The 72089-nt window shown below is 46.6% G+C and overlaps 2 protein-coding genes across 4 annotated transcripts; both read right to left on the bottom strand.

The window, feature by feature from the left end:
• Positions 1 to 36034: 36034 nt before the first annotated feature.
• LOC123133596 (beta-1,4-mannosyl-glycoprotein 4-beta-N-acetylglucosaminyltransferase) lies at positions 36035 to 38360 on the bottom strand. Its single transcript, XM_044553055.1, has 2 exons — positions 37991 to 38360; positions 36035 to 37494 (listed from the first exon to the last, which is right to left on the bottom strand). Exon 2 carries the CDS (start codon positions 37368 to 37370, stop codon positions 36228 to 36230), a length of 1143 nt encoding a protein of 380 aa, XP_044408990.1. The 5' UTR covers positions 37371 to 37494; positions 37991 to 38360; the 3' UTR covers positions 36035 to 36227.
• Positions 38361 to 51802: 13442 nt separating this feature from the next.
• On the bottom strand, positions 51803 to 56113 carry LOC123135946 (uncharacterized). 3 transcript variants are annotated; one of them, XR_006466372.1, is made up of 4 exons: positions 54932 to 56113; positions 53875 to 53993; positions 52999 to 53304; positions 51803 to 51998 (listed from the first exon to the last, which is right to left on the bottom strand). XR_006466372.1 is itself a non-coding variant. In XM_044555217.1 (3 exons), exons 1-2 carry the CDS (start codon positions 56019 to 56021, stop codon positions 53905 to 53907), a joined length of 1179 nt encoding a protein of 392 aa, XP_044411152.1. In that variant the 5' UTR covers positions 56022 to 56112; the 3' UTR covers positions 51803 to 51998; positions 53875 to 53904. The 3 variants fall into 3 exon arrangements, 1 of the variants encoding a protein (XP_044411152.1); XR_006466373.1 differs by having other exon boundaries at positions 53189 to 53304; XM_044555217.1 differs by lacking the exon at positions 52999 to 53304 and having other exon boundaries at positions 54932 to 56112.
• Positions 56114 to 72089: the final 15976 nt, after the last annotated feature.

The raw sequence follows: 72089 nt of genomic DNA, 5'->3' as shown, positions 1-72089 counted from the left end.
AGTTGCATTCTTAATGCGCTCTGGTTCATCATGTGTGGGCACTGCGCAACCAACATTTTATTATCCAAAATCTGATTGCTCTTCTTTACCATGTTCGATAGAGCTATGACACAAAATGTAGGACCGACTCCAGCAGACTGTACCCATACTTCACTGGCCACACCACTAGCCCCACCACACAGGACCTGCACTCCAGCAAAAGGTATACCGATTTCATTTGCCATAGCACCAGCTGTACCACAGAAAAATCCCACTCCAGCAAAAAGTACAGCAAGTCCACCGGCCGAAGACCTATCCCAACTACAGAGACGGTCAATTCTTGCAGATTGGAACCCCATTCCATTTATTCCTAGTTTAAAAGACAATGCTTTCAATGTTGTTAGGGACTACGTGCATATATTCCCATCATGGGAAGATTATTGTGAAGACAAACACCATTTTCACAGCTTCATGTCCAACTTACGTGTAAGTGCTATTATTCATGGTTATTATTTTCCTGTTTTCTGATGATTGAACACATCAATGATTTACATTACATTGTTGTAACTAGGCGAGGGTCAATCTGGATAGACATGACGAGGAAAGCTTGCTTGTGCTTTTCAAGGAAGCATTGCAGCAGTATCGGTGTTACCTGAGGAAATCACGCTTTGGTGGCAAATCTATAAACGAATTTCCGGTGAAGTCTCCTGTGCTAAATTTAGAAGACATTGAATGGAAAAACATTGTTATGCACTGGTCTTGTTCCCAGGATGAGGTACTGTCTATGAAATCACATGACAATTTGAACTTCTACTTTTCCGCACGTGCCTTACGGATCTTGTTTGCAGGAAATCTGCTCGAAGAAGAATTCCGGTTTGAAAAGAACGACAGGATATCGCAAATATGCTGCCCGCTGCTTTGCTCTTGTTAGTACATGTTGCCCTATATCATTGTACTTGCATACATACCTGGTTCATTATGTGACAGCAGTATGCATGATAGCTTGCTTATCAATTGTTCGCTCCAAATTCTTCAGTATCCAATGCCAATGTTTTTTTAGCTCTTCATTCTTCTTGTAAGTACATGATGTCCTTTATCAGTGTACTTATAATGACAGGTAGTTGTTCATGTACCATCCCTCTGCAGCTTATTTTCCTTTGCCCTCCATTTTCTACACATTAGATCTATATTTACTCTTACCATAAGTTTGGTACTGAAGAAGTTTAGCTGTGCATTGCTCTTGGCTGTACCTTTTGCCTGTATCGCTGCACTTACATTTATAGCTACTTGGTTATGTAGCATCACTCTTCATCTTATCTTAAATATTCTCCATTTTTATGTATATTATCACATCTATATTTACTCTTAACAAAATGTAGAATAAAGGCAATGCTTATGAAGAAGATTCTGTGGTAAACTTCTTGAATTGCCCCCCCCCCCCCCATCAGCATGGACAAGGCCTTTATGGAGCCTGTCTTCACCAATAATGTAAGTTTGTCCATCTCAAGCCTTCAAACTTTGTTGTATATATTTGGTTAGGCATGATTGCAACAGCTGTTTATTTTTGGTGTTTGCATCAAATTGCATGTTTAAAGTTTATTATGTGCTCCCTCCGTTCCAAAATAGATGACCCAATTTTGTACTGAAGTTAGTATAAAGTTGGGTCATCTATTTTAGAACGGAGGGAGTAGTTCATAAACAAAAGTTTGTCCTTTCTCAATTTAAGTTTTCAGTTGTACAACCAAGTTTCTTATTCATACCATGTAAATTAAAGTATACAGAGCAAGTGATCTTCTTTTGCACTGCATGTATGCTTCTATTCTTCATCCGTAATCCAGTGGTGTGGTGAACCTACCCACTACAGCACAATGTCATATTCTGCAATGTCTTAACTATGAACAATGTCATATCATTCTACTACTCCCTCCGTCCGAAAATACTTGTCATTGAAATGGATGTATCTAGATGTATTTTAGTTCTAGACACATCCATTTTGATGACAAGTAATTCCGGATGGAGGGAGTATTATTTAAACCATCTCTTTATTTTCCAATCTGAAATGGGATAAACCGACAGCACACTAACCATTGATACTTATGAGTTCTTGATCTGTAATCCAGTGGTGTTGTGAAGCTGCCAACTCCTTTACAATGTCATTTACTGCCATGTCTTGACCTGAACAATACCATAGTGTTAATGCAATTTTAAACTGTATCACTTTATTCGTCAGTAAGAAATGTGATGAATTGTCAGCACTGATACTTTTCTGTGCAAAACCTGTCATCTGTCTGCTTGTTTATCTTTCAGAGTGAGGAAGATTTAAGTGTTGAACAAGTGCAGTCTCATCATCTTGCTCAGCTGCTTGCGCTGCAGCTCCCCAGGAGGGCTAACCTTTCTTGAACTCTATTGAAGTGTTGTTGGTTTTGTATATTATTTTGTCGCCGTGTTTATTTGCACTGGTGGCCATCTTTGATGCCCAGTGTATGTAATCTGCTGTCTGCTTGTGCTTTATTATCATAGTGGCGAACTTTGATGCCCAGTGAATGTAATATGTTGTAATTTCTTTATTGTATAGTCTAGGTTTTTTCTTATTCACGATGTTGCAGTTATTTTACTGTCTTTGCAGTAAACCGGCCAAACCGTAAAATTACGGTACATAATCGGGCCGTCATGCAATCACGATGTAGGTTGGGACTGAAACGTGCCGAACAGCTAACGGGCCGGCAGCAGCCCGAAATTAACCCCAGCTCATGATTGTGCAAATCAAATCACGGGCTTTTAACAGGCCAAAATTGTCTCGGTCCTTGTTTGGCCCAATCAGATATCGGTTGCGAGCAGGCCGGATGCAAACCGGGCCGTAGTTAGGCCCAACTATATGACGGGCATTTAACAGGCCGAAATTAATATAGGGCCGAAATGTTAAATGGGTCCTTAAGAGGCCAAAACTAATGTCAAGCCGAATTACTAAGTGGGCCTCTAGCAAGTGGGCCCAAAAGCATAGTGTCCAGTTGACGGGCCGAATCTGATATGGGCCATAAATGAGCCCATAGCCTCTTAAAGGGTTGTACCTGATCTGGGCCGTAATATGGCCCAGAACGTGGTAGGCTTTTAACGGGCCGGATCTCATATGGGCCACTATTAGGCCTGACACATGGCAGGCCATTAATGGACCGGATCAAATATGGGCTGGCATTTGGCCCGAAACATGGCATCCAGTTAATGGGTCGGCCTACTAGGGCCCTCAAATTCTTGTGGGCCTACAGCTGGGCCGGCCCGTTAATGTCGGCAAAATCTCATGGGCCTTTAGCCGGGCCGGCCCATTATGATCCGCAAGAATCTTGTGGGCCTTTACCTGGGCCGGCCCATTATGGCAAACAAAAATCTTGTGGGCCATTACCTGGGCCGGCCCATTATGGCCTGCGAAATCTTGTGGGCCGTTAGCTGGGCCAGCCCATTATGGCCCGCAAAATCTCGTGGGCCTTTAGCTGGGCCGGCCCATTATGGTCCACAAAATCTTGTGGGCCTTTAGTTGGGCTGGCCCATTTAAACTTGATGCGTCGGTCCACATGTCAACATATCATAGGCGCGTCTCGCCCATTGGATGAGTGACACCTGTGTCAGCGCGGACCTGACACGTGTCTCCTCCAGCCAATGATGATTTTACACGTGGAAAATCCCCATTGATCGGGGCTGTTAACGGGTTATCGGATCCAAAACCCGACCCGATAGCTTAACGGTGTTCCCTTACGGTGGATGCCACGTATCGGTCACCCTTGACGAAAGCACTTTTGTGACGCGCGATTTATCGTCATGGAAATGGACACTTCTGTGATGATAATTTTGGTAATGTCATGCAACACTTCTACGACAGGACAGGTATGACTATCTTGATTCTGTCATAAATTTGTCATGGATGTACATGCATGACAAAAAACGTGACCTACTATGACAAACACGTATCATCACGGAAGTGTATTTTTTGTAGTGTATGTGATGATATGGGATCATGGAACTACAAATGATTGAAATTGGAATTTCATCAGAAGTTTTATCCTATGCATCTTGTTCATCATGATCGTAACTATATATATATATATATGTATATATATATATATAAATTTGGCCTCGCAAAGGAGAAAGCATGGCTCAAGCTTGGGGGAGGCTTAAGTCAATGTTATATTCATGCCCCAATCATGAGCTCTCAACAGAAATGATTATTCAAAACTTTTATGCTCAGCTTTCTCTCAACAATCGCTCCATGCTCGATACTTCTTGTACTTGTTCTTTTATGATGAAGACTATTGAATTCAGATGGGATTTATTGGAAAGAATTAAACGCAACTCTGAAGATTGGGATCTCGATGAAGGTAAGGAGTCAGGTATGACACCTAAGTTTGATTGTGTTAAACCTTTTATGGATACCGATGTTTTCCGTGAATTTAGCACTAAATATGGACTTGACTCTGAGATAGTAGCCTCTTTCTGTGAATCATTTGCTACTCATCTTGACCTCCCTAATGAGAAGTGGTTTAAATATAATCCTCCCACTGAAGCAAAAGTAGTTGCACCTATTAAAGTTGAAGAAAAGATCATGCTATAATGATCTTATGATGATCCTATTATTCCCACTACCTATATTGAGAAACCACCTTTGCCTGTTAGGATAAAGGATCATGCTAAAGCTTCAACTGTGGTTCGTAAGAGTAATACTAAAACACCTACACCACCTGAGCAAATTAAAGTTGAACCTAGTATTGCTATGGTTAAAGATCTCTTGGCTGATGATATTGATGGGCATGTTATTTACTTCTGTGATGAAGCTGCTAGAATTGCTAGACTAGATACTAAGAAACATAGACCTATTGTAGGCATGCCTGTTATTTCTATTAAAATAGGGGATCATTGTTATCATGGCTTATGTGATATGGGTGCTAGTGCTAGTGCAATACCTCATTCCTTATACAAAGAAATTATGCATGATGTTGCACCTGCTGAGATAGAAGAAATTGATGTTACTATTAAGCTTGCCAATAGAGATACTATTTCTCCAATTGGGATTGTTAGAGATGTTGAAGTCTTGTGTGGGAAAGTTAAACATCCTGCTGATTTTCTTGTTCTTGGTTCCCCACAAGATAGCTTTTGTCCCATTATATTTGGTAGACCCTTCTTGAATATTGTTAATACTAGGATAGATTGCAAAAAGGATGTTGTTACTATTGGTTTGGGAGATATGTCTCGTGAGTTTAAATTTGCTAAATTTCATAGACAACCCCATGATAAAGAATTGCCTAGTAAGGATGAAATTGTTGGTCTTGCTTCTATTGCCGTGCCTCCTATTGATCCTTTAGAACAATATTTGCTAGACCATGAAAATGATATGTTTATGAATGAAAGAAGGGAGATGGATGAAGTATTCTTTAAACAGGGACCTCAACTTGCCAGTTGAAGTTCTAGGGGATCCTCCACCACCCAAGGGTGATCCAGTGTTTGAGCTTAAAACCTTACCTGATACTCTTAAATATGCTTATCTTGATGAAAAGAATATATATCCTATTATTATTAGTGCTAACCTTCTAGAGCAAGAAGAGGAGAGATTATTGAAAACTCTGAAGAAGCATCGTGTTGCTATTGCATATACTCTTGATGATCTTAAGGGCATTAATCCCACTTTATGCCAACACAAAATAAAATTGGAGAAAGACGCTAAACCAGTTATTGATCACCAACGACGTTTAAATCCTAAGATGAAAGAAGTGGTAAGAAAGGAAATACTAAAGCTCCTCGAGGCAGGTATAATTTATCATGTTGCTGATAGTCAGTGGGCAAGTCCTGTCCATTGTGCCCCTAAGAAGGGAGGTATTACTGTTGTTCCTAATGATAAAGATGAATTGATCCCGCAAAGAATTGTTACAGGTTATAGGATGGTAACTGATTTCCGCAAATTAAATAAAGCTACTAAAAAGGATCATTACCCTCTACCTTTTATTGATCAAAAGCTAGAAAGATTATCCAAACATACACATTTTTGCTTTATAGATGGTTACTCTGGTTTCTCTCAAATACCTGTGTCAGCAGAGGACCAAGAAAAGACCACTTTTACTTGCCCTTTCGGTACTTTTGCTTATAGACGTATGCCTTTTGGTTTATGTAATGCACCTTCTACCTTTCAAAGATGCATGATGGCTATATTCTTTGACTTTTGTGAAAAGATTGTTGAGGTTTTCATGGATGATTTCTCTATATATGGATCTTCTTTTGATGATTGCTTGAGCAACCTTGATCGAGTTTTGCAGAGATGTGAAGATACTAGTCTTGTCTTGAATTGGGAAAAGTGGCACTTTATGGTTAATGAAGGCATAGTCTTGGGGCATAAAATTTCTGAAAGAGGTATTGAAGTTGGTAAAGCTAAGGTTGATGCTATTGAAAAGATGTCATGTCCCAAGGACATTAAAGGTATAAGAAGTTTCCTTGGTCATGCCAGTTTTTATAGGAGGTTCATTAAGGACTTCTCTAAAAAATTCTAGGCATGTGACTTATCTCTTACAAAAAGATATTCCTTTTGTTTTTTTTACTATAAACAGTAGGGTAAACACCCCACTGCATCTTTTATTAAAGTAAAGGAACAAACAACAGAAGTCTTGTGGGCTTGAGGTAAGCCCAAACAAAAGGAAAGAAAAAGAAGAACAAGAGAGAAACTAAAAAAAGGAGTCTAACCTACAGCTAAGAAGAAGAAAAGACTAAAAAACAGAAAACAAAGGGAACTAAGCAAAAAAAATTACAGCCAAGCATCCAGCCAAGCAGAGAATTGAGCTTCATATTTCTTCTTGATCCTGTATTTGAGTAGCTTTAACTCCTGAAAAAATATGTGCTTCCAGCCATCAAATGAGGGGGTTATATTTTCAAAAATCTTGTTGTTTCTTGAAATCCAGATGGCCCATGAACCCAATATTATAATCTCCATAAAGAAAGGGTAATTGAGTTTGTCCTTGAGATCTTGGTAAGCTTCCAGGACTAACAAGTTAGGTGTTCTTGAAGGGCAGATGAAGTCCCAACATCTGACAGCAAAAGGGCATCCCCAAAAGAGATGATGCAGAGTTTCTTCTTGCTGACAATTTCTCACTGCACAATTGTAGACTTCCAATTCAAAGTTTTTCCTTCTTAAAAGATTCCTGGTGTTGATTATGTCATGTAACAGCATCCAGAAGAAAACTTTGTGCTTGGGTTGACAGGAACTTTTCCAAATCCATGAGAAGTGAGGTGGAGTTTGTTTGTGCCCAATTAGCACTTTATATGCTTTCATTGAGCAATAATATTCATTTCCCCAGATGTAACTCCAAGTATCTAGTACATCTAAATATTCAGATTGTCTTAGAGCAATGCACATGTCCTCCATTTGTATGAACTCCTCATATGCTTGTGTAGTAAGAGGCAGGTGGAATAAATCTTGAAGATATTCAGTGCTGATCACTTGTTGAACACTTTTGTGAGGATCTTTAACAAAGGAATATAAGTGATCAAACCTGTGTTTTAGGATAAATTGGTTCCACATATCATCCCAGAACAGAGCACTTTTGCCATCTCCCACATTGCATCTGGCTATAGCTTTGAATTGGTCAATGAGTGCTAGGTTGGATTTCCACCAAAATGAGCCCACTTTTTGATCCCCTGGGAGTTGTCCATTGCTGTAGTATGATTGCCAAATTAAATTGACCCAAGGGATATCATGTCTGTTGTAAAATTTATGAAGATTTTTCATGAGCAGGGATTTATTTTGTGTGAAGATATCCAGGACACCCAAGCCACCCTGATCTTTTGGTCTGCAAACTGTGTGCCAAGCCACTAGTGCTGGCCATCAATCCCCCATATCAGGACTCCTCCAAAGGCAGTGTCTTAAGTATTTAATGATTTGTTGTTTAATTGTGATGGGAACATCCAGGCAACACATGAAGTAAACTGCTAGAGAGGCCAACACAGATTTGACCAACAATACTTTCCCTGCTTGAGTCATGAAAGTGGAAATGCCAGTAATCCTCTTAGCAATTCTGTTGACTATAGGCAAGCATTGCTCCACAGTTGGCTTGTAAATTCCCAAAGGTAGCCCTAGGTATGTAAATGGGAATTGCCCTCTGGCACATTGCAAAGTGTTTGTGAAGATATCCACTCTGTCTTCTGAAATGTTAATTGGTACCATGATAGATTTCCCATAATTTACTTTGAGGCCAGTGGCAGTTGCAAATGTGTTTAGTAAAGCTTTGAGGCAAACTAGCTGTCTTGCACTTGCCTGCATGATGACAAGAGTATCATCTGCATATTGCACAATAGGGAAGTCAGGGCAGGAGTTCACTTGCAGTGGAGGTTTGACTAAATCCCTTGTCATGGCTTTATTCAAGATTGATTGCAGTAAGTCAGCTCCTAGAAGGAACAGGAGTGGAGAAAGGGGGTCTCCTTGTCTGACTCCTCTTTTGCAGTAAAATTTCTTCCCAGGTACCCCATTTAACATCACAGCAGAAGATGCAGAATTGAACAGCATTTGCATCCAAGTTATCCACCTTTCACTAAATCCCTTAGCTCTAAGTATGTCAATTATAGCCTGATGTTCAATGGTGTCAAAGGCCTTTTCAAAATCCAGCTTTATTACAAGCATTTCCTCATTTGACTTGTGGCACTGATGTATGTATTCATAGGCCCATCCCAAACAATCCTGAATCACTCTGTTCTTTAAGAATCCATATTGATTGATGTGTACCAATTGGAGGATCACTTTTTGTAATCTGTTTGCCAGCAGTTTAGTAATGATTTTTGAGTACCCCATTAAGCAGTGAAATTGGTCTAAAATCATTTGGGGACATTGGTACCTCCTTTTTTGGAATGAGTGTGATATAAGAGGTATTGATGCTTTCCAAATTCACAGTTCCAGCATGGAAGGCAATGATAAGCTCAGTTACATCCAGTTTTATAATTTCCCAGCAAGCTTTTAGGAATTCATTATTGAAACCATCAGGACCTGGGGATTTGTCTGTTGGCAAATTTTTGACAACTTCATCAATTTCTTCCTAAGTGAAAGGATTCTCAAGATCTTGAAAAATTTGTGGATCCACTCTGCTATCATACAGGTCTTGTAAGTTGAAATGCATGTTATGACCATTGGAGTGACCAAGTATTTTCTTAAAAGCTTCCCATAAAATTGCAGCGTTGCCCTCATGATCAGTAATTTCCACTTGGTCTTCATTAATGAGCATTGCAATTTTGTTATGCCTGTGATTAATAGAAGCTTTTGTATGGAAGAACTTTGTATTTTCATCACCAAACTTGACCCCTTTGATTTTTCCTCTCTGTTTCCAATAAATCTTTTGATTACTGAGGGCAGTTAGGAGGGTTTCTTTCAATAGCTCTCTTCAATTATGCTCAAATAAAGTTAAATCTCTGAATTCCTCCAAGTCCCATAAGAATATGCATTCATTCAACTCATCAATGTGTTTTTTGATAGAAGACAGATTCTTTGCCCAAAGTTTGAGGGCTCTCCTCAAGTTTTTGAATTTAGCATTAATTTTCTTTGCAGGATAAGTATGACCAACAGGAATATTCCGTGCATTTTGCACAATATCTTTGAAGGAGCTGTGTTTCAACCAGTAATTCTCAAATCTGAAAACTCTTGACTTGGGTATTGTTGTACCAATTTTTATAACACAAGGCAAATGGTCTGAAATTGGCTTTGCAAGGGGCAGAGCAGTGGTGTCAGGGTAAGAAGTCATCCATGCAGCAGAAGTGAAGAACCAGTCTAATTTTTCAAGCAAAGGGCTGTCTTGCATGTTGCTCCAACTGAACTGCCTTCCTTTGAGTGGTAATTCAATTAATCCCAGGTTACTAATAGCTTCACTGAATAGCAGCATCTGATTAACATCTCCACCAGGTTTATTTCTGTCTTCAGGTGATCTGATGAAATTAAAATCCCCCATAACAATCCAGTCAACATCATCAGGCATTTGTATATTTGTGAACCATTCAATAAATTCCAATTTCTCCTGAATGTTACAAGGTCCATAAATATTTCTTAAAATCCATGGTTTAAGGGACGAAGTGCAAGTGAACTGCATTGTTAAAGAGAACTTGTTTTGGAAGAGCAACTGCCCAGTGAAGAGAGCCCCATTCCAAGCAGTCAAAATTCCACCAGATGCTCCAATAGAAGGTAGATATTCAAATTTGTTGAATCTTTGAGGGCAGAAGTTTTGAATGTAGGCCAAATCAAAGTCTTGTCTCTTTGTTTCTTGTAAACACAAAATGCTAGCAGCACTTTACTCAATTTTTTGCCTAAGGGCCAGCCATTTATCAGGAGAAGTCAAACCCCTTATGTTCCAATTCAAAATATTCCAGGATCTGTTCCTACTCATGGTTTACTATCTGTTTGTGAAGTTGATACCAGGCCCCATCTCCTGGTATAATAACATACTCATGAAAAATATAGACATGTGTAAGCTAAGACCCAGTAATGTTTGAGGGCTTATACAAGCAGGCATGACATCTCATCAATAATAAGAGATATAGATTAAACCCCACATTCCTGCTAGGGAGAACAAATTTTTCAACATCTTCATAGAGACCACAATTCCATAGATCAACCAGACTAAACAAGATAGCAGTAATGTACCAAGTTCTGAAGACAGACACCAAACATGTTCTGCTTACATCCATAACACTCATAACAGCAAAAATTATGCATACAACCATCAAACTAGTTTTTCTCAGAGTAACCCTGGTGCTAATATTAATGTGGCAGATCATCATGGCACATCCTATGGCGTTGTAGCACCAGTGACCTTGGAAACCTTGGTCACATCCTCCTATCCCTTATTCTTGGGCCTTTTTGAGAGCTTGTCCTGTGCCTCATCCTCAGACACCTTGCAAAAAGCTTTTGTCAGGTTTTTGACCACTTTATTATGCACAGTAGGAGGAATGGCATTACAAGGTAAGCAAGAGCTGACATCACATGTTTTCCTTCTATAACCATTGTTGTCTTTCTTAATTCGATCACTTCTTCTTACCTGAGTCTCCACAAGAGGCTCCTTTTCTCTCCTCTTCCTTGAGACAGCTTCTCCTAGAGACAAGTGTATGACCTTGTTGGGGGACACTTGCTGGAGTGGGCTTCCAGCTCCACTAGAGGAGTGAGCAGCAGGGCTTATACCCTCATTTTCCTTCCCCAAACCCAACATTATTTCCTTGCAACTAGGGGTCTGTGAAGAAGGAGGTGCATCAGGAATATGAAATGAGATGGTCTCTTCAGTATCACAATTGGCAGTAAGCAGTTTCCACAGTTCTGATTTCAGCAGATGCATGACCCAACCAAATTTATCAGGAGTGAGGAGAAGATGGATTATGAAGTTAAACCAACTTACAGGTATGTCAATTTTGAATGTATTTGCTTCTCCCTGAGTTGCTGGAGCAAAGTTCTGAATCCACAGGCCCAAACCTTCCTCAGAAATCAAATGGGCACCATCAATAATATCCAAGGCATGATTCTGAAATAATTCATGAATATCAAGTAAAGTGGGAGAGTTAACTAAAGAGAATCTCTCCATACCTTTACTTAGCCCAGCTTTGGAAGTGCCAGCGTGAACAATGGGAACATCTGCTTTGCCCTTTAAGTCAGCTGTGGGCACAAAGCCCTGTGATTCACCTTGCATATCTTGTACATTCACATTGTCCCTGTTTATAATACCATCCATGACCTGGGAATCAGATGTAGCATTATCCTCATGAGTCTGAGCATGGGTTACTTCTGCAGCAGAAGCAGCAAAAGGGACACTCTGAACAAGGGGCCCATCTGGCCCTGGATTTTCATCATCAACTGCAAGGGTTTCTGCAGCAATGGGGACTGTAGCCTGTCCAATAATGTCCACAGCATGGACCACATGCAAAGCATCCTGATCAGGCAAAGGGGCCCCCAGAACTAGCTGTTGTTCCAAACCAGCCAGATTCTCATTGTGATGTACAGGATCATCCTCTTCTCCAACTGCTTGATAAGCAAGAAAAATGTTCTGCAAACCCATGCCTAGAGGGTTGACTTGAGCAACTTGATTAACCTCATCACTGGCAGTGTGAGTGTTAGACCAAAAACCATCAGACAGAGAAACTGTGGTGGTGATGTTGCTGTTGGGAGCACCATCCTCCTGCAAAACTGGCATGTCCTCCTGTTGTTGGTGAAGTTGTGGCTGGGGAATGTTAACTTGGGGAAAAGCCCAGTGGCCCTGCTCATCCTGCTCTTCCCATGCATCCCAATCATCCTGTTGTGCGGGCTCATTATGAACTGGAACAGGGTGAAAACCTGGGAAATCATTGGCATGTTGAGGAATTGGGTGTGGATCAACTCCAGGTGGTGGAATAGGATCTTCATCCTCAGGTCCACCTCCAAGCATTTCTTCTAAAAGAACCTCAACAGAACTAGTCCAAGACTCTTCCTCAAAGCACTCTCCCTCTGACCACCTGATGCTTCTCGGTATGTCAATGAGCTCAGTAACTCTGGCCTTCACCAGGATTTTTCCTCGGAGTGCATCCTCCTTTTCCCAACTAATAATTCTTCCCCACTTAGCAATGGCGGCTACAATGTCTTCAGTATTGCAGTAATCAAAAGGGACACCCACAAACAAAAGCCAACAAGTTCTATTGAAATGCAACCTGCACCAGTTCCTGCCTTTGTTGTGTGGAATGAATGAAATAAAGACATATCCGAAAGGATGCGGACTGTGTCTGATGAGGCGAACTCTATCTCTAACATGCCGAAAATGAACATAGGCCTCCCCAAAAGGGCATGGTTGGATTTCTCTGAATCCAACCTCCTCATCACCTTGCAAGAACTCCTCAAGAACATCTCTAACATTTGGAAAAAATACCTTGTTTGGATGTGGGTGAATGATTGCTATCGCTCAGTCCTCATGCCTTCTTGGTCTGTGCGGCAAGATTGCCCTCGAAACCCCAGTACGCCCCTCCACCTCGAGAATCTGGAACCAATGGGGGACAAAAGGAGCTGGGTCGATGGGAATGTTGGCCATTGTCGAATCCAAAGCTTCCGACGAGCGAAGCACCAATGCAAGTTCCGCCGATGTTGGAGAAGATGGCGAGCTTGCCGAGGCAGGAAGAGCAGAAGGAGCAGAGTTGGTAAGAACAGAGGAATGCGAGGAGGCAGCCTGCGGTCTCGGTTGGAAATTTGGAAATAGGTCCTTGACCAGCTCCATAAATGACGAGACTTGCCTAATCGGCTGAGCTGGGCCTTTACATTTGAACCAGGCCTCCACAGCACCGTCAGCCCAGGCCTCCTCAGGTGGGCTCGAGAATGAGTCAAATTGTAAAAAAGGCCATAGCCCAGGTAACTTAGGTACCATGCAGTTACGTGCGACGTGACCTTGACCTCCACATGCAAAACAAACTACATACGTGCGAGGGCCAGAACGGAGAGACATTTGGGGCTGATTAAGAGACCCAATACACTCAGTGTTAATGGAGGGCGAATTTGAATGCTCCCCTTGATTGTCACTGCCTTGAATGTGACCCGATAACCGCTCGAAAACCGAACGACCGTTTATAACCACCGTGTTGTAGCTCCGACGACTCGCCGGAGTTGTTAGCCACGGCCTTTCCATTTCTACCCACCAAGGTCCATTCATCATCAAGTTCTTTGTAGAAAGCTTGTTCTTCTATAAACCAATTTGGCCCACCATAATTCCACAAACTAAACACAACCTCAAAGTCATGTTCAACAATTCTACCGCTGTTATAAATCTCAAAGCCAACAGACTTAGAAGCAACCGAGAACTTGAAAGTTCTATCCCTGAGGTGACGAACCCTAAAACCTTGAGCATAATCTCCAAACATGGCCAGGAGAGAGACACTAACCGTGTGAACGTCAAGCTTGAATGTAGCGCGACAGAAAGATACCACCAAGGTGAATTCTTGTTGACGAAAGCCAGGAGAAAACACCACCGGATGTCCAAACTTAGACCTCATGTCTGATTGAAACTTTCTGCCACGATCAAAGTTTAGGGCAAAAGGAGCCATCTTCAAAGGTGGCTGTCGGGACTGGAGTGGCCGCCAACAGGAGAGGTGGCCGCCGGGGCCGGAGCGGCCACCGGCGCAAAATCGCCTTGGAGTCGCCTTGGAGTCGCCTTTCCTTTTGTTTTTGATGATGATTGTGTAGAAGCATTTGAAATACTTAAGAAAGCTTTGATTTCTACACCTATCGTTCAGCCACCTGATTGGACTTTACCCTTTGAAATTATGTGTGATGCTAGTGATTATGCCGTAGGTGCTGTTCTAGGACAAAGAGTTGATAAGAAACTAAATGTTATCCAATATGCTAGTGAAACTCTAGACAGTGCCCAGAGAAATTATGCTACTACTGGAAAAAAAATCTTAGCAGTTGTATTTTCTTGTGATAAGTTCAGACCTTATATCGTTGATTCTAAAGTAACTGTTCAGACTGATCATGTTGCTATTAACTATATTATGGAAAATAAAGATGCTAAGCCTAGACTTATTAGATGGGTTCTCTTGCTACAAGAATTTCATTTGCATATTATTGATAGAAAGGGAGCTGAGAACCCCGTTGCAGACAACTTGTCTAGGTTAGAGAATGTTCTTGATGACCCACTGCCTATTGATGATAGCTTTCCTGATGAACAATTAGCTGTCATAAATGCTTCTCGTACTGCTCCATGATATGATCATTATGCTAATTACATTGTTGCTAAATTTATACCACCTAATTTCACATACCAGCAAAAGAAAAAGTTTTTCTATGATTTAAGACATTACTTCTGGGATGACCCACACCTTTATAAAGAAGGAGTAGATGGTGTTATTAGACGTTGTGTACCTGAGCATGAACAGGAACAGATCCTACGCAAGTGTCACTCCGAGGCATATGGAGGACACCACGCTGGAGATAGAACTGCACATAAGGTATTGCAATCCGGTTTTTATTGGCCTACTCTCTTTAAAGATGCCCGTAAGTTTATCTTGTCTTGTGATGAATGTCAAAGAATTGGTAATATTAGTTGACGTCAAGAAATGCCTATGAACTATTCTCTTGTTATTGAACCATTTGATGTTTGGGGCTTTGATTATATGGGACCGTTTAATTCCTCTAATGGGTATACACATATTTTAGTTGCTATTGATTATGTTACTAAGTGGGTATAAGCTATTCCAACTAGTAGCGTTGATAATAACACCTCTATTAAGATGCTTAAAGAAGTTAATTTTTCCGAGGTTTGGACTCCCTCGATAACTTATGACTGATGGTGGTTCACATTTTATTCATGGTGCTTTTCGTAAAATGCTTGCTAAGTATGATGTTAATCATAGAATTGCATCTCCATATCACCCTCAGTCTAGTGGTCAAGTAGAATTGAGTAATAGAGAGCTTAAATTAATTTTGCAAAAGACTATTAGTAGATCTAGAAAGAATTGGTCCAAGAAACTTGATGATGCTTTGTGGGCTTATAGAACTGCATATAAAAATCCTATGGGTATGTATCCATATAAAATGGTCTACGAAAAAGCATGTCACTTACCTCTTGAACTAGAACATAAGGCATATTTGGCCATTAAAGACCTTAATTATGATTTCATACTTGCCGGTGAGAAGAGGTTATTTGACATTAGCTCACTTGATGAATGGAGAACCCAAGCCTATGAGAATACCAAACTATTTAAAGAAAAAGTTAAAAGATGGCATGACAAAAGGATACAAAAGCGTGAGTTTAATGTAGGTGATTATGTTTTGCTATACAACTCTAGTTTAAGATTTTTTGCAGGAAAACTTCTCTCTAAATGGGAAGGTCCTTACGTTATCGAGGAGGTCTACCGTTTCGGTGCCATAAAAATCAACAACTTTGAAGGCACAAATCCGAAGGTGGTGAATGGTCAAAGAATCAAACATTATATCTCAGGTAATCCTATAAATGTTGAAACTAATGTTATTGAAACTGTGACCCTGGAGGACTACATAAGGGACACCTTCTAGAATGTTTCAGACTCCGAAAAGGAATAGGTATGTGGTACGATAAGTAAACGACTCCAAAACAATTCTAATAGCATTTTTTCTCTGTTTTGGAATATTTAAGAAAATAGAAAAATAAGAATAGTCTGGGAAGGACACAAGGCATCCACGAGGGTGGAGGGCGCACCCTACCCCCCTGGGCGTGCCCCCTGCCTTGTGGGCACCTTGTGTGCTCTCTGGACTCCGTTTTCTTGTACGATACTTCGACCTGTCGGTAAAAATTCATTATATAATCTCCTGAAGGTTTTGACCCTCATATCACGCAAATATCCTCTATTTTTTTTGACCTGTTTCTGCAGCAGATTTAGAGCAAGATGTCTTCTCAAGAGTCAGTCGGGGAGAGTCGGGTGTCTCATCCGACACCGGGTCCAGGAGCAAATAGCGATGCCTATCACTTTGGACCATCAACGGATGAGGAGATGGAGGCCGACTTGAAAAGGATAGATGCCATGGAGGAGGATCAAGAAGTTACCTCTCGTATCCAAGCTGGATTCACGATGGGGGAACTACAGAGCTCAGCTATTCCAAACTCGGTCATCCCTTCCAATGTTAGATTTCTTTCTTATGAAAATATGAAAAAGAGTGTCACTTGTTCTCCAGCAGCTATGCAACATCGATGGGTGAAAGGAGCTCTAGCCGTCACCGGTGAGCTCCACAAGGAAAATATGGACCTCAGGAAGCAAGTCAATAAGCTTGAGAAGGAGAATCGTATCCTAAGGGGCATCATCGCCAAGAAGATCACACCACCACTTCCGAAGAAGAAGACATAATCACATGGGTATGGGCACTCCCATTGGCAACTTCCAAGCTTCGGGGAGGTGCCCCGATATTGTATCACCATCACACTCTTATCTTTACCATTTTACTTAGTTCGATCCTTTTAGTAATATCTTGATCTAGTAGAATAAAGTTTTGGTATGATTTAGTTTGAGTTTTGCTTTATGATCCCTCTATGTAATTAAGTCTGTGAGATATATATAATAAAGATTAGTGTTGAGTCAAGGGCTTTGCTATCTTGCTATGATCTTGAGGGAATAAAAGAATAAAGAGAAATAAAGAGATCATATTTATCTTATGGAGAGTAATGACTTCACATATAAGAGTATGTTGAATAAAAATTGTTGAGGGTTGACAAACATAGTTTTGGTCATCGTTGCAATTAATAGGAAGTAATAAAGAAAGAGAGGTTTTCACATATAAATATACTATCTTGGACATCTTTTATGATTGTGAACACTCATTAAAATATGATATGCTAAAGAGTTGATGTTGGACAAGGAAGACAACGTAATGGGTTATGTTTTCTTATATCCGAAAGAAACTATATTGTCATGGATCATCCGACATGTTGAGCTTGCCTTTCTCCCTCATGCAAGCCAAATTCCTTGCACCAAGTAGAGATACTACTTATGCTTCCAAATATCCTTAAACCCAGTTTTGCCATGAGAGTCCACCATATCTACCTATGGATTGAGTAAGATCCTTCAAGTAAGTTGTCATGTTGCATGCAATAAAAATTGCTTTCTAAATATGTATGACTTATTAGTGTGGAGAAAATAAGCTTTATACGATCTTGTGATATGGAAGCAATAAAAGCGATGGACTGCATAATAAAGGTCCATATCACAAGTGGCAATATAAAGTGACGTTCTTTTGCATTAAGATTCCGTGCATCGAACCATAAAAGCACATGACAACCTCTGCTTCCCTCTGCGAAGGGCCTATCTTTTATTCTTGTATTATACATATGCAAGAGTCATGGTGATCTTCACCTTTCCTTTTTATATTTTATCCTTTGGCAAGCACCTCGTGTTGGAAAGATCCTGATATATATATCCAATTGGATGTAAGTTAGCATGAACTATTATTGTTGACATTATCCTTGAGGTAAAAGGTTGGGAGGCAACACTATAAGCCCCTATCTTTCTCTGTGTCTGATTAAAACTCCATAACCATAAGTATTGCGTGAGTGTTTTGTGAAAGACTAAATGATAGTTGAGTATGTGGACTTGCTGAAAAGCTCTTATATTGACTCTTTCTGATGTTATGATAAGTTGCAATTGCTTCAATGATCGAGATTATAGTTTGTAGGTTTTCAATGAAGTTTTTTATTCATACTTGACATTGTGAATAGATTGTTACTTGAGCATAAGAATTCATATGACAAAATATATGTATGTAGCTGTTATAAGAATGATCATGATGCCCTCATGTCCGTATTTTTATTTTTTCAAGACCTCTATCTCTAAACATGTGGAGATATTTTTCGATATTGGCTTCTGCTTGAGGACAAGCGAGGTCTAAGCTTGGGGGAGTTGATACGTCCATTTTGCATCATGCTTTTATATCAATATTTATTGCATTATGGGTTGTTATTACATGTTATGTCACAATACTTATGCCTATTCTCTCTTATTTTACAAGGTTTACAAGAAGGGGGAGACTGCCGGCAGCTGGGATTCTGGGCTGGAAAAGGAGCAAATATTAGACACCTATTCTGCACAACTCCAAAAGTCCTGAAACTCCACGAAAGTCATTTTTGGATTTAATAAGAAATACCAAAGGGGGGCCACCCACCGTCCACGAGGGTGCGGGCGCGCCCTACCCCCCTGGGCGCGCCCCCTGCCTCGTGGGCCCCCTGGCAGCCTTCCAGTGACCATCTTCTGCTATATAAAGTCTTTTACCCTGGAAAAAATCATAAGCAAGCTTTCGGGACGAAACACCGCCGCCACGAGGCGGAACCAATCTAGGGCTCCGGCGGAGCTGTTCTGGCGGGGAAACTTCCCTCCGGGAGGGGGAAATCATCACCATCGATCCTCTCAACGGGAGGGGGTCAATCTCCATCAACATCTTCACCAGCACCATCTCCTCTCAAACCCTAGTTCATCTCTTGTATCCAATCTTTGTCCCAAAACCTCAGATTGGTACATGTGGGTTGCTAGTAGTGTTGATTACTCCTTGTAGTTGATGCTAGTTGGTTTATTCGGTGGAAGATCATATGTGCAGATCCTATATGCATATTAATACCCCTCTAATTATGAACATGAATATGCTTGGTGAGTAGTTACGTTTGTTCCTGAGGACATGGGAGAAGTCTTGCTATTAGTAGTCATGTGAATTTGGTATTCGTTCGATATTTTGATGAGATGTATGTTGTCTTTCCTCTAGTGGTGTTATGTGAATGTGGACTACATGACACTTCACCATTGTTTGGGCCTAGAGGAAGGCATTGGGAAGTAATAAGTAGATGATGGGTTGCTAGAGTGACATAAGCTTAAACCGTAGTTTATGTGTTGCTTCGTAAGGGCTGATTTGGATCCACATGTTTCATGCTATGGTTAGGTTTACATTAATACTTCTTTTGTAGTTGCGGATGGTTGCAATAGGGGTTAATCATAAGTGGGATGCTTGTCCAAGAAAGGGCATTACCCAAGCACCGGTCCACCAACATATCAAATTATCAAAGTAACGAACGCCAATCATATGAGCGTGATGAAAACTTGCTTGATGATAATTCCCATGTGTCCTCGGGAGCGCTTTTCTCAATATAAGAATTTGTCCGGGCTTGTCCTTTGCTACAAAAAGGATTGGGCCATCTTGCTGCACCTTATTTACTTTCATTGCTTGTTACCCGTTACAAATTACCTTATCACAAAACTATCTGTTACCGATAATTTCAGTGCTTGCAGAGAAGCCTTACTGAAAACCACTTGTCATTTCCTTCTGCTCCTCGTTGGGTTCGACACTCTTACTTGTCGAAAGGACTACGATAGATTCCCTACACTTATGGGTCATCATCCACGTACCCTCGTAGACCGAAAGCGGAAGCGTTTAGTAACGCGGTTGATGTAGTCGAACGTCTTCACGATCCAACCAATCCAAGTACCGAACATACGGCACCTCCGTGTTCAGCACACGTTCAGCACGATGACATCCCGCGAGCTGTTGATCCAGTTGAGGATGAGGGAGAGTTCCGTCAGCACGACGGCGTGGCGATGGTGTGGATGATGTTACCGGCGCAGGACTTCACCTAAGCACTATGACGATATGACCGAGGTGTTAAACTGTGGAGGGGGCACCACACACGGCTAAGAGAACAACTGTTATCCTTTGGGGTGCCCCCTACCCCCGCATATAAAGGAGGGAGGAGGAGGAGGTCGGCCAAGGGAGGCGCGCCTATAGGGGGAGTCCAACTAGGATTCCCAATCCTAGTTGGAGTCCCTTCCTTTTTCCTAGAGTGGGAGAGAGGGAAAGAGGTGGAGAGGAACAAGGAAAGAGGGGGGTGCCACCCCCTCGTAGTCCAATTCGTACCAGCCTTGGGGGAGCGTGCAGCCACCCTGCGGCCCTCCTCTCCTTTTCCATTATAGCCCATTAAGGTCCATTAGTCCCCCGGGGGGTTCCAGTAACCTCCCGGTACTCGGAAAAATGCCCGAACCATTCCGAAACCTTTTTGGTGTCTGAACATAACCTTCCAATATATCAATCTCTATGTCTTGACCATTTCAAGACTCCTCGTTACGTCTGTGATCTCATCCGAGACTCCGAACAAACTTCGGTCATCAAAAATGCATAACTCATAATACAAATCGTCATCGAACGTTAAGCGTGCAGACCCTATGGGTTCGAGAACTATGTAGACATGACGGAGACACATCTCCGGTCAATAACCAATAGCGGAACCTAGATGCTCATATTGGCTCCTATATATTCTACGAAGATCTTTATCAGTCAAACCGCATAACATCATACATTGTTCCCTTTGTCATCGGTATGTTACTTGCCTGAGATTCGATCGTCGATATCATCATACCTAGTTCAATCTCGTTACTGACAAGTCTCTTTACTCGTTCCATAATGCTTCATCCCGCAACTAACTCATTAGTCACATTGCTTGCATGGCTTATAGTGATGCGCATTACAGAGAGGGCCCAGAGATACCTCTCTGAAACACAGAGTGACAAATCCTCATCTTGATCTATGCCAACCCAACAAACACCTTTGGAAACACCTGTAGAGCATCTTTATAATCACCCAGTAACGCTATGACATTTGATAGCACACAAGGTGTTCCTCCGGTATTCAGGAGTTGCATAATCTCATAGTCTGAGGAACATGTATAAGTCATGAAGAAAGCAGTAGCAATGAAACTGAAACGATCATAATGCTAAGCTAACGGATGGGTCATGTCCATCACATCATTCTCCTAATTATGTGATCCCATTCATCAAATGACAACACATGTCTATGATTAGGAAACATAACCATCTTTGATTAACGAGCTAGTCAAGTAGATGCATACTAGGGATACTTTGTTTTATCTATGTATTCACACATGTACTAAGTTTTCGGTTAATACAATTCTATCATGAATAATAAACATTTATCATGATATAAGGAAATATAAATAACAACTTTATTATTGCCTCTAGGGCATATTTCCTTTAGGTTCAACATAAGACCGACGTATTGAGCCGCTACTGGATGATGCTTCCGAGGACCTCCTCCTCGAGGAACTCCTTCCAAATAGGTACATTATTTGCATACAATTTCTGAAATTTTTGGTCCAAGATATTTTGTCAACAAAACTTCACAAGAATGACAGCAACTACTCATAGACATGCATAGAGGCCATTTTGAGCATTCAAACTACTTAGAACTCTAAGAATTCAACATGCAAGCTCATCTATAGCAGCACCAAGAATAGCTAATTATTCAAAATATAAAGCACTAAAGCAAAAACTAATTGGAGCAATGAGGGAGCCACATACCAAGTAGCAATCCCCCAAAACAGTTTCGGAAATGGAGCCTCGAGCAATGAGATCGAAATCCGCGGGTTTGAGAGCAAGAACACGAGGGAGAGAGAAATTGTAATTTTTTCTCGAGGTAGGGGATGAAGTGGACTAAAGAGATAAGTGAGGGGGCCCACATGGGGACCACAACTCATCAGGGCGCGCCCAGGTGGGTTGTGCCCACCTCATGCACCCCCCTCTGATGTTATTTGCATTAAAAATTAAAAAATATACAGAAAAATCATGTTGAATTTTCAGGGTATTCCGAGCACTTTTATTTTTGAGCCAACTTTTTAGTGTACGGAAAAATAGTAAACAGACAAAGCATGTCGTTTTATTTTTATTAAACTAAGAAAAATAGTGAACAAAAGGTAGGGACAGAGAGTTGTGCTCACTAGATTCCTTTACTTCATACCTCTCGAAAATGATAAATTAATAAGGTTGATCAAGTCTTATTAACAAACACTTCCAATTAGCATGAGGCCAAAGTATTTTCGTAGAACAGTAAGTTACCTCAACGGGGATATGTACATCCCCAACAATAAGTATTTCATATTTCTTTTTGGCAATAGGTATAGGGATCTAAAAACTCCCAATAACAAGTGTTGGAGAATTTTCAATAACATTAATACTGTTCACTTGGAGTTATTTCTCCGGAAAGTGCACTGTGTGCTCATTAACATTGATATGAAAAGTGACCTTGATTTTATTGCAACCAATAATAGCGCCTGCAGTATTCAAAAAGGGTCTACCAAGAATAATTGACATGTTGTCGTCCTCGGGCATCTCAAGTATAACAAAGTCAGTTAAAATAGTAACATTGGCAACAACAACGGGTACATCCTCACAAATACTGATAGGTATAGCAGTTGATTTATCGGCCATTTGCAAAGATATTTGAGTAGGTGTGTGACGCCCCTGATTTGACATCAGCATTGTCGGCTAAATACTTCCATTTTGCATCATGTTTTTATACTGCTATTTATTATATTTTGGGTCATTATTTCACTTTATGATGCTATATATTCTAATGCTTTTTCTCTCTTATTTTGCGGCTTTCACGAAGAGGGAGATTGGCGGCAGCTGCAATTCTGGGCGACGCAAACCAATATTAGATCAAAAACGAAAAAAGCGTTGATTAAGATGACCAAAGTGAGAGAGAGAAAAAGGATCGGGGAACAGACTCTTTAGGGAAGCCGATCAACATGACTGGCGGACGGACCCTAGGTATGGGTAGAGCGGCCCCCAATGGCGATCATGGAGATCGACCGCCCCATGGCGACACAGTGTGGAACCGGTGGCAGCGATGAGTTTTGGATAGGGGTTAGGCTAATGCCCCTTCTGTAAACTAATATAGAGCATTTATAGATCACTTACCATGTAAGTGGAATAGAGAGGAGATTGGTGGGATTGATGATGTATTGCTTGAGTCTCGAAAGCGTATATATAGGAGTATATTTTAATGTTCATGTAGTAGCCAACGCAACCAAAGTCCGAACTGATGGAAAGGGCTAGGCCATCCACATATACACTTAAATACACCCTCAAACTCATGGTGGATCAACAACAACACTGAGTTTGAAGAGTTAAAATTCATGCCGCGCTCTAGTCTGGGCCTTTGTGAAGAAGTGCTAGTTGTAACTCGGATGGCACATACTGAAGAGCAATAACATGATCCTGCACAGCAACACGCATAAAAGAAGCATCAACACCAATGTGCTTGGTAAGCTCATGGTTCACGAGGTCCCGCGCAATATTGATAGCACCTATACTGTGTGACAAGAGGATGGTAGGTGTAGAAATAGAAACACCAAAATCCTCCAGTAACCATCATAACCAAGTCACCTCTGCCATCAGAAGGGTCATTGCTTGCAACTCGGCCTCTGCACCCGAATGGGAAACTGTAGCCTGTTTCTTCGTCCTCCAAACAATGAGAGAACCACCAACAAAAACACAATAAGCAGAACGTGAACGGCGATCTGAAGGGTCACTAGCCCACATAGCATCCGAATAGACTTGGAGTTGTAACGAGCTAGAACATGGGAAAAAGAGACGGTGAGAGATCGTGCCAGGAAGATATCATGGAACATGAAGAAGGTGACTATCGTATACTGAAGTGGGAGAAGAAACAAACTGGCTCGGAATATAGACAGAATAAGAGATATCTGGACGAGCGACAACAAGATAGAAAGGACTCCCAACAAGATGACGATAAAGCATTGGATCAGACAAGGGCTAGCCATCAAAAGCACGAAGGTGAAAATTGAGTTCCATAGGAGTTTCAACAGTGTGATCATCACTAAGAGCAACATGAGCTAGAAGATCTTGGATATACTTTTCTTATGAAATAAAAAAGCTATTAGAGGTGAAAGAAACCTTAGTCCCAAGAAAGTAGCCAAGATGACCAAGATCAAACATAAGAAACTGCTCACTGGGTTGGGCCTTGATAAAGGCAATGTACTCAGAATCGTCGTCAGTGATGATCATGTCCTGAATATATAAAAGAAGAAGAGTGCGACCACGAGCAGAAAGATGGACAAACAACGCTGGATCATGCGCACTGGGCGAAAAAACCAGCTCAGGCAAAACGCTCAAACCAAGCACAGAGGGCTTGTTTAAGGCCATAGAGAGAGCGATGAAGATGGCAATATGCCATCAGGAACTGAATACCCAGATGGTGGGTGCATATAAACCTCCTCACCATTAAGAAAGGTGTTCTTAACATCGAGCTGAGACACAGACCAATGATGGATTGTCTAGCCCTTTTCATTAGTTCGGAATTTTGGTTGCGTTGGTTAGTGCATGATGTTTAACATGGTACCAGAGTTAATGGTTTTAATCAAGTCCTGGCTTTTGCAATTTATCTAAAATAATTGCTGCCCCCGCCCCTTTATGTCCACGTATAGGTCTCTTGAGCCATATCTATGAGTCTATTAATGTGTTGAGTACCCGTGTCACATGAGAGAGGTGGTGTTGAGGTGTACATGTAAATTTTCTAGCCCTCTTCATCATTTTGCGTTGGCTAGTGCATGAAGTTTTACATAATCACCTTAGAGTACAAGACAAGCTAGAACAAATTCTAGTCTATATTATGTTTTCTAAGTAATCATGATACTCAACAATAACGAATGATAGCCTATTGTTTGATGTCTCGCCCAAATAAAGATTTAAAACAGGATTTGATTGCCAGTGTATTCAAGTGTTAGCTAGTAAAATACACATGTAAAATGTTTACAGGGGTATATGTCAGTGTACAAAAATAGGGGCTCTCTTTTGTACCCCTCTACTTGTGCATGGGCAGTCAGAGCCGCGCCCACGGCCACACTTAGCGGGGTAGAGCAGGGAAGCCGAAGCCACGAGACAATCAAAGCAACACCAAGACAGAGACACGAAAAGCAAGAGAGCGAGGCAAGCTCCCCCGACAAGGTCCTTGCCGGGGCAGCCTCCGCAGCCCCGGCAAGAGCTTTGCCGGGGCAACCTGCCCAACGCCAGCAGAGCGCGCTACCCTTGAGCCCCAGGGTTCCAATGCCATCAACCACATTGGAACCAAGGCTCGGGAGGCGCCTCTGTGATGGCATGCAGATCTTCTCGAAGACCATAAACCCACAAGATCAGATGAGGACCAGAAGATGACGATCCTCGGCAAGATCCTTGCTGAGGAAATCCACGAGACCTCCGGCAAGATCCTTGCCGGGGACGACCACGGTGCCATGGCAAGACCCTTGCTGGGGCCCCGGGCAAGACCCTTGCCGAGGACATCAGCAGGGCCGCGGCCAGGCCCGCGCCCGCCAAGGCTCCACCGCCGTTCCCATGCAGTTGCCAGCCCAGCCAGCTAGGCGAGCGCCTGCGTGACAACGTGTGGTCTCGAGACCAACTCAGCAAGCACCTGCGTGGTGGCATGCAGATCTTTGTGAAGACCCTGCCACCGCACCAGCTCAGCAGCCTACCAGTCTACATGGCACTGCATGCCGTGCTGGCCCTGATGCGTGTCTAAACGAGAAGAAGCGGCGACGGCAAGAAGGGCACGTTGGCAGCGCATTAAATGCGTTTGTCCGACGCCGCCAGAGGATAGACTCAGCCACCGAATGCACTTTCCACCTCCTGTGTGCCACTGTGGCGTCCCCTTTTTCCTATAAAAGGAGGCCCGAGGCACAGGAGGATTCGGCTTTTTGGACTACGCATGCTCCGTAGCTAGTTCAAGAACGCAAGAACATTCAGATATACACCAAAGCAGGACTAGGATATTACGCGATCCTCGCGGCCCAAACCTGGGTAAACGATATGTGTGCTAGCTCCTGGACTTGCTCTTCTCACAACATCGCGCCCGCCGACCACTGTAGGGATTCTAGTGATCCCATAGGTGTTGTTTCCACCGACATTTTTGGCGCCAGGTAGGGGGCGCAGTTGTGAAAATCCGGTCTAGCAGCTAGTCTAGCAGTCCTTCATCGCCATGGCTTCCAAGGAAAAGGCGACAGAACGAGCGGCGTTGTTGGCGGGTGTAGTGAATGCTCGTGCAGCGACAGAAAAGCTAAGTCACGCAAAACTTTGAGCAATTCTTTTTATATAAGATTATTATCCTTGGAGATCCTTCCCTCTGTATGAGAAACCTACACGCAATGGGGCCCTTCCACTATTGGCAACGCCTTCATTCTATTTTGAGTCCGCTCAATAGTTCGAGCGGATGCGTTGAGAACGGCAGGGTAGCCTTCCGCTATTGGCAACGCTCTTGTTCTGTCTCGAGTCCGCTTGATAGCTCGAGCGGTCGCACCGAGAACGGCAAGGTGGTTCTCCTTGCAGCAAGCATACCCGGCAGGCTATTGGGGATCCGTCCTCGAGGTGCCGTGGCATGGGTTTACGCACCGGCAAGCCCACCCAATTAACATAGGGTGGACATATAGAGAAAGATCGAATTGGAAAATAGCATGCATCACTTCAGAGTACTGCAGAGTTATATTACATCAATTGTTGTTGCGGTTCTAACTAAAGATAGAAATTGTCTTGGTCATGAACCTGCAGTGGCAATGAGAAATGGGGTGTCTAGTCCCGGCGCTGGCCCTCCACCCTCTCGATTCCGTCGACGCAGCTGATGATGGGCTTGATGCGCTCACTGAGCGGCGCGAGGTCCACATCCTCTGGCAAGCTCTCCAGCACGGCGTCGAAGTTGAGGTTGGGGTACCAGTATGCCACCTTGGTGAGGACCTTGGTCAGGGCACCCCGGCAAAGCTGTTGGGCCTCATTGGTCAGAGAGCTTGCTCTGTTAGAGCGAAACTGCTCCAAGGTTCCAAGGGCGCCCTCGAAAAACAGTGTCAGCTTGGCGTTGGGGCTCACGTTCGGCTCAGGGGCGTACCTCACGTGCACCATCTCTATGGCAGCCAGCTTCTCGATGATCATGTTGGTGATGTCGACGAGGCGGCTGATCCAGAGGTTTTCGCCCTTCACGAAATCCTCGTGGTTGGGGGCGTCGTTCTTCCGCAGCTGCCTCTCCTTCTCCAGGCTCTTGGTCAAGGTCTCCTCCTGGGCCTTGAACTCCGAAAGCGTCCCCTCGAGACCCTCCAGCTTCAGCTTTAGGTCCTTGATGGAGTCGTTGGCGCGGGTGAGCAGCTCGGCCTTGCCGAGGACCTCGGCTTGCGCCTCCGTCAAGGCGCAGCTGACCGTGTCCTTCTCCTTTGCCAGCTCCTCGGCCCTGTTCTTCAGGCCGTCCCGCTCCACCTCTAGCTCCTTCACCTTGTCGACGTGGGCTAGGGCTTGAGCATCGAGCGCCTCCTTGTGCCTCTGCTTCAGCTCCTGGGTCCGCTCCGCGACGAGCTTTTCGACCTCCTCGTCCTTGCTGTGGAGTGTGGCGGTGAGCGCCGCCTCACGAGTGGTGAGGTCCTCCTCCTGGGAGTCCAGCTCAGCCTGGTGCTGGTGCCTGGCGGCCTCGGCTCTGGCGGCCTGTTCCCTCGCCGCCTCCTGGGCCTTCTCGATGTCAGCCTGCTTCAAGAAGAGCTCCTACTTGCACTCGGCCAGCTGGTCTTGGGCAGACTTCAGTACTTTTTGGGCCTGGCGGAACCAGGCCTGCGCCTCGGCAAAGCGCTCCTTGAGATCCGCCTCCGCCTTGCCCACCGCCGCGTCCCTGGACTTCGCCTTGTCTAGACAGGCGCGGTGGAGCACCTAGAGCTTCCAGAAGCTGGCGCCCATGGCCCCAAGAAGCTGCTCCTCCGGGGTGGCGAGCACCTCGTCGTCGAACACCTCCCCCTCGGCCAGCGCCCTGGTGCCCGCCATCCCTGGAAGGTGGATGAACAAGTCGTCCCCCATCTTCAAGTACCTGCCCGAGCCAGAGGCAGCGGAGGCGGAGGGTTGATCGTCAACCACCTCCTCCTCGGCAGCGTCCTTGCCGACCTCCTCGGCAGCACCCTTGCTGCTCTCTCCGGCAGGCCCCTTGGCGGCATCCTCAGCAGCGGTCTCGGCGGCCTCCTCAGCGGCAATCTTGTCGGCCTCGGCCTCGGCGTCCTTGGCAACCTCCGTGATGACAGCGTTGATGTCCTCCTGGCCCGCCAAGGGAGGATCTGGATACCGAGAAGGGGGATGAGGCAAGGCCAAGACCGAAGTTCAAGAAAGAAGGAAAAGCAGGAACAGAAAGCAGGTGACTTACCTGTGCCGGGCTGAGAAGAAGTGGCCCCATCCCCGCCAACATCTGTTGCTGGGACGGAGCCACCAGTGCCCAAGTCCACCTCCTCCTCCTCCGTGCGCATGGGCCCGGTGCTTGGCACCCTTGCCGGGGACACCCCTCGGGGCGGTGTGGTTGATGGGGGCGGTGTGTTGGGGTGGCCCTTGGTGGCTCCTCCTGCTGCCGTCCTCCTCCTGTAGCCACAGCAAGGTCAGTGCCAAAATATCGTACGCCGGCGCACGTTGATGAGGAGTAAGTGGTGGACGCATGCTGGGGGCTGAGGCGGGGGCTGCTATCCGGGCTGATCTCCACCACCGGCGTGTGCGAAGCACCCGCCGCGGGCTGGTCGTCAGCCGGTGCCCTGGCCTTCTTCACCACCCTCTAGGCCAGCGTCTCCCTGTCCCTGCAAAAATGAAAACAAGTCACGAAAAGTGGCGCGGTCTGAAAGAGCGGAGGTGAAGAAGGGCGGGCACTTACTCGTCCTCCGCCTCCTTTTCTGCTGCCTTCCTTTTCCTTCTTGGGCTGAGAGACCCAAAATCGAAGACGACCTCCGTGTTGACATCTGCGAGAGGAGGGGAAGGGGATGGAGTCTGGCCACACTTGGACGAAGGAGAGGCGATCGCCTTCTTCTTCGCCACCGCGGTCTTCACCGCCTTCTTCATTGTTGCGGCCCTCGTCTGGCGCACAGCCTCCCCCTGGGCCCCTTGCCATGGTTCGGTCCTCCTGGGCCGGACCAGCTTGCCAGAGCTGGCCCGCCGCAGGACACGTCCTCTTCCCGTGGCCGGAGAGTTGTTGGCCTCGGCCTCTTCCTCGGTCGACTCCTCGACCACCTCTTTAACAAGGGGGGCCCTGGTGTTGGCACTGCTGGCCTCCCCGACAGCCCTCGCCCACTGGGCGAGCTCCCTTTCCTCCATGGCTGCATTGGCTTCATCCTCCACGCCGCCAGCGTTGCCGGCCTCCATGGCGAACTGCGCCTCCGCCATGCTGGCAGCGATGTAGTCGATCTTCACCTGGGTGGTGTCCTCAATGAGCAGCGGCTCGTCGTGGTCGTAGCCCTTCGACAGGTTCTCGAAGAACTCCTGCACCTCACGTGCTGGGGGCTCGACCCAGGACGCGTCGAGGCCGTGCACGTTGAAGCCCGGCATCATCTCAAGGATGGCAGACTAGCATGAGTTTTTGCTCAACGGGAACACACCCGGCGGCAACCCAAACAGGGGCCCCTTGATGACCTTGCCGGCCTTCGCGGCCCTGCCGGTCCTCTCCACCCTACCGTCGCTGAACACATCAAGTTAAAAGAGCCTCTGGCAGAAATGGGCGTGTCCCATCGCCATGAAATTATGCTTCAGGCCGAGGCGGAGCATCATGATGTCGGTCGTGTTCCTGAAATCTCAGGCCGGCCTCCCCTTGTTGTGCGGTGGGGCAATTCGGCGGCGGACGAAGTCCGCCCAAATCATCTCCAGGGTGAGCCCGACCGTGGTGAGGTGATGGATCCTGGTGGTGGCGATCGAAAGCTTCACGTCGTCAGCATCGAGGTCGCCCCAGTCCTTGTCGCGGGTCGGCGGGCTCTGACGAACCCGGCAAAACTCCGGCGGGTTTTTCTCCTCGATCCAGCACCACCGACCCCGCCACTCCTCTCACCTCTCCTTGTGGGCACCCTCCGGATACGTTCCCTTCTCTTGGACCCTCGGGATCCAGGAGATGCTTCCGGAGAGGGCGCCCCCTGGCTGGAGGCGGGGGTAGAAGTAATGGCGGAAGAGCGCCGTGCTGGGAAGCACCCCGGCGAAGCCCTCACAGAGGTGGGCAAAAAACACCATGCACGCCACGGCGTTCGGCGTGAGATCCAAAATACGAAAGCCGAAGGTGCGCATGACGTCATTGAAGAAATCAAAGAAAGGGGGGCAGAGCCCGCAGGAGAAGAAATCGACGAAGAAGGGGTACCGTTTTGGGCCGGCCTTGACGCAGTTGGCGGGTATGACGCGCGTGGTAGGGTGCCCCGTCGTCTCCGCCGCCCACAGAGGCCTGAAGAAGTCCTTGAGGTGAAATACATCGACCGACGATGGGGAGAAGTAGGCGAACTGTGCCCGTTGCACCGCCGCCTCGTTCTCCGGCGCCTTCCTCTCCACGGCATCCTTGGCCGCCCCCTTGCCCTTGCCAGTCTTGGGCGCCATAGCGGCTGGGCGAAGGCAAAGGATCAAAAGCAATGGGGGCACAGCAGCAACAAGCAGAAGTGAGAGCTCGAGGAGGAAGAAGATGGGGACAGCGGTGCCGAGATTGGAGAAAGCACAGAGGGTAAATGAGCAGCGTGCCTGCGGTTATTCCTTTTTATGGGGAAGGCGCGGGCCGCCTCTTTACCATTTACTACGACATGACGCCTGCATGCAGCAGGCGCCTCACGCATGCCCCCCACGTCACGCACGACCCTCCACGTCGCGCATTCAACGCGGGTCGTGGGGAAGCGCAGCGGGCGAAAAAGTTACTGCGGTAAAAATAAGCCCTGCCTACCCGCACACCGTTCTGGGCCTAGCCCAACAACGTGTTGCGCTTATGCGTGGCCCAGGCCCGGGGGCTCCTGTCGGTGTACAAAAATAGGGGCTCTCTTTTGTACCCCTCTACTTGTGCACGGGCAGTCAGAGCCGCGCCCACGGCCACACTTAGCAGGGCAGAGGAGGGAAGCCGAAGCCACGAGACGATCAAAACAACGCCAAGACAGAGACACGAAGAGCAAGAGGGCAAGGCAGGCTCCCGCGGCAAGGTCCTTGCCGGGGCAGCCTCCGCAGCCCCGGCAAGAGCCTTGCCGGGGCAACCTGCCCAACGCCAGCAGAGTGTGCCACCCTTGAGCCCCATGATTCCAACGCCATCGACCACATTGGAACCAAGGCTCGGGAGGCACCTCCGTGATGGCATGTAGATCTTCATGAAGAGCATAAACCCACAAGATCAGATGAGGACCAGAAGACGATGATCCTCGGCAAGATCCTTGCCAAGGAAATCCACGAGACCTCCGGCAAGATCCTTGCCGGGGATGACCACGGTGCCACAGCAAGACCCTTGCCGGGGGCCCCGGCAAGACCCTTGCCGAGGACATCCGCAGGGCAGCGGCCAGGCCCGCACCCGCTAAGGCTCCATCGCCGTTCCCATGCAGCTGCCGGCCCAGCCAGCCAGGCGAGCGCTTGCGTAGCGACGTGCGGTTCCGAGACCAACTCAGCAAGCACCTGCGTGGGGGCATGCAGATCTTCGTGAAGACCCTGCCACCGCACCAGCTTAGCAGCCTGTCAGCCTACATGGCACTGCACGCTGCACTGGCCCCGACGCGTTTCTAAACGAGGTGAAGCAGCGACAGCAAGAGGGGCATGTCGGCAGCGCATTAAATGCGTTTGTCCGACGCCGCCAGAGGATAGACTCAACCATCAAATGCACTTCCCACCTCTTGTGTGCCACAGTAGCGTCCCCTTTTTCCTATAAAAGGAGGCCCAAGGCATACGGGAGGGGGATTCGGCTTTTTGGACTATGCACGCTCCGTAGCTAGTTGAAGAACGCAAGAACATTCAGATATACACCAAAGTAGGACTAGGGTATTACGCGGTCCTCGCGGCCCGAACCTGGGTAAACGATCTGTGTGCTAGCTCCTGGACTCGCTCTTATCACAACCTCATGCCCGCCGTCCACAGTAGGGATTCCAGTGATCTCATAGGTGTCGTTTCCACCGACAGTATATATTCCAGAGCTCCCAAGCGGGACCTACATGTGGGAATATATCGGGTTATAATCTAGTTATCTCCACTAATACGCAGGGGTATATTCGCATACGAATGTAAAACTTTTACAGGGATTCCAAGCGGGGCCTAACGCATCAAGGAATACTTTTAATAAAACCGGTTGTGCAATTCATGCATGTACATTTTCTATATACGCACGCATATGTATTTTGTTCTAACCCTAGGAAAAACGAGCAAGCACGGTACAAACAAAGGAATATTGTTCCGGTATACTCCGTCAAGGTAAAAGGTCACCATCTTCGACATGTCACATAAGGATAGGTTGAGATCACAACGTTCATCACGCGAGAAATATTGCCCATAGAGCAACGTAGAAGCCCGTAGTTGACGACGGCTAACACGATGCATGATTGTACGTAGTAATTGACATGACAGTTAAGAAATCTATCCTAGGCATCTATATATATGCACTATATGCACTCTAATCACAAGCCTGGCCACCATCTCCCAGAATAAGAGCGAAACATCAGCAGCAGCTAAGCTACCTAGAAGGTTACCACTAAGCACTTATGGTTCATTGTTTCGTATCTTCTCAAAAGAAAAGAGAAAAGCATGCATGTGTTGAGAATTAATTTTGCGTCGATCTTGGATTTCAGATCATGGGAGACACCGCTGTGGCGCCGATGGACCAACCGGTGCTGCGGCCGCCGGACCGGTCGAGGACGTCGTGGCCGGAGCTGGTGGGCTCCTCATCCTTCGCCGCTGGGTTCGTCATCGTCTACGACAGGCCCGATGTGCACGTCGACTTCTTCGTGGCCGGACAGGCTCTCCCGCCGGGGGACTCCAAGCGCGTCGTCGCCTTTACCGACGGCAATAACACAGTCGTCTACCCACCATACGTCGGCTAGCCTTTCCTAGCTACGACATGCAGATCCTAGCTAGCTTAGCTTAATTTACTCCCTCGGTTCTGCATATAAAAAACTTTATAAAAAAATAACGATAGTCACGGTATAGAACCAATATTATAGATGCATCATGAAATAAATTTTTAAATAAATCTATATGCAAACTAAAAAGGAACGGAGGAATTACATGCTAGCCAGGTCTAAATAAATAATGATGGAGATTGTATACTTGTCACTCCCTATACAATAAATAGGTTCATGTACTACATTTATTAAGTGTGTGTATATATATGGTATTGTTTTTCCATATGTACGTTGTGGCCGCTATAAATACAAACGTTGCAAGGTAAGGGCATCATTCACGGCGACCCGAAATTTTCTCCCGCATCCGTTCGTGAACAGAGAAGGACCAGTCCACGGACATGGATGCGGGAGGCCACCATCCGACGCTGCACATATGCATCCGGCCAACGATTCGAACTAACCGAACGAAATTTGTTCAAACACGGTCGGATTTCATATAAACATGACGGATTTCAATACATTTACATCAACGAAGTGGTACTAGTCCAGCTCTGGAGGTATAACTAATACCTAACCTAAATGGCCGCCGGCGCCCGTTCCCCATGTCCGGCCATAAGCCCCGAGAGCTGAAGTTTCGCCTTCTCTAGCTCCGCCTCGACGCTCTCCAGCTCCGCCTTCATAACATTCGCCTCCGGAGCCTCAGGAAGCGAAGTTGTCCGCCTCCACGTCGCTGCCAAGCGGCTAATCGGCCAACGATGTTCAGCCCATCAAGCTTGGCTTCAACAGGCGTGGAGGAGCGGTGGCCTTTCTGGGACCCAAGCGGCACGACCTACTGTGCACTACTCTTCCCCGCTGTCGGCGACGCCCGCGGATGTGCCGGCTTCATGGTCATGGTGGTGGGGCGCGGCCTCGATGATGACCTCCTCCTCCTCCTCCTCGTCGGTCTTGCGAACACCGCCTCGCCCGCCTGGTCGCCCTCCTTGTACGCGGCCGCCACCCTTGCCACCCATTGGCGGTACCGCCAGCGGGTGAGGCAGATCTCATGGGCAGAGCAATAGGACTCGAGTAGCGTCTCCTGCTCCACTAGTTCCGCGTCGGTGGCGAGCTACTCCTCCGCCCGCGTCGGCCCGTGTCTCGCGGAACTGCTCCTTCCGCTCCTCCCACACCATGTCCATGTAATGGGCACGGGCCTCGCCGATGGTCATGGTGCAGTGCACCGATGAGGGTGGCGCGGAGGATGAGGAGGATGGCGCGGAGGACGAGGAGGGTGGCAACGACTCGTCGTCGGTTGCATCCTCCATTGGAACGTCGCCGTCCTCCGGCTTCCTGCTGGCCATCCAGCCGGCAGCGATGGCGGCCATCTCCTTCATCTGGTCCGGCGTCAGCCCATCAAAGAGTTTTGGCGGGGGAAGAATCCATGGTGGGAGTGGTGCAGAAAGAGATCGGGGTGGATGATTGCGGCTATGGCCGGGGCAGCAGTTTATATAGCAATGGCGGGCGGCAGACGGACGGAGGAGTGGTGCGGAGGAGACGCATCAGCAACCACCTACATCAATGTGAGTGGCAGGCGGACGAACTGGCGACCATCGTGTCGTTTGAGCATGCAGCAGCAGCCTACACCGGGGAGCAGCATGGGCGACACTCTCTCAGTCGGCGGCGCTGATTCAATGTTGGCGCCAGTGAGTGGTCGCGTCTGCTCTCGACAGGCATGAATGCGGGCACTGATGCTCTAGAGCGGCGCTGACCGTTTCGGGCGAGGAGCGCGCGCGGAAGGGGGAGGACCGGAGGAGTTTTTGGTGGATCAGGACGGTCTGAACCGGGCATGGCAGCTGTCCGGATTCCCACAAAGCCTCCCACGTTTGTCTTCGGTTTGCGAGAGAAAGTACGTCGGACCACGCCGCGGACCGATATAAGACCACATTGAATGGCTGTTGTGGTTCAGGCAGCGCGATCCAGGCGGATGCAATGCAGGAGGTTTAAGGGTCCGCGTCTGAAGATGCCCTAGCAACCGCTTGCTGCTTAGTGCAATTGGACGGCTTCCTATATTAGGTAAGCACACGTGAGTCATCGCTTGCCCGCACCATCATCACTTGGAGATGCAGGCCCAATTAGCTATTTTCTACAGGAAAGTTCTCAGTTTTCTTCTGCTATCTATCACATCTTCACGAATACAAGGAATAACTCACAACTGTGCTTATCGGGTTCTCAACTCAAGAGTAGAACCGGTCTTTAGTTGTTCCCATTCTTCTCATAACAATGGATCTTGCCCTGTTTTGCTCTCTCTTCTCAATTTCCACATGCAGGGCTATGTAATACATGTTGTACACTGTCTATGAGTTTGAATGAATCTATTGACATTTGGTGGCGCCTTCCTTCTATTCATTGCGATACATCCTGTGGTTCGATGGTTAGAATAACAGTGGTATTCTCAGCCCAAAAGAGTTCATGCCCTGATATTGGTGCTCGCATTTTTTTTTAATTTTTCAGACCTTCTGGCAATGTGTGTTTAATGGGAGGAAACGTTTTCGTCGACTATGAAGGACTCTGTAATGACTTCGTCAATCGCAAGTCAGTTTTTTAAAAGTGCTCATAGGGATAGGGCGTGCGTACGTGCGTCTATAGTGGTGTGCGGGCTCGCCGGCATAATCTCGCACCCGGGAAGGTTTACAGACATGGTCGGGGGCGCCAGTAGCATGACAATGCGGGAGGCTAAGGGAGGGTGTTGCAATGAGGCGAGTGCAATAGCGCCACCGGTCACGGGTGGCGGCACTACGCAGCCCGAGTGGTGGATCAGGCTGCTCATGAGGAAGCAGAAACAAAACAGTAGTCCGATATAGATCCGATGGCCAAAAAAATTTACTTACACCAAAAAAAAAAAGTTAGGCGACTTACAAATAGTCCCCCCATTTGTCATTGATAGAGTAGACTGTGATTGTACCCATTTGTGACTTGCCCATTCAGTTCCTCAAACTAAACAAAAATGTAAACTGCATATCAAGTCTAGATTAATACTGTTTCACATCAAACGAGATACACTTTGCACATTTAGAAACAACAGCATATCACATCTAAATAAGGTTGCCGCGCTACAAACTCACAAGTAAAACAGTGATTGTTTTAACCTGATCTCAAGCATCCACCAGGAAGCAAGAACCTGAACCTGTGTGCGTTCTTGATGAGATAGGAAGGCAGGTGCATGGCGGACGCAGACCTGGGTATTGGTCCCATCTTCTTGAAGAGATCCCTGAAGGTGTACTCCTCGGGGAGCATGTCGAACAGGTCCTCGCCGCCGCAGACGACCCGCTGGATCCTCGCCGGGTCGAGGAAGCTCTGCCGCCGCACCCGGTCCGCGTGGCTGTACGCCTTCATCTTGAACACGAACTCGGCGACCTCCCTGAAGCAGAAGCTGCAGTGCCACCCGGCGTCCGCCAGGATCAGGTCGCTCTGCCGGGAGTGCTGGTACGCCGTGCGCTCGCCGAAGAGGTGCGCCGTCGCCCTCCAGCTTCCCTGGTCCACGGGGAACTCGAAGGAGTAGACGTAGTTCTCCAGCTGCAGGTGCATCACCGGCGGCACCCCGTCGCACCACCGCAGCAGCTGCACCGTCTCCGGGCTCGGGATCTCGTCCGCGTCCGCCATGATCACCACGTCCCCGGCCGCGACGCCTGACCGCCGCAGCAGCGCGTTCAGCGCGCGCCGGTGCCTGGCCTCCACGTCGAACGGCTCCTCCCGGAGATGAGACCTCGGCCCCGGTGTGGCGATGGCAAGCCTGTCGTAGACGATCTTGGACCTCGCGAACGCGAAGCGCTCGAGGTTCTCGGCGAAGGAGAGCGGCTTGGGGATGCCGGTGAAGGTGGCGTTGGCCTCCAGGATGAGCAGCTTGTGGACGTAGGGGAGCAGCTCGCGGTAGCGGATCTCCAGGATGTCCAGCTCGTTGTTGAAGAGGACAGCGTCGAAGACGCGGCGAGGGGAGGCGCGGGCGCGCCAGCCGTGGAGCGCGCACAGCTCGGCCATGGAGGTGTTGGGGGCGTAGTAGTGCGGGATGACGGTGAAGGGCTTGGGCGGCGTGTCCCACAGCGGCCGCAGGAAGTAGGTGATGCTCCGGTGGTGCTGGGTTATGGCAGCAATGATGGCCACCGCCGACAGAACCAGAGCAATGGCGGGTATCGCTGACTTCAACTTGGCAGGTAGTATGAGTCGTCGTCTCTTTCCTACGACTCTTGCTGCCAGGTTAAAAGGCCGATAATCCGAGCTTCCGGCCATGATTACGACACAAAAGGAAGTGGAGTTAAGTTTCTTTCAGTAGCATAATATGACAGTTGTCCAATTCATGAAGCAATATCTCTCTCTCTCTCTCTCTCTTACTCCGACGCTAGCCGTAAGTAACCTGCATGATTTGATGCAAGAAAAGAGCAGAGAATGAGCAATAAAGTGGTACAATTAATTAAGAAGGGCTGCCATGCAGCATTAGTCTTTGAGACAAAAAATGGAACGCACATACATACAGGTAAGATTTCTTTTAGTTTTGGAAGACAGCTTACAAAGCCAGATTCAGAAAACGATATCATCTTCCTGGGTTAGACGGAGGAAAAGAAGCAGATATGTACAAGCAACAAAGCAGAAAACTGAAGCAAAAGAGGAAAACCGAAGCGATCAAACTTGAGGAGATAAACAGAAGAAGATATGTGGCCTATCTATTATTCAGAAGGAGAGTTTCTTCAGACCACAAAACCTTACGGAGAACCAACCTTGAAAGTGACGATCCAATTCGGCAACACAACACACAACAAGCAGTCAAACAAGATGGAGGCTGGGGGAAGCAGAAACATACTAGTTATTGAGAGAGGGGGAAGGATTGGGCACCAAATCAGAACTCTATGCACCTGATGCAGAAGAAATTAAGAATCCCCCAACGCCAACGGAGGACCGGCCGCCGGCCGGGAGGAAGACGAAGAAGATATCTGGAGTAGAATGGAGTACTACTCCACTCCACGCCTTGGCTTTGGAGGATCCGTCCGTTTGAACCGACCGAAATGCTCTGACTTGATCTCCCGGCCCGGGACCGGCACCTGTTTTATTTTCATTCCCTTTCTACCTCTTGCTCGCCGTCCATGCAAAATTCCAAGCTCGCTTCGACAGGGACTGCCCGGCCAGCACACGCCATTTACTTCTTCCTATGTATGCACTCTCACGTGTGGGACTGTGGACCCCAACCTCTCACGGTCACGGTGGAGTGCAAAACAGCCGGCCGGCCCTTTCTGCTGCTGATTGGTTCCGCCGGCCCACTCCAAACGGCAGATGAGACAAATTCTGTTTTTCCGGGGAAAGATGAGACAAATTCAGCCAGGGCTTCTTTTCTAGTCTAATCATCGTTCCTTCTCATTCATTGCCCGGGTTTAGAGCATCTACAGCCCGACATAGCAAATTCAGGCTCTTAAATGTATGTGGACGCATCCAGACATTAATCCGTTACCCCTTAAATGTCCCCTTCCTCTACCGAAAACTACCTCCGTCCTGGTTTATTGGTCCTCATTGTATTCTGTGCCAAATTTTGATCATAAATTTAACTAACACAATATTTATACATGCCATACAAAATTATATCATTACAAACTATGTTTAAATACAAATCCAACGATATAATTTTTGTTAACATGCATTAACATTTTGTTAGTTAAATATTTGATCAAAATTTGGCGTAAATTACAAAGGGGACCAATAAACCAGGACGGAGGTACTACCTCATTAGCAAATCCTCAAATCCATTAAATTACATGCAACGAAGTGATTGCGCCGCCACCCTGGTGTTGGGGGCGCCAGACGGACCGCACCACGTCTGACGAGGCCGCCAAGACGCGCATCCCACCACCAGGCCCGGCGGATCCAAGCATCATTTGTGCAAACGCAATGGATTCCCGCCAGATCGAGTCTGTTCTTGATTGTGCGTGGAAAGCGAATAGCTAGGGAGTATTTTCAAAGAAAGTTGATTATAAATAAGGTCAATAAAGCACCTAGCTTTGGTGTTCGGTAAAACCAGACATAACTGTTACTTGATGGTAACGAGTAACAAAGGCTTATCACATAACAGGCTTTCTGATACTCCCTTCGTTTCTAAATATAATTCATTTTTGAAATTTCACTATAGACTAGATACGGAACAAAATGAGTGAATCTATACTATAAAAGGCGTCTATATACATCTAATCGTAGTCTCTATAGTGGAATCTCTAAAAAGGACTTATACTCCCTCCATACCAAGATAACTGTCTCAATTTTGTATTAGCTCTAGTACAAATTTGTACTAAACTGAAGACACTTATTTTGGGACGAAGGAAGTATTAGGGAACGGAGGGACTGTATTGCTACAATATATAGTACTACATGTCACAGATAATCTCACCCTGAGGGGCAACTGATGATCCATACCATAGTACAGATGGCAACTGGAGCTGTCTTTTTTTTCCGGACCATGGGATTAGGCAGCCATCGTTGTGTAAATGCAAATATTGCTCTGGCTTTGATTTACCTATCCCTGTCCTGATCACGGTAAACAGACATTTTATGACTAAACTCATAAAACCCCAAAAATTACACAATTCAACTACGCTCCGCAGCATCTCAATGAGAGCAAAGTAGCACTGATTGACCCGAAAATCCAATTCGGTGCCATTGGTGGAAAAAGGGCCTTTGGTCGCGGTTCGCAACTGCCATTAGTCGCGATTGCGCAACCGCGACCGAACGGGCGCGACTAAAGGCCCGTCCACGTGGGCGCCAGGCGGCCGTCGGGGCGGAGGACCTTTAGTCGCGGTTCTTCTGGCCAACCGCGACTAAAGGCCGCCGCAGGTTTAGGGTTTTAGCCCCCCCCCCCTAAACCTGTTTTCTGTTTAATTTGTATTGTTTTATTTCTTTTGTGCTTTATTTTAATTTTGAAGGAGTTTCACATATTCTACGGTACTACATACATGCATATGAATGTACAATTTCAAACAAATTTGAAATTAGAACCAAAAAGAATTCAAGAGGAATATACAATATATATTCAATATCATCGGATGACCATATACAATTTTGAACAAGTTTCCATACATAATTTAATGCATATAAAGTTCTACGTCCTCGTAATGGTGTTCTCCTTTAGGATGGAGGACTTCCCTCCTGAACCATCCAGCTAGTTCCTCTTGAAGTGGTCGGAAGCGAGCTTCTGGACTAAGCATCATCCGGAGGTTATTCCTCTGAGCATTGGTATCACTCGGAACCCGCTCAGAGGTGTATCTCCGGATCATCTCACAGACATAGTATGCACATAGATTGGTCCCCGCTGGCTGAATATCCTCACCATTCTTAGCCTTTGCCCTTTTGAATTCTAGCTCTTTTTTGAATTCACCGACCTTTGTATCTACGAACCGTCTCCAAACCCTACGAGGCAAAGAAAATTAAATGAACAAGAGAGTTATTAGTTACTTGATATTAGGAAATGAACGAAATAGGCCGATCGATATAGAGCGCAAATGAATGAAAATAATTACTTCTGCAGCATTCTTCTCATGTCGACCCAAAGCTTTGGATCCTTATTCAGAGAGTCGTGGACGAGACATTCTGAGGTGTCAACTTTAATTACTAGCAGAATCCAGTGGAACCTGCGGACACGATACATGCACAGTACGTCATGCATAACTCATCGATTAGCCGGCCACATACCATGCATGGAGTAAACAAAAGAGAATGTGCTCAAGACAGAAACACTCACCCAAAATGGTAAGGAAATAGAATATCACTTTTGAGTTCCTGCTTTGTAAGAAACTGCCACAGGTCTGCCTCCATGTCGGCGGGGTGATGCTCCAACACATATCCATTAACGATGTGTGGGTCAATGAACCCAACATCATGGATGTTCCTTACTCTGCATTCCTTAATCTTCATTCTGCATGTATAATAGCGGACACAACAATATAGTTAGGACATATATATAGTGCAGGCAATATGAACGAGATGGGGTAGAAATAAATCACTTACAGAACGTAGCAACTGATGATAGATTTGTCGAGCTCGCGCAGATTGAAAAGCTGGAACAATTCACTCAGATGAATTTGTACATAGTAATGTTTGAAGTGATGCTCATATCTAACTTCCGCATAAATATATTCTTTGGCGTTTTTATTTTTTATGTAACCCTTGTACCATTTCAGCAGACCTTTCATTTGTGGAGGTAGATCCTCTTCCTGCGCAGGCTCGACGAGAGGCCCATTCTTCACATATGTAATTACTACCTCCTTCACTGGCGCCTCATCAAGGCCTAACAGTTCACGAAGAGTAATACCTAAGTTGGCCGCTTGTTCTCTGGCACTCGTTACAGTCAATCCATGTGCTGCCGCAGCTGCTATGATATCGGGGTCATCCGGACCGGCGGCTTTCACTATAAGCGGGGCAATCGATTGTTTACTTTGTTCCCCGAGCTGGGCAACTCGTTTCCCACTTTTTTTACTTTCTAATTCCGTTTTCTCGGCCTCCTCCAAGGCTTTGTTCTCCTGGTTCTCCGCCCGCTCTTTCTTCTCCTTCAACATGAGTGCCTGCCTACGAAGTTCACGTGCATAGTCGTCAGGCAGATTCTTCGCGGCTTGGGACGGTGTGCTCAAAAATGACTTAGCCCACTTCTTTTGCTCATCAGAAAATACTGGCTTGGGCTCGGGCTCTCTTTTCTTCTTGCAGTCCGCCTTCCATTTCTCATGATCAGCAGCCGCGGCCGCGGCAGTTTCCTCGGCACTACGTTCCCAAGGCCTTGTGGGGAGAGGCTTCAATGATGGCTCCGGTACCTTTGTGGTCTTAGGTACATAAGGGTCCGGGTTAATAATCCAGGACTGCTTCTGCTTCTTTGCCGGAGGTGGATTGGGGGGCGGCGTCTGATCACCCGCCGGACGAGGACTGGGGGGCGGCGTCTGATCACCCGCCGGACGTTGTGGACTGGGGGGCGTCGGCTGACGTGACGGAGGTGTAGGTGAACCGCCACCACTGTAGGGGGGTGGACTTGTTGTCCTTGGCGCCTCGCCTGGAAACTTGATAAACTTCTTTTGCCATAGAATGAAATGGCGCTTGACATCTCCAAGTCTTTTCTCCCCTTCAGGTGTAGCAATGTCAATCTCCAGGTCCTCAAACCCTTGGACTATGTCCTCCACCGTGACACGAGCATAGCCATCTTGAATGGGGTTGTTGTGGTGGAGTGCTCCAGGTAAACATGGTAAAGCACTGCCGATGGCTACATTCATGGACATGTTCCCGATAGAATAATACAGATGACATTCTTTCATCTCCTTTATATCGTCCACGGGGTAGCGAGGAGGCTCCGGTGCAGTAATTTCGACCACCAGAGGCTCCGGTGCAGTAATTTCGACCACCAGAGGCTCCGGTGCAGTAATTTCGACCACCAGAGGCTCCGGTGCAGTAATTTCGATCGTCGGTGCATCTGCACCAGCCGGTGGGGCCTCCGTGGAAGCCACACTGCTTCTCCGCTGCTGGCTTCTGAGATCCGCTGAATGATCTTCATGCTGCACCCGAGCTGCATCTCGTTCGGCTACTAGTACACTCACGGTTTTCTTCATCACATCCATTTCCGATGCCAACCGCGCCACAACATCTGCTTCCCGATCCATCTTTCTCTTCCGGCTTCTGTAACCGTACGGGTCATCATTCTGGGGGAACCCTATTTTCCACAGAATGTGCCCCATGCCTCGTACACGTCCTCCGTGTTCAGGATTCCCGAGGGCTTTTGTCAGCGCGTCGTTCTCTCTGTTGAACTTGATCTTCCCCTCTTGAGCATCCCTCATTGCGTCAATAAGGGCTTGGGTGGGTTTAATTATTTTGCCCCGGTAAACACAGTCCCCTGTCTCCGGGTTCAGCGTTCCCCCATGCCCGTACCACCAGCTTTTGGCCCTTGGGTCCCATCCCTCCGTACCTGGACGGATTCCTCGCGCCCTCAGATCGTTCTCCATCTTCTCCCACCTAGGCTCCCAAAGGCGATACCCTCCTGGCCCCATAATATGATTGTACTCCTTCTTAGCCGCATTTTCCTTATTTTTTTCGATATTTGAATGAACTGCTCCGATTCTTTTGCTTCACAAATTCTGGCCAATCATGTTTCAGTTTCTCATATTGTCCTTTGAAATCCGGAGTCTTGTTCTGCTTGACAAAGTCATGGGCTAGATTTTGCTTGAATTTCCGGAATGCGTCGGCCATCTTACGAAGAGCGAAATGTTTGACTAGCCTCCTCCTCTCCTTGTTTTCCTCAATCTTGTTACCCTCCTCATCGAATTTGTTGTATTCCGGAGGTAGAACGAAATGTTCCATAAGCTTTTTGAAGCAATCTTTTTTTGTTCTCTTATCGACAAAAGTGAAACCAGCAATTCGTGCCTTCTTTGGCTTATTCCACTCCTGGACGGTGATCGAGACGTTGTCTCTAACAATGGCTCCGCATTGGTTGACAAACTTGGTGGCGTTCTTGCGGGGCTCCAGCGGCCTGCCGGTTGCACTGTCGACAACCTCGATGGTGCATGTTTCTCCTTGTTTCATCGTCTTGGTTGCGCCACGCTTTGACGATGTACTCGATTGTTTCGACAATCCGGCCGAGGGCTAAAATAAGAAAGAGAGTCGCGCGCGTTAGTCCACATATATTTATTCAAATCAGTTAGTTTGTATCACCAGAGGCTTAATGTATATATATATACCTCGGCGCCGGAGGTGGTTGCTACTTCCATTTGAAGATCGTCGTTTATCGACGTTTGTTCGGCATCATCTTGCTGACGGCGCCCTTCATCTTCACCGTCAAGGTTCAGATCAGAAGAGATATCATCTTCTTCTTGTCCGGTCGGCACATATAGAATATCGCCGTTTATGATGCCGAACATATGTGCTTCACCGTCCGGATCATAGTTGTCCATAATCGGGTCAGCTCTATCGTCCACCATTATGTCAGTCCTGAAAACATGTAGTAAAAACAAATTAATTAAGTGAAGAAGGGGGCGGTGGCGGTGGCGGTGGCGAAAGGGCGGTGGCAAAAGGAGGGGGCGAGGAAGGGGTGGGAGAGGGTGTCGCGGTAGAGCGCGAGACGGGGCGGCAGACGACGGCGTCACGGAGAGGGAGGCGAGGACAACACACATGTATAACCCTCGCCGCCCCCTCTCGATCCCTAAAAAAAACACCGCGCGCATCGCCGCCCCCCTCGCCGCCCCCTCTCCGTATATACGTTTTTTTTTGTTAATTATCAAATTTTACGGTTATTTGTTAAGTTATACGTTTTTTGTTAATTAAGTTATTTTACGGCTATACGTTTTTTGTTAAGTTATTTTACCGTTTTTGTTAAACTAATTAACTAGTTAAAATTAAAAAGAACAAAAAAAAATTCTCTCTCCCTCTCCATGATCTCGCTAGCTCTCTGTACGTGGGCGAGAGGGGGCGGCGGGCGACGGTGGGCGGCGGCGTTGAGGGCGGGCGAGAGGCGGCGCGGTGGGCGAGGGAGGCTGGCCGGCGTGGGCGAGAGGGGGCGGCGGGCGACGGACGTGGGCGAGAGGGGGCGGCGGGCGACGGCGGGCGGGGTACGAGGGCGAGAGGGGGCGGCGGGCGCCGTATGTGGGCGAGAGGGGGCGGCGGGCGACGGCGGGCGGCGTCGAGGGCGAGGGCGACGGCGGGCGGCGTCGAGGGCGAGGGCGACGGCGGGCGGCGTCGAGGGCGAGGGCGACGACGGCAGGCCTTCGGCGCGGCAGAGAAGACGAGAAATGCCCGCGACGGGTCGGGCCCCTGTATTTATAGCCCCCCCCCTTTAGTCGCGGTTGGGGAGGCGACCCGCGACTAAAGGGACCTTTAGTCGCGGTTGGGGAGGCGACCCGCGACTAAAGGGTAACCTTTAGTCGCGGTTGGGGAGGCGACCCGCGACTAAAGGGTAACCTTTAGTCGCGGTTGGGGAGGCGACCCGCGACTAAAGGGTAACCTTTAGTCGCGGTTGGGGAGGCGACCCGCGACTAAAGGGCTTTTTTGGCGGGTTTTTGTTCCCGCGCGCAACGACCTTTAGTCGCGGTTGGGCAGGCCAACCGCGACTAAAGGTATTCTTAAAATACTTTTTTCTTTTTCAAAATGTTAAAAATACAAATAATATATCGAAAAATTCAGAAAAATAAAACTAATTCAATTCAATATGTTAAAACCACAAATATTATATCAAAAAATTCAGAAAAATAAAACTAATTCAATTCAAAATTCTAAAAATACAAATAATATATCAAAAAATTAAGAAAAATAAAACTAATTCAATTCAAAATGTTAAAAATACAAATAATATATCAAAAAATTCAGAAAAATAAAACTAATTCAATTCAATATGTTAAAAACACAAATAATATATCAAAAAATTCAGAAAAATAAAACTAATTCAATTCAATATGTTAAAAACACAAATATTATATCAAAAAATTCAGAAAAATAAAACTAATTCAATTCAAAATTCTAAAAATACAAATAATATATCAAAAATTAAGAAAAATAAAACTAATTCAATTCAAAATGTTAAAAATACAAATAATATATCAAAAAATTCAAAAAAAAAAACTAATTCAATTCAAAATTTTATACGCCTAGGCAGGAGTATGACTAAATCACTCCAAATTTCATGTATCATCGGTGGTATCTCGAATCATTCGAAAATGGACACCAAACACATCACGGGTAATATAATTCACATGATCCATTCAACAAAGTTTGGTACAATAAATTATTACACATCATTTCTTCCCTTGTGTCCCTGCTTGCTTACGATTGTGCCGTATCCATGGAGCATCCTCATCATTTAACTTAATGCTTGGGTCGGTGTTCACTTTGAAGGGCGGAATTTCAGCAAACATATTATAATCTTCTGACATGTCTGTCTTGTCCTCCACTCCCACGATGTTTCTTTTCCCTGAAAGAACAATGTGGCGCTTTGAATCATCGCATGATGTACTGATCGTTTTCTTATCTTTCCGTTTCCTCGGTTTGCTACTCATGTCCTTCACATAGAAAACCTGAGCGACATCTTTCGCTAGGACGAATGGTTCGTCAAGGTAACCAAGATTGTTGAAATCCACCATTGTCATTCCGTATTGCTGGTCCACCTTTACCCCACCTCCTGTTAGCTTGAACCATTTGCACCGGAACAAAGGGACCTTAAAGGAGGGTCCATAGTCAAGTTCCCATATCTCCTCTATGTAACCATAATATGTGACCTTTTGCCCATTCTCGGTTGCTGCATCAAAGCGGACACCACTGTTTTGGTTGGTGCTCTTTTTATCTTGGGCGATCGTGTAAAATGTATTCCCATTTATCTCGTACCCTTGGAAAGTCGTTATAGTCGAAGATGGTGTCTTGGCCAACATGTACAGCTGATCTACAACATCATTGTCATTCATTAAATGTTTTCTCAACCAACTGCCGAAAGTCTCCATGTGGGCCTTCCTAATCCAGGATTCAGGCTTCCCCGGGTTGTCCGAGCGTAAAATATTCTTGTGTTTCTCAAAGTACGGAGCCACCAAGCTGGAATTGGTCAGTACAGTGTGGTGTGCTTCAGTCAGAGAATGGCCGTCCATACATGTCGTTGATTTCCTTCCGATCGTGCCTTTTCCACTTAGTCTCCCCTCGTGCCGCGATCGAGGAAGACCAATCGGCTTAAGGTCAGGAACAAAGTCAACACAAAACTCAATTACCTCCTCATTTCCATAGCCCTTGGCGATGCTTCCTTCTGGCCTAGCACGGTTACGAACATATTTCTTTAATACTCCCATGAACCTCTCGAAGGGGAACATATTGTGTAGAAATACAGGACCGAGAATGAAAATCTCTTCGACTAGGTGAACCAAGAGGTGCGTCATAATATTGAAGAAGGATGGCGGGAACACCAACTCGAAACTGACAAGACATTGGATCACATCGTTCTGTAACCGTGGTAGATCTTCTGGATTGATTACCTTCTGAGAGATTGCATTGAGGAATGCACATAGCTTCACAATGGCTACTCGAACATTTTCCGGCAGGAGCCCCCTCAAAGCAATCGGAAGCAATTGCGTCATAATCACGTGGCAGTCGTGAGACTTCAGGTTTTGGAACTTTTTCTCCGCCATGTTTATTATTCCCTTTATATTGGACGAGAATCCAGACGGGACCTTCATACTGCTCAGGCATTCAAAAAAGATGACCTTCTCTTCTTTGGTCAGAGCGTAGCTGGCACGACCTTGAAACCATTCCGGATGCCGGTCATCAGGGTCTTTCAAACGTTGCTGGTCCTGCCGTGCTTCCTTTGTATCATTTGTCTTCCCATACACGCCCAAGAAGCTTAGGAGGTTCACGCAAATATTCTTCGTAACGTGCATCACGTCGATTGCAGAGCGGACTTCTAGGACTTTCCAATATTCTAGCTCCCAGAATATAGATTTCTTCTTCCACATGGCTGCGTGCCCGTCAGCTCCCTTCGGAACTGATTGTCCGCCAGGACCCTTTCCAAAGATGACTTTCAAATCCTTGACCATATCAAATACCTCAGCACCAGTGCGTTCCGCAGGCTTCGGCCGGTGATCTGCCTTGCCGTTGTAATGCTTGCCTTTCTTTCTTACTGGATGAATTTTCGGAAGAAATCGACGATGCCCAAGGTACACGTTCTTCTTACAATTTGGCAAATGTACACTTTCAGTCTCATGTAAGCAGTGCGTGCATGCATTGTATCCCTTATTTGACAGTCCCGAAAGGTTACTAAGAGCAGGCCAATCGTTGATGGTTACGAAAAGCAACGCTCGTAGGTTAAATTCCTCTTTTTTGTGCTCATCCCACACACGGACACCAGGTCTGCCCCACAGCTGTAAAAGTTCATCAACTAATGGCCTTAGGTACACATCGATGTCGTTGCCGGGTTGCTTCGGACCTTGGATGAGCACTGGCATCATAATGAACTTCCGCTTCATGCACAACCAAGGAGGAAGGTTGTAGATGCATAGAGTCACGGGCCAGGTGCTATGGCTGGAGCTCTGCTCGCCAAAAGGATTCATGCCATCTGTACTTAGACCAAATCTTATGTTCCTTGCGTCAGCTGCAAAATCTTTGAACTCTCTGTCGATCTTTCTCCATTGCGTTCCATCTGCGGTGTGTCTCAACTCCCCGTCCGACTTACGGTCCTCTTTGTGCCATCGCAACAACTTGGCATGCTCTTTGTTCCTGAACAGACGTTTCAACCGTGGTATTATAGGAGCATACCACATCACCTTGGCGGGAACCCTCTTCCTGGGTTTCCCGCCCTCAACATCGTCACCAGGGTCATCGCCTCTGATCTTATAACGCAATGCAGTGCATACCGGGCATTCATTCAAATTCTCGTATTCACCGCGGTAGAGGATGCAGTCGTTGATGCATGCATGTATCTTCAGAACCTCTAAACCTAGAGGGCAGACAACCTTCTTTGCTTCGTACGTACTGGCGGGCAACTCGTTATTCTTTGGAAACATATTCTTCAACATTTTCAGCAAGTTTTCAAATGCCGAGTCAGCTACACCTGCCTGTGCCTTCCATTTCAGCAAATCCAGTGTGCAGCCCAGCTTTTTCAGACCATCATCGCATCCAGGGTACAACGACTTTCTGTGATCCTCTAACATGCGATCCAAATTCTCCCTCTCCTTTTCAGTTTCGCAGCGTCTCCGTGCATCAGCAATGGTCCGACCAAGATCATCAACGGTCTCATCACGTGCCTCTTCTTCACCTTCACCTTCACCTTCCCCTTCACCTTCCCCTTCACCTTCAGCATCCTCCATGAAAGTATCACCGAAATGAGCAAGATAGCTTTCATCGATGAAATCATCCCCTTCTTCATCTTCTTCCATTATAACCCCTCTTTCTCCATGCTTGGTCCAACAATTATAGCTTGGCATGAAACCGTGCCGAAGCAGGTGCAGGTGAACTTCTCTTGAGGAAGAGTAACCCTTCTGATTCTTACAGTCAACACATGGACAGATAACAAAACCCTTCTGCTTGTTCGCATTAGCCACTACGAGGAAATCTTTCAAACCCGTAGTGAACTCGCGGGAGAGTCGGTTACCGTACATCCATTGCCGATTCATCTGCATTATTATAATATAAAATATATAATTAACCATCATGCATTTGTTAAAGTAACTAGCTATAAACAATAGAAATTAAACAATGAACAACACACATGCATATTTTATCAATGACACACATGCATGAAAGGTTCAAGTTGCTAACCGCGATCGAGGAGGAACCTCAAGTGTGGCTCCAACACTTCATATCATGTTTGTTTCACGCTGTTGGGCATTTCATCAAACACCTTGTGTGCATAAGAGGAACCAAAAGCAAACCTACACCCCCTTGTGAAGAGAAGTGGCACCAAATGGCTAAGTGAGTGCGCTGAACTGGTATATATAGGGGAGGAGCTTTAGTCGCGGTTGGCCAGGCCAACCGCGACTAAAGGCCTTTGGGCACCTTTAGTCGCGGTTGGCCTGGCCAACCGCGACTAAAGCCCCTCACGTGCACCAGCTGGCCACCGAGCGCCCTGGCCCAAGCCTTTGGTCGCGGTTCGTCTGCCGAATCGCGACTAAAGACTTCATTAGTCGCGGTTCCTACAGTTTCACGACTAATGGGGCTGGACGGAAGCCTCTTTTTCTACCAGTGTGCTCAGGCTCATCTGCACCTGGTTAGCAAAAAAAAATACTAAAAAAAATCAAAAAAAAAATTGTGTGATAGAAAATTGTATGCGTGAGGTTCGCTCCAAATTTTAACTTATTTGGACATCTGAGAAGCTCTCAGCAAAAAAAAACAAATCGGGTCGAAACAGAGTGTGAACAGTAAACTTTTTTACAGACCCTGAATTTGTCTTTTTTGCTGAGAGTTACTCAGATGTCCAAATGAGTTGAAATTTGGAGCGCACCTCGCGCATACACTTATCTACCACACAAAAAAAATTGAATTGTTTTGAATTTGTTTAGTATTTGTTTTGATTTTTTTCGTCAGGGGGGATGCAGATGCGCTCGGGGGCAGAAATGCCGCACTCTGATTGACCTAGCTATTTATGCATTAGCAAATACTGGCGGTGCCAGATAAGCAGGTGGAATTCAACGAACAGGAGCTTCTCCAAGCATTTATTAACCAGAACTAAGATTCTAAATACTGAACCTCAAACCAGATACAAATTAAACCAAAAAAAATACACAGAATGGGGCATGAGAAGTGTTAAACTACATCAGCAGCACGAGCTGGTGTTGCGGTGGACTCTCCATGCAAATGCAACAGCACACACCGGTTCCTCCATGGATATAGGACCCACTGGTAGTTAGTTAACCAAATCCCGAGAGGATGAATATTCCCTCAGTTCCTAAATATTTGTCTTTCTAGAGATTTCAATAAGTGACCATACGGAGTAAAATGAGTGAATCTACACTCTAAAATATGTGTATATACATCCATATGTGGTAGTTCATTTGAAATTCCTAAAAAGACAAATATTTAGGAATGGAGGGGGTACAATTTATGCTTTGAACTCAATTCTGTAATCTGATAAGGAGAACAAACTAAATGAAGCACAAGTTAAGTATGCATTAACCAAAGCAAGTCAATGTGCCTTTCATCAGTCATGCCAGTTGACGAATGACCACAAGAATCACATAATAGACGGGAGTTACCAAAGTAAGCGACTAATTCTTAGAAGTCCATTTAACAACTGGTCCCGTGCATATGCCACGTAGATGGTCAGTCTCCTTCGTTGAACACACAAAATCCAAATACCTACACCCAACAAGCCTTTTCTGCATTTCAGTCGCCAGAATAATTTGAAGAGATCTGTGGAGCAAGCAATACCATCAGCCAAACAATTTTCTACTAGTCTTTCAGGTGAATCCGTTGGGAATTATTCTGACTTCTGTACAACTCGAATAAAAAACATTAGGTTCGCCATTGTGGAAGTTAAATCAGCTCAGCATTATTAGGAAAAACAAACATTAGAAAAAGAAAACAATACTACGTAATTTTTTCGCGAATACGCAACAATTGCGTATCATTCCATTGATAGGTACACGTAACTAGGCGTAGAGGGGGGTTACAGGAGCAGAACACGGGAATGCTCAGCCAGGAGCGTCAAGGCGGCATGAAGCTAGCTATGTCCTTTGCACCGGCAGTTGCCCAGATACTAGCGTCGTCCTTGATGGGCTGAAGCAGCGAGTGGGTGGAGGGGGTTGGCATTGTCGAAGATGCACGCGCTGCGATGGCGCCAGATGGACCAAGCAGAAAGAAGCACAAGGGAGGACAGACCCTTGCGCATAGCAGTGGGCGCAGCCGCGAAAGAAGCCGTCCAGCGGCACGGCCGCCGGCGAGCAGTCTTGACGGCGGCGGCGCATCTCGCCTGGGCAGTGGCTGTGGACTCGAATCAGCACGCAAGATGTGTGACAGGTACGAGACGGGTAGCAGCTCTCCGTCGTGAGCTTTGTTTCATCAAGGAAAAAGGATCAAATCGAGACAAGCTGACTAACTAACATGGTGAGGTTAGTGGTTCCTGCTCCTGATACACCAGGCACGACGAGGTCGGCATCCGGCCTGATGCCGGCTGTGGACGGAGCAAGCGGCGACCATCCTCCACAGCATGGACCGGCCGGAGATTGAGAAGACACAAGGAGAGGTAGACAAACAACAGGTAAAGCAACCTTACCATTCTCCATAAATATTCCACAGATACTTATATATACATAAGAAAAATCTGATGAACAGTACCATAAGAGAACACGCATGTTCTTATACTAACACCGCCAAAGCGGTAAGATACACATACAAATGAGTTCTTATAACAAGTACAAAGTGGTTATCACACGGACGAAGCCTCATGCCGCCGACCTGAAAAGGAGGCGGAGTGGTGAGGTCAAAGGACTGCCGGCCATAAAAATGCTATTTTGTCACTGCTCCAAAATTATTTCTCCTCACGGAAATCATACACAGGTTGTAAAATGATTAGAACCACATATAACCGAGGCATGATTAAATATGTGAGTGAAATCATAAACACACAGGGATACATCTACATAAGCTTTCATACTACAAAATACAACGCTAAGGTTTTCACTCTCCAACTCCAGCGAACAAACGGACAGAAACTACTTCAGAGAACAAGGAGGTAACCAAATACTCCCTCTGTCCGGAAATACTTGTCATCAAAATGGATAAAAGGAGATGTATCTAGACGTATTTTAGTTTTAGATACATCCCTTTTTATCCATTTTGATGACAAGTATTTTCGGACGGAGGGAGTATATGCTACAGGCATATGCTTTCACCCAAACACATATAGAACAGGGGGAGCCGAAATACTCGTATGCTTCAGAATGGTTTTTCATGCGTATATACAACTAGGAGTTTGAGGTGAAAATGGCACATCTTGAATCAGCTAATAATCATGCTAATCGAACTACTAGCAAACAGAACGAGAGAGAACACACCAACAAATTATATAAGATAACATAATCAACGCAAACATAGGCCCCAGAGGTTAAGATACGGGAGGATATGGCATCCGAGGGCACAACCAAAAAGTTGATTCTCCACCGAAGACTACAGAGATTGTTCATCCACAGATGTTCACTAATTCCAAGGAAAAAAAGGCTTACTGATCTATCAGCTATTCAAGTTTCAGTGTATTCAAAGCCATGTTGCTGATGCAGCTGATCGCGCATTTCTCTACTCAAGATTTGTTTAGCTATACTCAGTTATACCAAATTTATCGCCAAACGAATTTCAGGGGGGAAATGAATTTACAATCACCAAACAAATTTCGGGGGGGGGGGGGGGGGGGGGGGTGAATAAAATGCTAGTAGGCAGTAGGACATGAATTAGTATTTACCAATGCAGAATTTCCTTTGTTGTAGTTCAAACAGTAATTATCAGTTTGCTAGCAGATATGGCAAGTGAACATGAAGATACTCATTATACCCGGAGATTTCACTCATTATACCCGGAAATTTCAGTACAGAGAACATTATTTGGTCCATTCAGAAATTTGTACCAAGGGAACATGAAGATACTCATTATACCCGGAGATTTCACTCTGGTAACCAGATCAGACTCACTCAGATCCTATTTGTCACTCAAAACGATCGCAACTGGACCATCTACCAGCACCAAATTACTCCCTCCGGTCCTTTTTACTCTGCGTATTAGATTTGTGTCAGGTCAAACTTTGCAAACTTTGACCAAATTTATATTAAAAAATATCAACATTTACAATACCAAATATATATACTATGAAGTTACATTTCATAATGAATCTACCAACATTGATTTGACATTGTGAATGTTGATACTTTTTTCTATAAATTTGGTCAAAGTAGAGATATTTTGACTTCGGACAAAACTTATATGCAGACTAAAAAGGACCGGAGGGAGTACAAGAACCACCAACGAGGAAAGAGTATTCAAGTATTTCACTGAGCACAGGAAGGATGAACTATTTCATTCTGCTACCCACTTAACGTGGCAGACTCCTCATCTATGAGAGGCAAGGAAGCTGGGCCTGGAGAAAACATCCAGGAGGCAGCTATCCATGAAAGCATGATGGGAGGCCGATAGGTGGGCAATAGTTGAGCAAAGGGTTGTAGAGAGACTCATAGAGTATGCTCTTGCAATTTGATACTTGAGACATGGTAATAATAAGTAAAGCAATACATATTCGTAAAAAACAGTTCAGATAACTCAACTTGCATGTGGAAGATAAGCTTACCTGCTCGACCAGTACATTATAATATCATGTCTAACTGAATAATTGTCTTATGTATTGTCTCCACCGTGTCCACCACAAATGCCTACCAACTTTCGCTCCCTCATGTCCACCACCAATGCCTGTTATACAAGCATAACGTCAAACAGCATAGGACATTACAAAGAAAAGGCCAAATATAGAGGAGGCATAAGCAAGATACTTAGATAAACTTGCAGCTGTTTGAAAAGATGAAATTAAATCAATTAATTGATTTTTTATGGTATAAACGAACACCTGCAATAGGGATCTACTAGAAGTGATAAATGAACGATTATTTTCTAAATTTTAAACCAAGTAGCAATTATGGATTTAAGATTATTAGCAAGCTCGGTGGAGATAACAATACTGAAATAAAGAAATACAGCTAGCTTTTAAGCTTCCAAATGCAAGGCTACCAATTTGACATTGTAGTTTGTTCAACCTAATTATTCTTTTAGTTGTTTTCAACTTCAAACTGCTATGTACCTCATCTTGAAAACAAAAACTGCACTGCAGCTATGCACTAACACTGCCATTATACAACTCTTGCATATTTCAATAGGCAGGTCACTATGTTATTCAGGTCAATTATTCTACAAAGAACTAGCCAATTTCGGTGTTGATTGTTTTAGTGCACAGATTTTTTATATAACTTATGTATCCTAGATAGCTGATCTGTGCTTGATCCACGTCATACAAAAGATTATCCATCTGATTATTTCATTTATTTGACAACTGCATATCCACCAGATAATTCCCTCAGGGTATGCCTATAATTAACTCCATATAGTTTTTATGTTTCTTCCCATAGCTCTGACTTCAAGCAGATAGTTCAAAGTTCGATGATAAAATAACAATATTAGGAACAACATTGTGTAGGTACGGAAGAGATATGTTGAAAAGGTCATCAAGCAGCAAAAGAAACAAGTGATATTACAGTACTTAAAAGTTGTTAGCTTAACACTTAATGAGAATATTTAATCAGCTATTTAACAAAAAAATAACTCTGTTTTGTTATATCCTCAGTGAAAAGGCATACCTGGAGTATAGACAATTTCGAATGGATAGTAACGATAAGCGATGCCGGTCGCAGAAAGTTTCTTGAGCTGCCATGACTCGAGGTGGACCATGAAGACACCAACAACTGTCCAGAAGAAGGCCACATTATTTTCCTCCGCATAACCTATCATATTCGGTGGCTCTTTCTCTGAATTTGGGGGAAGTAACTTGTCCAGTTCAATAGTTCTTCCAGGGATCCATGAAACAACGCCATGCCAGTCTGTCTCCCTCTTCCATAACTGGGCGATGAAGCCTGACACGACGACGAGACCCATCCCACCACCCTCTGCCCGCATAACCCCGACATGGCGATTGCTGCTGGTAAGCAGCTGCGCTGGCAACAATGTCACAGCTAGGGTCTGCCTATCCAAATCAAACTCGAGGATATTCGATGCTGAAACCAACCAATAAATGCAATCCCCCGCCAGTACAGCGGGCTCGCCTATATGAACCATAGACACCAATGGAACCGGGCACGAGATGGAATCACCCCATACGCCGGTCTCCGACGAGTAAACACGGGCGAGCGCTCTTCTAGGTTGCTTCCCGTCGCTGCTTACCAAGACCACCTGGAAGTGGTCGATTTCTCCGGCGGCGCGGAGCACCGTCCCGTTGATGGGGTTCTCCAACGGGTGGAACCCGAACCCCGGGGGCACGGCCAGGCGGTGCTGGACGCCGGCGACGGCGTCCCACACGACGACCTGGAGCGAGATCGGGAGGAAGAAGAGCGCGAGGCCATGGCGCCATCCGAGGGTCATGTAGCGGTCGTCGAGGTTGAGGGAGAAGTGGCCGCGGGGGAGGCGGTCGGGGGCGTCCAGGGCTGGCTGGAAGGTGATGCCCTGGTTCGCGTCGATGAAGCCCAGGAGCGGAGGGCTGCGGCGGTGGTGGATGCGGAAGCGGCGGCGGAAGGCGGGGTCGGAGAGGAGGCTGCGCCAGCGCCTGCAGACGAGGGAGGCGCGCGGGAGGGAGGACGGCTGCGGGGGGAGGCGGAGGAGGATCTCGGAGAGCAGGTCGTCGTCGTCCAGCGGCGGCGCCGCCTCGGAGCGGGGGAGGAAGCTGGTCGTCGTCATCTCGCTCACAGGTCGTGCAGGGTGTGCGGTCAGTCAAGCCCAGGTCGAAAGTGACGATATCCCCCGCTGCTGGCCAGAGCCCATGAGACCGTAGCTGGCTAGAGCCCATAAGGCCACGACTAGACAGACAAACGTCAAAGCCCACGGTACTTTGTATTCCCCACACACGCAGAGGTTGGCGCTCTGCAATGTCAAACGGTGCTCTGTTTTGGTTTTCTTGAACGAGGAGGGGTGCACGAGGCGCCAAACTTTTCTTTCAAGCATCGCTCGGGTAAAAATTAGCACCGTTGGTCAGGGGTAGGGGTGTAAATGGCGCAATAAACGTCGCTGCAGAGTCCGTTTATTTATTTTTTTTGTTAGCTTGATAGAGGAAAAGCAAGCAATGTCATATATGAGTTCAGGCAGAGTAAATTACAAAAAGCCACCATAATTGGAAACCCTAATTCAAAAAACCACCACCATTCGATATTTTTTCAAAAAACCATCAACATTGTGCTAACAGTTTTCAAAACACACTGATCGCACATATGAACACTTGCTAACGCTAAAACTGACATAGAGGTCCCACCATAAGTGATGATGTGGCAAACAAAACTAACGGCGTTTGACCAACCGTCAAAATAGACATGGGACCCGCATGTCAGTGTGATATCTCACCTATAATAAAAAAACACATCTCTGTGTCCTCCACGTAGTGTGCACAGCCGCCGCCGCCGCCCCGATCCGGATGGATCCCACGCCGGACCGCAGGTCGCCGCCGGCAAGCCAAGCCGTCGCCGCCCCGCCCTTATTTCTCCTCCATCTTCCCTTCTACCTTGTTGCCTGGTCTCAGCCGCGTCATGCACGGTGCCGCGGGTCTCCTCTGAGCCGCCCGAGAGCATTGCCTCGCCGCCGATCATAGCCGGCGTAGCCACCGCCGACGAACCGCGCTGCAAGACTATGTCCCTTAGCTCCGCCCTTTCGCGCTGGTATCTATCGCCAACGGGTTCGAGCAAGGACGCCCGGAGATGGCCGAATCAAGCCTTTCTCCGCCGCTTGCACCGGCCGCTCCTCGCCTTCGATTCGCCGCCTCCAAGCCTGCCCCGAGCCCACTGAGCTCCGCTGCTGCATCGAAGTGAGCTCCTCTTGATTTCCCTCCATCTCCCTGCGCTATTTCACGCTGTAGCGCCATCCCCCGCGAGCTCCAAGCACGGCCGCCGCCATGGCCGACAAACTCAAGCAGTTCGTGCTCCCCTGCCGCCTGCCTAGTCCAGTAGCAAGCGGCGAATCCCCTTCATGTTCTTCTCCCGGCGACCACCTGCAGTCCGGCGCCACCCACCGTGGTCTACTCTCGACGCCCCCGTGCAATCCGACGACAGCCGCTTCGCCACCCAGCGGCCGGCACAAGACCTCCTAGGCCTGTCCTCCATTCGTGTTTGGCTTGTGGCCGGGAGCCATGGCAGGCGGCCGAGCGTGGTGCTGTGAGGCTCGTCAGCCGGCGGCCTGCCTGGCCGGAGCCGCGGGCCCCTATGCGTGTACGGAGCCGCGAGAGCGCGTGGACAAAAGTCGCGAGGAGACGGGGTTGACCAGTTGCGCCGTCTTTCCTCCACCACGTGGACCTGTCATTGGGGCCCACTTGTCAGGTTTTCAATTAAATGGTTTTAATCCAGCTATCAACGTTTTTTGAAAACTATCAGCACAATTTTGGTGGTTTTTTGAAAAAATATCAAATGGTGGCGGTTTTGTGAATTAGGGTCCCCAATTGTGGTGGGTTTTTGCAATTTACTCGTTCAGGCAGGGGTTGCCCGGCAAAATCAGAGGCCCTGTGCCAAACTGTAAAAATGGGTCTGTCACTATATAAAAAACGTTTGGCGAAGGGACGCATTGCGGCATAGCACCAAATCGTCATCTACAATCAAAGAGGTTTTCTTAGTGCATTTTTAAAAAGGACTCAAAGTTATATTTCCAACCATTTTAGAAAAGTCATATCAAATATTCATATTCGTGGCGTTTTCATCAAAATGCCTAAAACCATTATATATTAAGGCGAGTAAAGAAAACACTTCAGAATAGTTTCCATGCTATTGTGTTTTTTTTGTTAGATGATATATTAAGGCGTTCTTCACTACGTTTAAAAGCATCATTACATGTGAAAAGCCCGGAAAGAAAGCTACTGGACAGTGCTTCTTTTGGGTAGTGAGGATAAGTTTTGTGTACAGTGTTTCTTTTGTTGCCTCACATAGTGTACATTTATTCCAAGAAAGTTTTGCAGTGAGCAAATATGTCATTGGTTGATTTTCCTTTTGGGTAGCACGAGGTCGAGAGTTCGATCTCAGAAAAAACGCATATAATTTTTTCACCCTCAGCGGTCCTGGCCAAGTTCGAATGTTGGGCCTTCACACTACTAGGGAAAAGCCTAGCAGCAACGCGGGTTTTAGGCCTATCAGTAGCGCGGGGGGATGCGCTACTGATAAGGCGCTACAGCTAACGTGTAGCAGTAGCGCCTGTCGTCCCACGCTACTACTATACATGGATAGCTGCAGCGCGCTTCGCTGAAGAGCGCTACTGATATTATCTGCAGCGCTTTTGTCAGAGAAGCACTACTGGTAACGCGACGCTACTGCTAACTTTTCCCCCCTCGCTACTACTAATTTTATTAGTTTTTTTTTTCATATTTGTTTTGTATTTGAATAGGCTTTATACAATAATCTTTAGCATATCATACACATACAAATGTAATCATAGCATATACATACAACTAGTCTCATCAAATCATGTCATCATCATAATCATCATCCAACACAAAGTGGTCTCTCGTTATCATCTCAAAAATAGCGATACAAATATCGATTACTTGCAAATACATCGTCATCCATCTAAACAATGGTATACGCGTGAACCTAAACTAACTACTGCCTGTCGCTCGGAAATCGGAAACCGGTACACCTGGGCCTGACACTCCGTCCACTTGTCGTATATATACTCCTGGTGTAGCACTTATTCACCATCGATGATCTATGCACCTGCATCGTCACATGAGTCGATGATATGCAACATATATAGTTGAGCAACAGAAAAAGACAGACTTGGCAAAAATAGAAACAACATATCATAAGCATAAATAACAAAGTTCATCGTACCCCAAAATGCCCTAACTAGAGTGATTTTCGCTAGTCGAGGAGGAGGACGGTTTAATTACATCACAAATAAAGTTTCACCGTGCATAACTCAAAGTTTTGTCATACAGAAAGTATGGACTAAACGGACACATTGTCATATATCGTCAATTACTCCAACATGCCGTGCCATCCATCAATGTCAGGGAGATAATCCTCGAGCCTAGTGAAAGGCTTCATGTCGAGACGCTGAGCGGCTACCCATGTTCGGACGTCTTCCCGCGACATTTGTCCTTCGTAGAACATCCCTGTTTTTCCGACGACCTCCTTCATGATGATTTGGGCAAGTTCGCGCTGGATGTGATAGAACTCGGCTCGAAGTCGATGATCCTCGATATCTCCTACGTTCTTTGCCCATTGCAGAATATGGGCATCGCCGGATCTAGGTGACATGCGAAGGTTCTGGTGATCCCGTCTGTACTCCAGCATGTGGTGTAGGACATAGAATCCATCACTAAGAGAATCGTTCGGTTGCTGGATGCAGCAAAAGTCGGTCTTAGGGCTGAAGGCGACCCTGCCGCCCCTTCTCTTCTTGTCCCCGGCCTCTCCACCCCTTGCTTGGTAGTCAAACATAGCACTGTCGAGAACATCCTTGATGTGGGTGTAATCCTTTTTGTGAATGGTCTTTGACGAGTCCAAGTAAAGAGCGTGGGAGAATCGGGGGTATAGGATGATGAGGACGGCGCGCCCGCCGCTGCGCAAAATAAGTACACCTCAAATTACTTAGCCTCCACCGTGTAAATGAATGATTAAAATCGAAGGAAGGATAGCAGCGCGGATGACTTACACGGGATGATAAGGCACGAGAATCGCCTCCTTGTTCTTATTGGCGAGCATGAAATTGACGATGTATTCCCTCGCGTATACACGGTGCTCTGCGCAGACTCCCAAGAAGCCCTCGTGCATGTAGTACGGGTCAGCGACACAGATATGAGCTATCTGCTCAAACCCGATGATGTAGTTCATGTGCAAGGCATAAAGGCGGACAAACATAAAATCCAGCTTCTTCATGTGAAACATGTCGAATATGTAATCGAATCGGAGGAAGAACTTATCCGCGGGGAAGCTGTCGATGTACGACATTTGCCGCGGAACATTAACCACGTAGAGTGGGCATCCTGGATCTGTCGAGGCGATGAGGCCTTTCTCTACCCGCAGCACATCGTCATGAAGTCTCCTTAGATCGCCGAATCTGGCCTGTAGCTCTGTTGCAGGTAGGATTGGTTTACCGGGGATATGCCATTTATCCGCATCGGGGATATCTATATGGTCCTGAAGCCGAGACTGCTGAGGCGGCTGGATCATAGAATCAGCTTTTTTTTCCTTTCCTCGCTCTCTTCCTAGACTTCTTTACTACCGGAAGGTCTTCCATAATACTTTGAGACGGCAATTCAGGCACCGACTCATGATGCTCAAACCCTGAGGAGGCGCCAGTATAGACATACTGTTCAGCGCCACCTCGTCCTCATCCTCATCCATGGCGACGTCATCAGCGATTAATGGAGCATCCTCCTTACCCCGTCCGCTATAACCCAACCCGACACCCGACGCTAATTGGGTAGTTGGGGTGTTGATGTTCATACTGTTGGGGAACGTAGCAGAAATACAAAATTTTCCTACGTGTCACCAAGATCTATCTATGGAGAAACCAGCAACGAGGGGAAGGAGAGTGCATCTACATACCCTTGTAGATCGCTAAGCGGAAGCGTTCAAGAGAATGGGGTTGAAGGAGTCATACTCGTCGTGATTCAAATCACCGGAGATCCTAGTGCCGAACGGACGGCACCTCCGCGTTCAACACACGTACAGCCCGGTGACGTCTCCCACGCCTTGATCCAGCAAGGAGAGAGGCAGAGGTTGAGGAAGACTCCATCCAGCAGCAGCACAACGGCGTGGTGGTGGTGGAGGAGCGTGGCAATCCTGCAGGGCTTCGCCAAGCACCGCGGGAGAGGAGAAGGGAGAGAGGTAGGGCTGTGCCTGGGAGAGGTCAAACTCATATGTATGCAACCCCAAATACCTCAACTATATATAGGGGAGAGGGAGGGGGCTGCGCCTCCCCTAGGGTTCCCACCCCAAGGGGTGCGGCTGCCCCCAAAACCAATCTAGGGTGCGGCCAAGGGGGGGGAGGGGAAACTTGCCCCCCAAGTTAGGTGGGTTTGCTCCCTCCCCCAAACCCTAGGCAACTTGGGCCCTTGTGGGGGCGCACCAGCCCACCTGGGGCTGGTTCCCTCCCACACTTGGCCCATGCAGCCCTCCGGGGTTGGTGGCCCCACTTGGTGGACCCCCGGGACCCTCCCGGTGGTCCCGGTACGTTACCGGAAAAACCCGAAACTTTTCCGGTGACCAAAACAGGACTTCCCATATATAAATCTTTACCTCCGGACCATTCCGGAACTCCTCGTGACGTCCGGGATCTCATCCGGGACTCCGAACAACATTCGGTAACCACATACAAACTTCCTTTATAACCCTAGCATCATCGAACCTTAAGTGTGTAGACCCTACGGGTTCGGGAATCATGCAGACATGACCGAGACGTTCTCCGGTCAATAACCAACAGCGGGATCTGGATACCCATGTTGGCTCCCACATGTTCCATGATGATCTCATCGGATGAACCACGATGTCAAGGACTCAATCGATCCCGTATACAATTCCCTTTGTCTAGCGGTATTGTACTTGCCCGAGATTCGATCGTCGGTATGCCGATACCTTGTTCAATCTCGTTACCGGTAAGTCTATTTACTCGTTCCGTAACACATCATCCCGTGATCAACCCCTTGGTCACATTGTGCACATTATGATGATGTCCTACCGAGTGGGCCCAGAGATACCTCTCCGTTAACCGGAGTGACAAATCCCAGTCTCGATTCGTGCCAACTCAACAGACACTTTCGGAGATACCTGTAGTGTACCTTTATAGCCACCCAGTTACGTTGTGACGTTTGGTACACCCAAAGCATTCCTACGGTATCCGAGAGTTGCACAATCTCATGGTCTAAGGAAAAGATACTTTACATTTAGAAAGGCTTTAGCATACGAACTACACGATCTCTATGCTAGGCTTAGGATTGGGTCTTGTCCATCACATCATTCTCCTAATGATGTGATCCCGTTATCAATGACATCCAATGTCCATGGTCAGGAAACCGCAACCATCTATTGATCAACGAGCTAGTCAACTAGAGGCTTACTAGGGACATGGTGTTGTCTATGTATCCACACATGTATCTAAGTTTCCTATCAATACAATTATAGCATGGATAATAAACGATTATCATGAACAAGGAAATATAATAATAACAAATTTATTATTGCCTCTAGGGCATATTTCCAACAGTCTCCCACTTGCACTAGAGTCAATAATCTAGTAAACATCGCCATGTGATTAACACTCACACGTCACATCGCCATGTGACCAACATCCAAAGAGTTTACTAGTGTCATTAAACTAGTTCACATCATCATGTGATTAAGACTCAATGAATTCTGGGGTTTGATCATGTTTTGCTTGTGAGAGAGGTTTTAGTCAACGGGTCTGCAACTTTCAGATCCGTATGTACTTCGCAAATCTCTAGGTCATTCTGTAAATGCTGCTTCCATGCTCCACTTGGAGCTATTCAAAATGGGTTGTTCCACTATACTTATCCGGTTTGCTACTTAGAGTCATTCGGATAGGTGTTAAAGCTTGCATCGACGCAACTCTTTACGTCGAACTCTTTATCACCTCCATAACCGAGAAACATATCCTTATTCCTCTAAGGATAATTTTGACCGCCATCCGGTGATTCACTCCTTTATCACCTTTGTACCCTCTTGCCAGACATGTGGCAAGGCACACATCAGGTGCGGTACTTAGCATAGCATACTGTAGAGCCTACGTCTAAAGCATAGGGGACGACCTTCGTCCTTTCTCTCTTTTCTGTCGTGGTCGAGCTTTAAGTCTTAACTTCGTACCTTACTACTCAGGCAAGAACTCCTTCTTTGACTGATCCATCTTGAACACCTTCAAGATCATGTCAAGGTATGTGCTCATTTGAAAGTATTATTAAGCATTTTGACCTATCTTATAGATCTTGACGCTTATTGTTCAAGTAGCTTAATCCAGGTTTTTGTTGGGGAACGTTGTAGAAAATTAAAATTTTTCCTACGGTTTCACCAAGATCCATCTATGAGTTCATCTAAGCAATGAGTCAAGGGAGTGAGTTTGCATCTACATACCACTTGTAGATCGAGTGCGGAAGCGTTCAAGGGGATGGTGATGATGGAGTCGTACTCGTCGTGATTCGGATCACCGATGACCAAGTGCTGAACGGACAGCACCTCCGTGTTCAACACACGTATGGGACGGACGACGTCTCCTCCGTCTTGATCCAGCAAGGAGGAAGGAGAGGTGGAGGAAGGCAGCTCCAACGGCAGCACGACGGCGTGGTGTAGTTGGTGCAGCAGTACTCCGACAGGGCTTCGCCAAGCACGTACGGAGGAGGAGAGGTGTTGGGGAGGGGAGGGGCTGCGCCTTGAGTTGTGTTTTGCAGCCCTCCCCTCACCCCTCTATTTATAGGGGAAGGGGCAAGGGGGGCCGACCCCTCTAGATGGGATCTAGAGGGGGGGCGGCGGCCAGGGAGGGGAGGCTTGCCCCCCAAGCAAGGGGGGCGCCCCCTTTAGGGTTTCCCCCCAACCCTAGGCGCATGGGCCCAAGGTGGGGGGCGCGCCCAGCCCTCCAGGGGCTGACTCCCTGCCCCTTGCGGCCCATGTGGCCCTCCGGGAGGGGTGGCCCCTCCCGGTGGACCCCCGGAACCCCTCCGGTGGCCCCGGTACAATACCGATAGGACCCCGAATTCTTCCGGTGTCCGTATGACAACTTCCCATATATAAAACTTCACCTCCGGACCATTCCGGAACTCCTCGTGACGTCCGGGATCTCATCCGGGACTCCAAACAACTTTCGGTAATCACATACAAGTCTTCCTAATAACCCTAGCGTCACCGAACCTTAAGTGTGTAGACCCTACGGGTTCGGGAGACATGCAGACATGACCGAGACTCTCCGGTCAATAACCAACAGCGGGATCTGGATACCCATGTTGGCTCCCACATGCTCCTCGATGATGTCATCGGATGAACCACGATGTCGAGGATTCGATCAAACCCCGTATACAATTCCCTTTGTCAATCGGTACGTTACTTGCCCGAGACCCGATCGTCGGTATCCCAATACCTTGTTCAGTCTCGTTACCGGCAAGTCACTTTACTCGTACCGTAATGCATGATCCCGTGATCAACCACTTGGTCACTTTGAGCTCATTATGATGATGCATTACCGAGTGGGCCCAGAGATACCTCTCCGTCATACGGAGTGACAAATCCCAGTCTCGATCCGTGTCAACCCAACAGACACTTTCGGAGATACCTGTAGTGCACCTTTATAATCACCCAGTTACGTTGTGACGTTTGATACACCCAAAGCACTCCTACGGTATCCGGGAGTTACACGATCTCATGGTCGAAGGAAGAGATACTTGACATTGGAAAAGCTCTAGCAAACGAACTAACCGACCTTTGTGCTATGCTTAGGATTGGGTCTTGTCCATCACATCATTCTCCTAATGATGTGATCCCGTTATCAACGACATCCAATGTCCATAGCCAGGAAACCATGACTATCTGTTGATCACAACGAGCTAGTCAACTAGAGGCTCACTAGGGACATATTGTGGTCTATGTATTCACACGTGTATTACGATTTCCGGATAATACAGTTATAGCATGAATAAAAGACTATTATCATGAACAAAGAAATATAATAATAACACTTTTATTATTGCCTCTAGGGCATATTTCCAACAGTCTCCCACTTGCACTAGAGTCAATAATCTAGTTACATTGTGATGAATCGAACACCCATAGAGTCCTGGTGCTGATCATGTTTTGCTCGCGAGAGAGGTTTAGTCAACGGATCTGCGACATTCAGATCCGTATGTACTTTGCAAATTTCTATGTCTCCATCTTGAACATTTTCACGGATGGAGTTGAAACGACGCTTGATGTGCCTGGTCTTCTTGTGAAATCTGGGCTCCTTTGCAAGGGCAATAGCTCCAGTATTGTCACAGAAAAGTTTGATCGGCCCCGACGCATTGGGTATGACTCCTAGGTCGGTGATGAACTCCTTCACCCAAATAGCTTCATGCGCTGCCTCCGAGGCTGCCATGTACTCCGCTTCACATGTAGATCCCGCCACGACGCTCTGCTTGCAGCTGCACCAGCTTACTGCTCCACCATTCAACATATACACGTATCCGGTTTGTGACTTAGAGTCATCCAGATCTGTGTCGAAGCTAGCGTCGACGTAACCCTTTACGACGAGCTCTTCGTCACCTCCATAAACGAGAAACATGTCCTTTGTCCTTTTCAGGTACTTCAGGATATTCTTGACCGCTGTCCAGTGTTCCTTGCCGGGATTACTTTGGTACCTACCTACCAAACTTACGGCAAGGTTTACATCAGGTCTGGTACACAGCATGGCATACATAATAGATCCTATGGCTGAAGCATAGGGGATGACACTCATCTCTTCTTTATCTTTTGCCGTGGTCGGGCATTGAGCCGAGCTCAATCTCACACCTTGCAACACAGGCAAGAACCCCTTCTTGGACTGATCCATTTTGAACTTCTTCAAAATCTTATCAAGGTATGTGCTTTGTGAAAGACCTATGAGGCGTCTTGATCTATCCCTATAGATCTTGATGCCTAATATATAAGCAGCTTCTCCAAGGTCCTTCATTGAAAAACACTTATTCAAGTAGGCCTTAATGCTGTCCAAAAGTTCTATATCATTTCCCATCAAGAGTATGTCATCTACATATAATATGAGAAATGCTACAGAGCTCCCACTCACTTTCTTGTAAACGCAGGCTTCTCCATAAGTCTGCATAAACCCAAACGCTTTGATCATCTCATCAAAGCGAATATTCCAACTCCGAGATGCTTGCACCAGCCCATAAATGGATCGCTGGAGCTTGCATACTTTGTTAGCGTTCTTAGGATCGACAAAACCTTCCGGTTGCATCATATACAGTTCTTCCTTAAGATGCCCGTTAAGGAATGCCGTTTTGACGTCCATCTGCCATATCTCATAATCATAGTATGCGGCAATTGCTAACATGATTCGGACGGACTTCAGCTTCGCTACGGGAGAGAATGTCTCGTCGTAGTCAATCCCTTGAACTTGTCGATAACCCTTAGCGACAAGTCGAGCTTTATAGATGGTAACATTGCCATCCGCGTCCGTCTTCTTCTTAAAGATCCATTTGTTTTCTATCGCTCGCCGATCATCGGGCAAGTCTGTCAAAGTCCATACTTTGTTTTCATACATGGATTCTATCTCGGATTTCATGGCTTCAAGCCATTTGTTGGAATCTGGGCCCGCCATCGCTTCTTCATAGTTCGAAGGTTCACCGTTGTCTAACAACATGATTTCCAAGACGGGGTTGCCGTACCACTCTGGTGCGGAACGTGTCCTTGTGGACCTACGAAGTTCAGTAGCAACTTGATCGGAAGTACCTTGATCATCATCATTATTTTCCTCTTCATTAGGTGTAGGCATCACAGGAACATTTTCTTGACCTGCACTACTATCCCGTTCAAGAGGTAGTACTTCATCGAGTTCTACTTTCCTCCCACTTACTTCTTTCGAGAGAAACTCTTTTTCCAGAAAGCATCCGTTCTTGGCAACAAAGATCTTGCCCTCGGATCTTAAGTAGAAGGTATACCCAACGGTTTCCTTAGGGTATCCTATGAAGACGCATTTTTCCGACTTGGGTTCGAGCTTTTCAGGTTGAAGTTTCTTGACATAAGCATCGCATCCCCAAACTTTTAGAAACGACAGCTTAGGTTTCTTCCCAAACCATAATTCATACGGTGTCGTCTCAACGGATTTAGACGGTGCCCTATTTAAAGTGAATGTAGCTGTCTCTAGAGCGTATCCCCAAAATGATAGCGGTAAATCGGTAAGAGACATCATAGACCGCACCATATCCAATAGAGTGCGATTACGACGTTCGGACACACCGTTACGCTGAGGTGTTCCAGGCGGCGTGAGTTGTGAAACGATTCCACATTTTCTTAAGTGTGTACCAAATTCGTGACTTAAGTATTCTCCTCCACGATCTGATCGTAGGAACTTTATCTTTCGGTCACGTTGATTCTCTACCTCATTCTGAAATTCCTTGAACTTTTCAAAGGTCTCAGACTTGTGTTTCATTAAGTAGACATACCCATATCTACTCAAGTCATCAGTGAGAGTGAGAACATAACGATATCCTCCGCGAGCCTCAACGCTCATTGGACCGCACACATCGGTATGTATGATTTCCAACAAGTTGGTTGCTCGCTCCATTGTTCCGGAGAACGGAGTTTTGGTCATCTTGCCCATGAGGCATGGTTCGCATGTGTCAAATGATTCATAATCTAGAGACTCCAAAAGTCCATCAGCATGGAGCTTCTTCATGCGCTTGACACCAATGTGACCAAGGCGGCAGTGCCACAAGTATGTGGGACTATCGTTATCAACTTTACATCTTTTGGTATTCACGCTATGAATATGTGTAACACTACGCTCGAGATTCATTAAGAATAAACCATTGACCATCGGAGCATGACCATAAAACATATCTCTCATATAAATAGAACAACCATTATTCTCGGATTTAAATGAGTAGCCATCTCGTATCAAACGAGATCCAGATACAATGTTCATGCTCAAACTTGGCACGAAATAACAATTATTAAGGTTCAAAACTAATCCCGTAGGTAAATGTAGAGGTAGCGTGCCGACGGCGATCACATCGACTCTGGAACCATTCCCGACGCGCATCGTCACCTCGTCCTTTGCCAGTCTTCGCTTATTCCGCAGCTCCTGCTGTGAGTTACAAATATGAGCAACGGCACCGGTATCAAATACCCAGGAGTTACTACGAGTACTGGTAAGGTACACATCAATTACATGTATATCAAATATACCTTTGGTGTTGCCGGCCTTCTTATCCGCTAAGTATTTGGGGCAGTTCCGCTTCCAGTGACCCTTCCCCTTGCAATAAAAGCACTCAGTCTCAGGCTTGGGTCCATTCTTTGATTTCTTCCCGGTAACAGGCTTACCGGGCGCGACAACCTCCTTGCCGTCCTTCTTGAAGTTCTTCTTGCCCTTGCCCTTCTTGAACTTAGTGGTCTTATTGACCATCAACACTTGATGTTCTTTCTTGATTTCAGCCTCTGCTGACTTCAGCATAGAAAATACTTCAGGAATGGTCTTTTCCATCCCTTGCATATTGTAGTTCATCACAAAGCTCTTGTAGCTTGGTGGGAGCGACTGAAGGATTCTGTCAATGACCGCCTCATCAGGGAGGTTAATATTCAGCTGGGTCATACGGTTGTGCAACCCAGACATCTTGAGTATGTGCTCACTGACAGAACTATTTTCCTCCATCTTACAACTATAGAACTTGTCGGAGATGTCATATCTCTCGACCCGGGCGTGAGCTTGGAAAACTAGTTTCAGCTCCTCGAACATCTCATATGCTCCGTGATGCTCAAAACGCTTTTGGAGCCCCGGTTCTAAGCTGTAAAGCATGCCGCACTGAACGAGGGAGTAATCATCAGCACGAGTCTGCCAAGCATTCATAATGTCTTGGTTCTCTGGGACGGGAGCGTCACCTAGCGGTCCTTCTAGGACATATTGTTTCCTGGCAGCTATGAGGATGATCCTCAGGTTCCGGACCCAGTCCGTATAGTTGCTGCCATCATCTTTCAGCTTGGTTTTCTCTAGGAACGCGTTGAAGTTCATGTTGACATGAGCGTTGGCCATTTGATCTACAAGACATATTTTGCAAAGGTTTTAGACTAAGTTCATGATAATTAAGTTCATCTAATCAAATTATAATGAACTCCCACTCAGATTTGACATCCCTCTAGTCATCTAAGTGATACACGATCCGAGTCGACTAGGCCGTGTCCGATCATCACGTGAGACGGACTAGTCATCGTCGGTGAACATTCTCATGTTGATCGTATCTTCCATACGACTCGTGTTCGACCTTTCGGTCTCCGTGTTCCGAGGCCATGTCTGTACATGCTAGGCTCGTCAAGTTAACCCTAAGTGTATTGCATGTGTAAATCTGTCTTACACCCGTTGTATGTGAACGTAAGGATCTATCACACCCGATCATCACGTGGTGCTTCGAAGCGACGAACTTTAGCAACGGTGCACAGTTAGGGGAGAACACTTCTTGAAATTGGTGTAAGGGATCATCTTATTTACTACCGTCGTTCTAAGTAAACAAGATGCATAAACATAATAAACATCACATGCAATTATATAATAGTGACATGATATGGCCAATATCATATAGCTCCATTGATCTCCATCTTCGGGGCTCCATGATCATCTTGTCACCGGCATGACACCATGATCTCCATCATCATGATCTCCATCATCGTGTCTTCATGAAGTTGTCACGCCAACGACTACTTCTACTTCTATGGCTAACGCGTTTAGCAATAAAGTAAAGTAAGTTACATGGCGTTCTTCAATGACACGCAAGTCATACAAAAATAAAGACAACTCCTATGGCTCCTGCCGGTTGTCATACTCATCGACATGCAAGTCGTGATTCCTATTACAAGAACATGATCTCATACATCATCATTCATCACAACTTCTGGCCATATCACATCACATGAACAATCGCTGCAAAAACAAGTTAGACGTCCTCTAATTGTTGTTGCATCTTTTACGTGGCTGCAATTGGGTTCTAGCAAGAACGCTTTCTTACCTACGAATAACCACAACGTGATTTTGTCAACTTCTATTTACCCTTCATAAGGACCCTTTTCATCGAATCCGCTCCAACTAAAGTGGGAGAGACAGACACCCGCCAGCCACCTTATGCAACTAGTGCATGTCAGTCGGTGGAACCGGTCTCACGTAAGCGTACGTGTAAGGTTGGTCCGGGCCGCTTCATCCCACAATACCGCTGAAGCAAGATAAGACTAGTAGTGGCAAGCAAGTTGACAAGATCTACGCCCACAACAAAATTGTGTTCTACTCGTGCAAAGAGAACTACGCATAGACCTAGCTCATGATGCCACTGTTGGGGAACGTTGCAGAAAATTAAAAATTTTCCGACAGTTTCACCAAGATCCATCTATGAGTTCATCTAAGCAATGAGTCAAGGGAGTGAGTTTGCATCTACATACCACTTGTACATCGAGTGCGGAAGCGTTCAAGGGGATGGTGATGATGGAGTCGTACTCATCGTGATTCGGATCACCGATGACCAAGTGCTGAACGGACAGCACCTCCGCGTTCAACACACGTACGGGACGGACGACGTCTCCTCCGTCTTGATCCAACAAGGAGGAAGGAGAGGTGGAGGAAGGCAGCTCCAACGGCAGCACGACGACGTGGTGTAGTTGGTGCAGCAGTACTCCGACAGGGCTTCGCCAAGCACGTACGGAGGAGGAGAGGTGTTGGGGAGGGGAGGGGCTGCGCCTTGAGTTGTGTTTTGCAGCCCTCCCCTCACGCCTCTATTTATAGGGGAAGGGGCAAGGGGGGCCGACCCCTCTGGATGGGATCTAGAGGGGGCGGCGGCCAGGGAGGGGAGGCTTGCCCCCCAAGCAAGGGGGGGCGCCCCCTTTAGGGTTTCCCCCCCAACCCTAGGCGCATGGGCCCAAGGTGGGGGGCGCGCCCAGCCCTCCAGGGGCTGACTCCCTGCCCCTTGCGGCCCATGTGGCCCTCCGGGAGGGTGGCCCCTCCCGGTGGACCCCCGGAACCCCTTCGGTGGCCCCGGTACAATACCGATAGGACCCCGAATTCTTACGGTGTCCGTATGACAACTTCCCATATATAAAACTTCACCTCCGGACCATTCCGGAACTCCTTGTGACGTCCGGGATCTCATCCGGGACTCTGAACAACTTTCGGCAATCACATACAAGTCTTCCTAATAACCCTAGCGTCACCAAACCTTAAGTGTGTAGACCCTACGGGTTCGGGAGACATGCAGACATGACCGAGACTCTCCGGTCAATAACCAACAGCGGGATCTGGATACCCATGTTGGCTCCCACATGCTCCTCGATGATGTCATCAGATGAACCACGATGTCGAGGATTCGATCAAACCCCGTATACAATTCCCTTTGTCAATCGGTACATTACTTGCCCGAGACCCGATCGTCGGTATCCCAGTACCTTGTTCAGTCTCGTTACCGGCAAGTCACTTTACTCGTACCGTAATGCATGATCCCGTGATCAACCACTTGGTCACTTTGAGCTCATTATGATGATGCATTACCGAGTGGGCCCAGAGATACCTCTCCGTCATACGGAGTGACAAATCCCAGTCTCGATCCGTGTCAACCCAACAGACACTTTCGGAGATACCTGTAGTGCACCTTTATAATCACCCAGTTACGTTGTGACGTTTGATACACCCAAAGCACTCCTACGGTATCCGGGAGTTACACGATCTCATGGTCGAAGGAAGAGATACTTGACATTGGAAAAGCTCTAGCAAACGAACTAACCGACCTTTGTGCTATGCTTAGGATTGGGTCTTGTCCATCACATCATTCTCCTAATGATGTGATCCCGTTATCAACGACATCCAATGTCCATAGCCAGGAAACCATGACTATCTGTTGATCACAACGAGCTAGTCAACTAGAGGCTCACTAGGGACATATTGTGGTCTATGTATTCACACGTGTATTACGATTTCTGGATAATACAGTTATAGCATGAATAAAAGACTATTATCATGAACAAAGAAATATAATAATAACACTTTTATTATTGCCTCTAGGGCATATTTCCAACAGTTCTCCCTTGAAAAACACTTTTCAAATAACCCTATATG

The sequence above is a fragment of the Triticum aestivum genome, chromosome 6B (genome assembly GCF_018294505.1).
Source record: "Triticum aestivum cultivar Chinese Spring chromosome 6B, IWGSC CS RefSeq v2.1, whole genome shotgun sequence".
Classification (NCBI taxonomy): Eukaryota; Viridiplantae; Streptophyta; class Magnoliopsida; order Poales; family Poaceae; genus Triticum; species Triticum aestivum.
The sequence above is the reverse complement of the archived record's forward strand: the minus strand, read 5'-3'. Positions and strand labels throughout refer to the sequence as shown.

Coding starts and splice junctions, on each gene's coding strand:
- LOC123133596 (XM_044553055.1), bottom strand. CDS start 37,370: ATGGCCGGAAGCTCGGATTATCGGCCTTTTAACCTGGCAGCAAGAGTC.
- LOC123135946 (XM_044555217.1), bottom strand. CDS start 56,021: ATGACGACGACCAGCTTCCTCCCCCGCTCCGAGGCGGCGCCGCCGCTG. Junction 53,994..54,931: donor CGAAATTGTCTATACTCCAG/GTATGCCTTTTC, acceptor CTTGTATAACAG/GCATTGGTGGTGGACATGAG.